The 71,156-nt window shown below is 51.7% G+C and overlaps 1 protein-coding gene across 1 annotated transcript; it reads left to right on the top strand.

The window, feature by feature from the left end:
• Positions 1 to 27,052: 27,052 nt before the first annotated feature.
• SIRPA (signal regulatory protein alpha) lies at positions 27,053 to 70,305 on the top strand. The gene is given in 10 exon segments (XM_070801218.1): positions 27,053 to 27,180; positions 28,219 to 28,306; positions 46,429 to 46,602; positions 46,605 to 46,784; positions 52,685 to 53,005; positions 53,567 to 53,896; positions 55,680 to 55,793; positions 58,869 to 58,893; positions 65,276 to 65,327; positions 67,787 to 70,305. Coding segments are annotated over 9 exon segments (1,530 nt in total). The 5' UTR covers positions 27,053 to 27,180; positions 28,219 to 28,227; the 3' UTR covers positions 68,042 to 70,305.
• Positions 70,306 to 71,156: the final 851 nt, after the last annotated feature.

The following is a 71,156-nucleotide window of genomic DNA, read 5'->3' as shown; positions in this document are numbered from 1 at the left end:
AAGAGTTTGGTTAGCAAGGGATACCTGTATCCACAGGAAACCTAATTTGTTTCAGGGACAATGCTGGACATAGAGGAGAGACAGCTGAGGAGGGACTGAGCCCACTTCCAAGGGGAGACAGACATTTAAGCAGATGATTATAAAAAGCTAAGACAAGTCTTGGTTAAAAGAGGTGAATAGTGTACAAAGGAGCACAAAAGAAGGGAGAGTTATCGATAGCTAGGATGGTCTAGAAGGCTTCAGAGAGGAGGTGACAGCTGAGATATGTCTTGCTGGATGAGCAGAAGTTTTCTGAGTGACAAAAATAGGAAAGGGCATGCCAGGCAGATGGAACCACCAGTGCAAAGGCAAAGACATGAGAGACAGATGCACTGAGTCCAAGCACAAGGTGAGCGTGGTGCCTGGAAGGGATGCTGGAGGGACTGATGGAGCAGGAACACAGAGAGGCTGGGATGCTGTGCTGGGACTTTGCTTAGAAGCAAGGGGAAATCAGCGAAGTAGTGGGATGGACAAAACATATCTTTAGAAGGTGTCTTTGGGGACAAGTATGGACTTCCCAGGTGGCGCTAGCGGTAAAGAACCTGCCTGCCAATGCTGGAGACTCAGGTTCAATTCCTGGGTCAGGAAGATACCCTAGAGAAGGGCACGGCAACCCACTCCAGTATTCTTGCCTGGAGAATCCCACGGACAGAGGAGCCTGGCAGATTATAGTTCATGGGGTCACAAAGAGTCGGGCAGGACAAGCGATTTAGCACACACGCACGCATGGAAAATGGATTGGAGAGGATAGAGACAGACCTTGGGGAATGCGAGTGGCCAGAATGGGTGGTGCTACAGGGAAGAAGAGGAGGGTAGATGTCTTAGTTTGAGTTCCAGGAGAAGCAGACCCTGAGCCAAGGATTTGAGTTGACGTGGGAGGAGATCCCAGGAAGCGCTGATGGGGGCTGGGGCAGTGAGACAGGGGAGGGAAGGAAGCCAATGAGTGGTTATTGCTAAGTGAGTTTCCACCTGGCCAGCTGGGGCTGAGCTCTGCTGGGGAGTTCAGGGAGCCAGTGCCCAGGGTGCCTCCGAGTCATGCCCCCTGAGGGCGAAGGAGCTGGAGTATTTAAATGCCCATTACTACATTAATTGGTTGAGGGCTGCTCCCAGGAGACATTAATTCTCTGGCGCTTCTGACCTGCCATGCAGGTTAGAGAGGAGAGCAGGCTCCGGGGCCAGAGAAAGTGCCAGCAGACTCCAGTGCTAGCAGCTCGACAAAGGCCAGTGTGCCGTAAAACAGGAAGAAAGGCCCAGGGGCCAAGGGTGCAGCCTCCCCAGCTTCTGCCCCAGTGAGTGTGCATGGTGAACAAGTCCAGTGTCTGGAAGGGTGGGCAGGCGCAAGGGCACATACAGCCAGGTACGGGGATAAGGCAATATGCCCAAGGAAGGATGGACCCAGGGCCATGGTGGATGGGGCTGACTCGGGCTGGTCATGTGGAAACTGACCAGTGCTGGGAAGCAGGTCTGATGCAACCCTCAGGACCCTTAAAGCGTGGGCCAAACATTTCCAAACAGAGAGTCCTGTCTCAGCCAAGCAGAGATGTCCCCTCAGTCCCTGATTAAATGTGGAATGTGGCAAGAAAACGTATCGAGTGAGAGTTTGGCATTTTGCGTGTTCAAGGATGTGTTTCTGCAGAGACATATCAGGGATGTGTGACCTCAGGGGAGGGACATCTCCTCTCCTGGCCTCATTTTCCTTGTCTGTAATAAGATGTGGTTCCCAGAAGCACCTGCTGCATAGGCTTGTCATGAGGATGCAATTAGGTGATGTGCTGTGATGCCTAGAAGTCCCCTAATAAATATTACCTGTTATTATTGTTTTTTTTCAACAGTATTTTTTGAGCATGGTACACATGCGAGGCCCTGGGGGCACGGCGTTTATCCAAGAGACACAGTTCCTACCCCACTCTCATGCTGCCTACGGCCTCATGGACGTGCTGAAATGCTTTATATAGAATGTTAAAGAAAGCAGGATAGGAAATTATGCATAAAGCATGAGTCTAATTTTGTTTAAACACACACACTCACAAAGGCCCGAGGGATATACACTAGTAACGACAGTTAACACTAGATGGTGGAATTGAAAGTGGCTTGCATTTTTACAATTCTTTTCTGTTTTTTGTCTTTTAAAATTTCACAGTGGGTTGTATTATCTGAATAGTCATTTTCTGAAAAGAAACGAAAACAAATATGCTTCTTTCTCTGACTCCCTGTCCCTCACAAATTTCATCTGCTTCTAAGGGAAGTAGGAGCTCCCCCCATTAGGGGGCACTTGGTGGTACTTCCCAGGGTCCCAGGGCCTGGCCTTCCCTCCACTTCGGTGCACTGATGGGAATGGGCTGGGGGCCACCACAAGAGCCACAAGCCTGCATCAGTGAGTGGAGAGCGGGAGTTGAACTCCCCATCCTCCTGCCCTCAGGGTCTGAGGACAGCGGTCTGTGCTTGTCTGTCTACCTGTGACAGGTGAGGCAAGCTGTCCAGTGCTGAGGGTGGGCGCTGACACCTTCATCTGCCTGCAGGCCCAGTTCACATTTGCTTATCTCTCGCCTAATGTGTCTCCTTCTATTGATCCCGAACTTAAGCGAGGGAAAAATAAAGGTCATGTCGACACCACAAAATCACCTGGCTCCTAGAAATTGCCTTCTAATAAGGATATTAATTAGTTACTGATTTTTCTCAAATTTCCTGTCCACTTTTTGCATCTAGGACACTGTGATAGGCTCAGTGCTCTTGGAAAGTTCTAGTAAGGTCCTATTTAGTGGACTTGTCGGTATTATCTGTCTGGGTCCCTTTTGAGAAAATGAGACCTCCCCTGTACCATGTGGGCTTCCATCAAGATCAACCAAACAAGGGTGGTCACAGGTCCCTGGCAGGACCTAAATGGTTTTCTGGGCTTGATATACAGACATCCATGTGAATATACAACGTGTGAGGAAAGGAACCCTCTCTTCTGCCAGGCTACTGACATTGGGGCACATGGGCCTGGGCCCCCCTGTGACTGGCCATCCTCCCCACCACACTCTGAGAGCCTGCTTGTAGGGTAAGGCCAAGCCGAAAAGATGAGTGTGTTGAGTCTCTCTGTCCAGCCATTCCTGAAAACACCTTTCTCAACCAGAGCCAAAACGTTCTTTTTTGTGTGTGTGTGAGTTCAAATTGGGCTTTTATTAATATCAATTGACTCCAAAAGAATCTTGATCATGGGGTGGACATCTATTGATGAGAAGCTTGTGACCACCCCCAAATCCTCACTCCCTTCCTAACCATCCTCATTGTTTAGGAAAATGGTCTCTCTAACATTAAAAACTATAGAGGAATGTCTAGATGCTGACACCACACCTCCTTCACTTCTAGAGCTCTACCACAATCCCCAAACAGAGTGGGTGAGTTGGTCATAAGTCCCCTACAGGCCTGCCCTCCTGCATGGCCTTCCACACTCTGCCCTTTGCTCTCCTCTGCTGGGATGACTCAGAAAAGAATCCTAGACCCTAGAGGAGGAAAGAGGCACCAGAGGGAAGGGCCTGGACCCCTGAGTAACTGTGAAGGCTTGACCCATGTTGGACTGACATGAGCGAGAATAAGCACTATGGTGTTAAGTCACTAAGATCTGGCAGCTGCTATTACAGCAGCTGCCCTGTCCTGATCAATACGGCATGGTGGCACTTGGAGATCGTATCTGAGAGCTATGATGCTTCCAGAGACTCAAAGCTTTTCAACTACAAATATATATTCAGCTCCTATTTCTGTGCTTGTGTAGCCCCTGTGTTTCTCTTTATTCGACCCACAATTGCCTCCTTCCTCATCTGTCCTCTCCACCTGAACCATAAGCTCCCCAAGAGCCAGGTCCTCCTCTGCCCTCTTCCTCTATTCTGGGTCCCAAGGACCTAGTTTAGTGCCAGGCTTGATAGATATTGATTGATTGGCTTTGCAAAATGACCAGCTGCCCAAAATTGACATGAGGCTCAAGTGAGATTCTGATGGTAATGCTATACAACACTCAGTAGGTCCTCAGCAAACAGCCCCAGAGCAGAAAAGAGCTAAATAAAGACACATGTGTTCTGGCGAAGGCTTCAGAGGGAATGCTGGGACTCATCCCACCCCACACACTCCAGAGTCAGTGCTCTCTGGTCCCTGGCTGGCCCCAGACTCTGTACACACAGCAGGGCTGGAGAGGGGACCCACTGCTTCTCTAAGGGAGCCCCAGTCCCAGAGGGTTTGCACTTTGATAGGGTGAGGTGACACTTCAGAAAATCATATTCCAAAGGCTTTTGCTGTGCGAGCAGACTTCTCACCCTTGCCTTGGTATAGAGGTGGGTGTGGGATGCCTGATACAATTCTGGGGTAAAGCTTGAAATCTCATCTCAGGAAAGGTTAACTCCTTGTACTCAGTCCTACTTACCAGAGACAGGCTCTGGGGATCTAGAAGAAGACTCCTGGAATAACATCCAAACTGCACGACAGGGCGGGGATGAAGACGGCGTCCAAGCAGCAAAATGTAGCATTAATGGCTCATTAGCGAACTCTGGACCAGAACTCCTGGGTTCCAATCCCACCTCTGGCTACTTATTAGCTGTGAGATTTTGGACTATTTAGATTATATGAGTCTCAGTTTTCTCATCTAAGAAGTGAGATGACAGTAATAGTAAACACACTAGAAGGTTGTTGGGAAAATTAAATGAGCTGATACATGGCAGGTGCGTGACACCTTATAACCACTGGGGCTTCCTCTGGTGGTGGTGGTGGTGGGCGGTGTGAATTTCATGTCTTTATTCTTATGACAGTGCAAACCAATTAAAAACTCTGATTTTATTAACCCTGTGATTGCCCTGTGCTTCACTGTGAATCTCTGCGATTACACATTTGGATCTTTATGGCTATACCTACTATGTCCCAAAAGCCAGGCAGTAAATCCTCCTTTCCTGGGGGGGCAGCTGGACACCCACCGCGTTCCTCTACTTGCTCTGTGACCTGCTTTCTCTAAGCCTCAATTTCCTCATCAGCAAAATAGGGAAAATGACTTTGGAGGGGTGATGAGGATAATGTGAGATCATTGTTGCCATTCGTATTGATTCGACACTTGTTCTTGTTGAGCACTCACTATGTGCCGGGCGTTGTTCCAGGCTCCAGGGATAGAGCAGTAAACAAAACAGACAAGAGCCCAGTCCTGATGAAATTGACATCGTCACAGGGGCCACCAGACGCTAAACAAAGGCACAAAATTACGTAGCATATCAGATGGTGATAATTGTTGTGAAAAAGTAATAATTAAGCCAAGAAGGGGAACAGAGTGAGGTGAAGGGGCAGTGCCATTTTAAATAGGATGTCCAGGGATGGGCTTGCGGAAAGGAATTTGGCAAGGCAAGGAGGCCACGTCCGTGTCTCAGGCATGAGGTTTGCAGGAGGCAAGGTCAGAGGAGTGGCAGGGGTCAATGGGACAGGGCCTTGCAGCCACCCCAGGGACTATGGCTTTTCTCCACCTGCCCTGGGAGCCACTAGAGCGTCCTGAGCAGAGGTGGGTGTGACCTCACTGTCATCTGCTAACAGAGCTGAACCCATGTGACCAGATGAGATTGCAGCTACCATCTCCCCTCTGCAGAAGAACCCCAAGCCCTGTCCGCCAGACCAGATGCTCTGCCCACTCTGCCCTCCAGCCCTCTTGAGCCATGAACAAGCCCGTGCTCACTCCCCATGCCCTTGGCCTGGGACTCTGGCCAAACTCCCCTCTCCTATTTCTCCATCTTGACTTTTGTTTGTCTTCTGGAGTAGGCCATACCCACCTCCTCTGGGAACCCAGCCCAGAGCCCTAACCTGCCTTCATCCCTCCCTTCCCAGAGAAACAACAAGAAGGATCAGGGACAGGTCTGGGCATTGAAACACAAGGTTCAAATCCTCCCTACTTAAAATTCGTATGCCCCAGTGCTGTTCATCTAGAAAACGGAGGTAATAATAACAGATTCACCCTCATCTTAGAGGAATCCCAAAGGTTCAGTCACATAACATGAAGCACAGGGAAGCCATAGAGCTAGTGAACATCAGAGTTAGCTGGCCCGTGCTGCCATAAGAGTTAAGACATGGAACTTCCACTGCCCACCACCCCCCAAGGTTCATTTCCTAACCTTCCCACTTGCCTGCCACTCAACTCAGGACTGTCCACACTTAAGAACAGGTGCTAGACCAAGGCAGGCTGCCCCTCACCAGTCAAATTATGCTCACCACCCGTGGAGGCGGGTAATGGGCCCATGTGTGACACGTCCTTGGGGGTGGGCCTGGCATGTTTGGTGAGTGTCAGCTGCGCATCACACCTCATGGGAAGGCCCTCCTTCCTCCTCAGTTGACTTCAACCTGTGAGAGAAATGCAGATAATGACCTCGTGTATCACCAATGCCTGGTATACAGCAAGAACTCAATAAATGCTCCTTGGAGGAAACAAGGGCACAGCTAGAGGTGAGTGTTTGGCCTGGGGCAAAACTCTGAGCTTCCACTTCCTCCTCTGTAAAATGGGAGGACTCGCTCCTCCCAGTGGAGTGAGTGGGGCACCGCCAGGGCTCATGTGCCTCAGCTGTGCACTTCACCAAGGTACCCAGAGGATCTCTGGCAGGGGCCCAGTGGATCTGGTGATCTGCCAGAGCCAGCATCCAGGCAGAGAAGATGGTGTGAGCTCTTGGGAGTCACAGGTGGGGCTCCAGATAAGACCCGGTGAGGCTCACTGGAGTTGGGGGGCTGCAGCAACAGGTGGGGGTGTGAGCGAGTCCTTGTTCCTGCTCTATCAAGGATTCTGGGTTTGGTAGGTTTTCTCTGGGATCAGAGAAGAGCAAGACTCACTGGGATCCTCTCTCCCTCCATTGAACCAGTTTAGGGCAAAAGCCCCAAGAAATACCCTGTTAGTGAGGACTTTCTGTATGGACCCCAGGCTCCTAGATAATTCCTAGCAGCTAACTTACTGACTGCAGGGGACAGTTACTGAGCACATATTGGCAGAAGGTCTGCTCTGGGCACATCTCACATGAGGCCTCGCATAGCCCTTTGAGCTCAGTCTTACTAGCATCTCCAGGGCCACACAGGTAGTCATTGCTGGAGCCAATTTTGGGCCCATGGCTGACCCCTACTCTGTCCACCTGGAGGGGAACTGAAAGCACGCAGGCCACCAGCCTGTGGCTCCCTGCTTCGCAGTGGCCTTGGGACTGGGAACTCCGCTGCCCCTAGGAGCAGAAACCTGACCCTCCATCTGGTTCCTCCCCCGCCACAGAAGCTTTCTGCTGGGAGCAACCCAGTCTAACGGTTAGAGCCATGACCTCTTCCAAAGCCAGGCACCAGGGTGCAAAGCCTGGCTCTGCCCTCTGTTCTCAGGCCTCAGTTTACTCGTCTACAATGGGAAGACCTGTCTCATTGGACTGTTGTGAGGGTCGAGCAAGGGCTGTGTTTAGAGTAATAGACAGTCCATGGTTAGATCTCGGTCCCACTGGATCACCTTCTTCGCTTAGTCTGCGGACTCCCTGACACATGTCTCCTCTTGCCTTATTCCTCTCTTGCTCTCTGCCTTCTCTTCATATGAGGCATATCTGTCTTGCTTTGAAAAGCTTCTCTTTGTCACTCTCCTCTCTTTCTCACTCCCTTCTGGGTCCTAAATCCTGGCTCTCTATGGGCTGCTGCATAAATTTAAGCAGAGGGCAGAGCAGCCGTCCTGACAGGGGACACCTCAAACTTTGCTCTCTAGAAAATTCTCCTGGGGCATTCACTAAATGCAGGTTCCTGCCCCATTTCAGAGATTCTGACTCCATAAGTCCAGGGTGAGCCAGGGAACCCTCATATTAAACAGCACCTTCTTCTGCCACCTTCCGCATGAGATAGGGTGGCTCCTGGGCTACACTGTGAGCAGCACAGCAGCTGCCCTGCTTCTACAGTTTCATCTGTAAAATGGTATCAACAGAACCCACCTCCCAAGGCTGTAAAGATGAAGTGATTTGTCTGGAAGAGAAGGCATGCACCTTCATTTTTTTCTGTCATAGCTTTTGTAGGATTTCTTTTGTCTCGTCTTTCCCATCCTCTGTTTCTGGTGTTTACATATACCTTTCTCTCTCCTCTCTCCCCACCCTCTGCCTGAAAGTGAACCCGACTCCAGAGCCAAAGTGGAAAAATTAAAAAAGAGTGACCGTTCTGTAGGAGCTGGGGGCCCCAAGCCCATCCAAAGGATCTGTCAGTTCCTCCTTGCCTGGCACTCTGGCTGTCCCCAAAACAGAGCATCTCCCGCCCCTGCAGCCCCCACAGAGGCGGCAGCAGAGCCCAGGGAAGATGGGGGGAGCCATTGTGCAGGAATGGCCCTGCTGCTATGGAAACCAGTGCTTAGGAACCGCTCAGAGCAGATCCATTCGGGGAGCAGCCTGGCCTTGGGGGAGGGGAGAGGCCAAACTGCACCTTGGACTCTGCCCTCCCCATTACCCGCCCTATGATGCTGGGCAAGTCACTTAACCTCTCTGAGCCCTTTCTCCCGCACCAGCCTGGGGAGCAGCAGCCCCCATTAACGATGGGTGATAACGGCCGCAATGACTGAACGCCGCTGCGGCTTTCAAGCCTAAAGACACGTCAAATTGCCGTTTGCTTTCATTACTGCGAGCTCGAAATATTCTAGTGCCAGCTTGCTGTGCGACCTTGTGCCACCCGAGGGCTACCCAAACGATTTCCATGATAGAATTTTGTCTCACAGAGGCGCAGGTCCACTCTGAGTCACCCTCGAACACACACGCACGCAAACCAGCCACCGAGCTAAGCTGCCCAAACGTCCTGTGACCCCAGTTGAGAGGAAGGGAAGAAGTGACTCCATCTGCAGCCACAGTGCTTGCCGCTGCTGCCACAGTGCCCGGTCCCTATCTAAGGGTGTGTGGCCCCTTCTCCCTCCTCCCCAGCACCCTGGGCTCCTCAGGCCTCCAGCCCTAAGTCTGAGAGCATCAGCCTGAGGCCCCAAGCACCGGCCTGAGAGGTTGCCCTGTCCCCCTGCTCCACGGCATCACACCCTGAACTTGGTTCACAGAGAGGTGGGAACTGCCTGCCCTTCCCCCACTGAGAGGCACGAGGCCAGGGCTTCCCCTATCTATGCCTTAACTTCCTCATACACAACCCAGTGCAGGGCCAGCCCAGTCCCACGGATGTCTGGCCATCCCCTGAACAAGCCTCCTTGCCTTAGCACACATTCCTCCAGAACTCTCTGGGATCCTCTGATGCCACCCTTCCTCACTGACCTACCTAGTCTTCCAGAGGACACTGTGACTTGCCCAAGATCACACAAGAAGCATGTGACTCAAGAGCCTGTGTCAAATCCCAGACCTCGGGGGGACACTGAGTCCAGCTGCTCCAAAGAGCATCCATGCATTCACTCAGCCAGCCAGGCGTCTGTTTGTTTGTTTTCCCAGCAAACATTTATTACGCCCCAGGCAGGCTGCTCAGTGCTGGGGACCCAGCCACAAACAAGGCCAGTAGAGAAAGCGTGCAGCTCAGAGAAGCAGACAGATGCTAAACAAGTAATTACAAGTGTGGTGGATGCCACAAAGGAAAAGCAGGCAGAGCTCTGAGAGGGGACCAGGAGGGGCCATGGACGTCTCCCATTTGTACAAGGTTTTACCCCAGGTGTGGTCCTCCAGCCCCTTGCATCCACACCTCTGGGTAGCCTGTTTCAGTCCCCCAGGCCTGCAGACCAGCATCCCCAGGGAGAGATGCTACCTCCTGAACATGCACCCAGGGAAGGCTGCTCTGAGGTGTGAGGACCACAGCTTAAGGGGCCTGGATGGAGTGGGGGTGGGGGGGGTGGGTACATGTTTTCTAATCACCCAGCATGTCCTGAGCTCATCTGTCTCTTGCTAGGCCTCTGAGATAGAGAGAATAGCCTCAGTTTACAGAAAAGTTGAGACCCAGAAAAACCCAGTGACTAGTGAGTGCAGAGCAAGGATAACAACCCAGGCCTGTCAGACCCTAGATCTCCAGAAGGCTCCTAAGAGATGGTCCTGCTCCTGGACGCCTAGCACACAGCCCTGCTGAATGTGAAAGAGAAAACAACCACCCCCCAGTGAGGCCCAGATAACTGATTACAAGGCGCTACCTGTACTTCACAATCAAGTATTTGTGTAACACGGTGATAAAAGGCTCCGGCACCAGGACAAGTGAGTATTTGATCAGCTGCCTCTGTTTACCAGCTTTGTGGCCCTAGGCACGTTGCCTAACTTCCCTGAGCTCAATTACCCCATCTGTAAGATGGAGATGATGATGGCGGGGCTGCCTGCAGGATGGTTGTAAGGAGCCTCAGCTCTCTGGCTCCATCACCTTCCCTCTCTCTCTCCATCCCTCCACTCCAGCTGCTCTGACCTCCAGGCTCTTGCCAGACATGCCAGGCCCTCTCCTTGCTTAGAAGCTTTGCACATGGTATTCCCTTCACCTGAACACTCTTCCTCTAGATACCCACATCTTGCTCACTCCATGGCACCCGCTGGGTCTCTGCTTAAGTGTCATCTTTTCAGAGACACCCGCTCATCCTTCCAGTAAAAACAGCCCCTGCACCATCACCTGTGTCCCCCCATGCCACTTTATTTTTCTCCCTTAGGCTGTCTCCAGCTTTACATCTCCCTGCACAAGAAAATAGGCTGCACAGGGGCGGAGACACTGTCTTGTTCACTGCTGTTTCCCCAACCAAGACACTTGACCAGTGCCATCCAAGTTACACAGCCTCAGGCATCCCCATGGCCTGCGCAAACCCTGAGAGCCCAGCGCTCCACCTTTAGCCTGGCAGACAGTAAGGCCCAGGCAGAGCATGTCCGCTGCTCTGCAAACCTGCTCAGGCCTCCTCAACCACAGCTAAGGCTCTGGGGACAGGAGCAGTGCATCCCCCGGGGCCCCCTCCCTGAGTGCCCTGGAACCAGCAGGCAGTGGAAAACCAGGCCCAGGCTTGGCAGGGGATTGGCCAGGGCTCAGTGCCGAGGGGCAAGGACCTGCCAACCTCACTCCCCAAACAGCAACTGATTGTCCCAGCAGCTCCCAAGTCCCCTGAAGACCTCCCAGTGGCCACTCTCTCACAGGGACACTTGCTCTGAAAGGGGCCGGCCTCCTGGCTGCTTCCGGCCACAGAAGGGGCATGGTGGTCCCAGCCTCGCGGGAGATCCTGGGACTTCCGGGCCTGCTGGGAACTCACAGCCTGGTGCCTGGCAGAGAGCAGGCGAGGACAGATTCCGGGGCCCGCTGGCCTCTTGGCATTTGTATGCAGGTGCTGGTCCTGTACATGAGCCAGAATCCATCACCAGAAAATAAAACACTCAGGGAGAGCAGGCCTCAGAAGACAAACAGCAGCCGGGCGAAGTTAACACCCGCCCTGGCTTGCTGAGCCCTCACTGTGTCTCTCTCAGGGGGCCTCTGGATGGAGAGAAGCCTCCAACCCTCTCAACAGGGAGGTGGGATCCAGCATCTTCCAGAGAAGGTACTGGGGCACAGAGAGCAGAGGCCACTGGCCCAGAAGAAGGAAGTCAGGATTAGAACCCAGGCCTCCTGTCTCAGAGGAGGGCTTTGACTTCTCTGCCACTTCCCAAACTTCCCTGCTGGTGCAGTGGAGTGGGGTGAAGAGAGGCTGGTTACGGGAGTGTTTCCATGGCAAAGCTCTCCTTTATGCCCCTGTGGAGCAGTGGGTTTGTGTTTGGCCTCAGACCACCTATATCAGAACAGAATGCAGGGAACTTGCTAAAAAGCTTATTCCCAGGCCTACCCCAAACCTGCTGGGCTGACTAATCTGTCTTTCTTACACAATTAATTCTGATGCTCATCTGAGTTTGGGAACTAGTGACTTAGAAATAATTCTGACCTAGACAGAACTAGCCTCTTATTTCTTAGATGAATAGACCTTTAAAAATGTAGTTTATGTGGAATGTAGATAATAAGAGTTACTATTTATTGAGCATTTACTATGTGCCAGGTAATTTTCTAAGTGCTTTATGTTCATTTCACTCTCAAAACAACCCCACTGAGGAGGTAATATGATTATTTTACCCATTTTACAGATGAAAAAGGTGAGGCCCAGGGAATGTAAGTTCTGTTATACAATGTTGCACTGCTAGAAAGTGGCAGAGATAGGATCTGAACCCAGATCCACGCAGGAGGGGGCTCCAGAGCCTGTCCTCTTACTGCTAAGCTAAAGTCAGGCTTTTATCTTCAACTGCCACCCCACCCCCAACCCCAGCCTTGTCCTGAAATCCAGGTCTGTTGGAAAAGGAAGAAGCAGGCACAAGTTGCCAAAGTCAAGGGGATGTTCACTAATGGAGGGGGATACATGGGCTGGGGAAGCACACGAACAGACTCCAACCCAAGACGGGGAGCTTGTTGGAAAAGCCTCCTTAGAGGAGGATCTGACCGATGAGCAGGAGTTTGCCAGGCAGAAAGGTGCTCTTACACAAAGACAGGGAGGCATATTCAGAGAAGTACCACGACAGACACATGGTCCTGGGGCAGCACTTGATGACTTAGGCCTTCAAGTCCTGATTACGGAGTTGGACTGCACCCCAAGGACACCTGAAGTGTTCCTGAAGGGTGGAGGATGAGCACCACATTCAGAAAGCCTGGCCTATGGCATGGAGAGGCTGGACTGAAGTCGAAGAGTCTGCAGGCAGGAAGACCCTTGGCTCAGGGAGCAGGTGGGGCTGAGCTGGAGCAGCCACAGTGAGAATGGGGCAGATGGACTGACTGGAGAAACACCTCTGAGACAGACCAAGTAGGGGATGGCTATGGAGAGGAAAGGAGGTCAAACAAAGGGTATGTGAATGTTCTGGAAACTGGGAGTTCAAAGACACAGGAGAAAAGCAGGAAGGGGAGATGGTGAGGTCCTTTACAGGCACTTTGAGTCTGAGGGGCACCAGGAGGGGCATTCAGGAAGAAGGTGGGGATACTTGAGTGGGAGTTGTCAGAGTGGGCAGAGCTTCAAGGCTGATAATGGGTGAGGTCACCTACTGCGAGATGAAGTGAAGTAGGGGGAGACTTCACCCACATGGGGTGTCCCACCCAGACTAGACCTCTCCCTGCATAGTCTCACACCCTTTTTATCCCTACATTTTTGACTGGAGAAGGGTAGGGGAGATGGATAGGAGGGGGAGACATCACTTGTCCTGCTGTCTGTCCTCTGAGACTCACACCGTCATTTGGAGGAGATCTGTTGTCTTCTCTCTGGTGAAGTTCCAGGTGTCTTGTACATGCTTGAGGCACTAAACGTGAAATAGAACAGCTGATTCTGGTGGTGTGGGGTCATGAGATGGAAGTTTCCAAGGGAGCAAACTCTGGGGCCTCTCCTACCCCCACTGCACCCCCACATTCATATGTCTACCCTCCTGGGCTCCCCAGCAAGGGCAGAGTCTCACTTAGCATCAGTGAGCAAGTTGCCTCCTCATCTTCATCTATACACAGATGAAGCACCAAATAGAGAAACAGGGTCTAAAGAGATCACACAGATAAAGCCCTTCCCAATGGGAGATGGAGTCAAACTGTGGAGTGCATGTCCAGACAGACTTTAACTGGACACCTGTTTGAGGGCAACACAGACTTCTGTCTCCCACGTCTGCACAACGCAGGTCGGAATTGCACACAATCATCTGAAAGTTGAAAATGCAAAAGACCAGCATGCAGTGGGCTCATCGTATGGTAGCTAGAAGAAGGGTTGGTGCCTGTCTTTCTGGACCCAAGCACTGGAGGGACTTCTGCTGGGGGGATTCCCCCAACCTGGTTTCAGCTGGAGACTGGAGCGGGAGGCCCGTGGACTAGGTAGCAAAGAGAGATGAGCTGCGGGGAGCTGGCACTGGCAACAAAAGGTATTTGCATCAGATAATGGGTAAAGTGTCTTGTTATTCCATTAACTTGTGTAGCAACGACTGCGGCAGAGAGAAGGGAGTGTTGGAAACCCACAGGGTGGGCAGGAGCTGAGATCGCTAATCAGCAATCAGACCGGGGGCTTCCAGGGGGGCTGAGCAGCCTCAACAGAAGCTGCAGCAGGTGGCCTTTGGACAGAAGGGTACGGGCAGAGCTGGGCTTCATCCTAGACCCTCAAGACTGCTTCAAGGCTGGAGACCCAGCTGGAGGCAAAGTCGAGAAGCACATCCTTGGTACCACTGCACCAGCCGTCAGGGGCACGTCTCAGGGAAAGGGAAGAGCAAGCACAGAGCCCCAGGCTGGACTGGACCAACATGTTCAATGACAGGAGCAGGCCAGTGTGGCTGTAGCATGGTGGGCAGTGAGTGGTCCCACCTCATGATGGAGAGGATGGAGGGACAAGGTACATTGAGCAGGGTCAGTTGTAGGACTTGGGTTTGATTTTAAGCACCATGGCAGGCCCTGGAGGTTCAAAAGCAGGGAAGAGACATAATCCTATTTAGATTATTCAAAGGCCTCCTGGAGGCTAGTTGGAGATGGATTGCAGGGACCAAAGCTTCAGAACAGAATAGCTGAGAGGAGGATGGTACAGTGTCTGGGTGTGAGCAGATGGTGGGCAGTAAGAGTCGTCCTAGGGGAGGTGGAGAGAGGCAAATGGACCAGAACTGGGTTTTAAAGGTCAACAGGACTTGTAAATGGACAAGGGGGTGAGGCAAAGAGGGGACAGGGATGACAGGGATGAAATGAGATTATGGATGTGGGTAAAGGGTTTATTTAGCATGGCACCTTGTACACAGTAAGTGCTCAGTAGATACTGCCCATCATAAAAGCCAAACGTTCTGCACCAAGCCTAGCCTGCCACCCAAACCCGCTCTGCCAACTCTGCAGGTAGAGTCTCTGCTTGGTTTCCTGGGCTGGGTCAGATAACCTCTAAAAAAAGGAAGACTCCCCTCGCTGGCAGGGGTCAGGCACTAATGCTAAGTAGTAAGTGCAGTGCGTGTGTGAACACCAGGCAGGGGCTTCCCCGGGTCACTGGGCTTGACAGAGGCAGAGAAAGCCCTGGAAACCAAGTCTCCTGACCCTGGAAATCCCCTCTGGAATCTGGAAAGTCAATGACGCCTAGGCATGAATTCCCAGCAGCACCTTCCCCCAGCATCCGCTGAGACACTGGCTCTGAAGTCTGTTTCCTGACTCTTCTCTGGACCGCAGTGGTTCTAGCAGCCCAGCCTCAGGGACTTTGCACTTGCTGCTCCCTCCTCCTGAACCTTCCCATGACTACTCCTTTCTCTTGCCCCAGCAACCTTGCAGAGGTCTGCCTGTGGAGGGAGCTGGCCTCACAGCCTGCAGGATTTTCCAGGACTAGGCAGCTGCTTGGGCAAACCCAAAAGTCAGGTCATTATCATTGCCTCATCCTCTTCCACAGCCCACTTGGAAGGACTCCCCAGCCCTATGCCAGGAGAGGCCAGCACAGCTGCCAACACCCACTCCGTGGCGCCACCAGCCCCCACGTGGACTGGCCCTGGACTGTGGGGGCGGAGCTATACAGGATAGACCCACCTTTCCTGCTGGGACACAGCCAGGCAGAATCCCCCTTTCTTCCTTCTTGCCCAGCTAGAATATGAGTCAGAGAAGGTCCCATTGACATTTTTCCTCTCTCCTCCTCCCCAGCCCACGAGGACATGAGCAGGCACAGCCCTACATGGCAGGGAAGGGAGGTGGAGCCAGCTGGAGTCAGTGCTCAACCTGCCTTGCCTGGTAAGGTCATTCAGGAGCTTCAACCCAGTGGGCAGTCCCTTCTCCTGTCTCTGAGGCTACTGCCTTATGTTGGCTCCAAACTCAGGATACGGGCTTTACACTTAACCCCAGAGCAGTCCCTGCCTCACTCAGGGCCAAGTTCAGACAAGAGGCAATCAGGGGCTTAAGTAGCTGCCAGAGAAGGCCAGCCGCCTAGTTATTAAATATTTAGTGGCAAGCGCCTAGGAACGTATAATTGCAAATAAGACTTTGAAGCAGATGTTGCCAACGGCTTGGACCGGCGCTCACAGTTTGGACCAACAGGGGATTGCAAGTCACCAAGCTTGGCTGCTGGCAACTGCCCTGTGTTTTCTGGGCACCTGCTGGGTGTCAGGCTCTGAATTGGATGTTGCAGGTAAAGGTTAACCAGACATGATGTCAGCTTCAAGGGGTCTAGTAAGGAGACAATGTAAGCAAAGACCCACAGCCTCAGGTGGTAAGGGTTGAAGAACAGAGAATTATTTTTCCAAATGGTATAGGATACTTTCAAGCATTTGTTGAATACCTACTGTGTGCCAAACATTGTTGTAGATTCTGGGAAATCAAGTATTAAATAAGTCAAACTTTTTCCTTCATGGCACTTACAATTGAGTGGGAGCTTACATTCCACGGATAAATGAATATGCGCCATGAAGAAGAGGCAGAGGGGAACAAGCCTATGCAAAGATTTGGAGGCATGAAGATGTAACATAGATTCAAGGCGAGTAGGGAGTTCAGCGCAGCTGGTTGCATGTGGGAGGGAGAGATGAGATGGTTAGTAGTTGGGGCCTGAAAAGCCGCCATGCCAAAGAATTTGAGTCCTGGAGTTCAAAGTAAGTGAAGTGAGCTCCCTCAGGACCATCCATGGCTCCCAGGATCACTGGGATAGGGCATAATCTGACCTTTGAAGCTGTCGTCTTGAGAAGAGTGGAGTGGAAGGAGACACCTCAGTGGACATCCTGGGGTGGAAAGTAGCTGCCTTGTTGGTGACCACTCCAGTTTCCACTGCCCAGCCTTCAGAGGAGCCCTGCCACTTGGCTCTCCTCACACCTGCAGCCTGTTATACCAGTTCCTGAAGGGCTGAAAACATAGCCTGAGAACATAGGCGCCTTTGTCTCAGTCCCTGCAGAAGGTGAAGGGGTAATATGAGCCCAGACCATTCAGGAGACAACTCCTTGCCAAAGGAAGATTCCAGTTCAACATCCCCAAGAATGTCCCAGTTGACTGAGCCTCTCTCTCCACTGCCCTGCCCTGATCAGGGTGAAGTGGAGGTCTAGGTGGACGAAATGAACCTTCAAAGTCATTCCCTGGCCATGATTCTATACAAAGAAAGGCGAGAGAAGAATGACCTTTGAAGATGCTAATCCAAGAGGATTAGAGTTCTTGAATACACTTCTGAGAGTCTAGAGTTGCATAAGGCTGAGGTTCTAGAATTCTGCAGATGGAAAATTCTAGGATTCTAGGATCCTGTGATTCTAAGCTGCTAGCTTGATTAGGGAAAGGAAAAATCAGCCATCATAGCCTCTTAATAAAAATTATGCATCTGGAGAGAACCTCAAACTAACACTGAAGCCAAGGAGGCTTGTTTTCTCCCTTTCTGCCTTTAAATTGTCTTCTCACTCCTCCTCGGTGTCTGCTCATCTGCATACCCCCACCACAGTCCCTCCTCCAAGCCTGGCAGCCACACATTTGCCATCTGCATATAACCCAGTGATTAGCGCAGCCGAGCAGGAGAGGAGGGGTGTGAAACCCTTGCTGCCTGCCAGTCAGGCGGCCTGAAGTCGACCAGGCTGCAGGGAGTCACTCAGCTCCCTGAAAACGGCTGAGCCGGGGAGGAGAGACACACTCGCGCAGACACACACCAAAGAGCAAAACACACCAAGAAAGGCCCCAGATACACAGACACACAGAGACAGAGACATGCGCACCACACGTGGACATCTGCAGACAGCACACACACGTGCAGCACACACACACAAACAAACCAAAGGAAGGCACACAACCCTACAAGTGACACATTCCTGAATACACAGACATGCAAAGCTTCAGCGAAAAACATGTACGGCACACAGGGATATTTGCAGTACAACACACATGCACACACACACACACATCCACAAGGACATGGCCACAGTAGCAAAACACAGGGGCACTCACACGAACACCTGTGTACAGACAAGCACATGAAAACAAGTGCAAACAGATAGAAGCATACTATATAGGTGGATACACGACCAGGAGGACACAGTACCGAGTTGTTAGTGAACTCTCCAAATGAGGAATGACAGGAAAGTCACCCTTCCCATCCCCTTCTCATCCCTCCCCTCTCCCTCTCATTCATGGGACATTATTGAAGGCATCCTATGCACACAGCCTGGCTTAGGGCCCTTGGGAGACTGCAGAGCTATGATGCGTGAAGTGGGAGGGAGCAGTTCAGTTAGACTGTGGGAGCTCAGAGTGGCTGAAACACAAGTAGGCACTGAGTTTAAGAAACTGTTCCCAGAACTGCAATGGGATTGCCCAGAAAGGTAGTGAGCTCCCCACTGCTGGAGGCAATCTAATGTAACAGAGAGATTTGCACATCAAATGAGAGAGGGAATGATGGGGGAACTGAAGGCCTTTGAAATTCCTTCCAGATCTAATATTCTCTCCCAATTTCACCAGGCTTAAAAATCAGTCATGTTTTAAAATGTTTTAATCATATTCCCATCAGTAAAAACATTTTAAATATGCACCCTAATGTACATTTGTTTATTTTATAAATGTGCTATATACTTTTAGACTAATATGTACTTCATAGAACAGACACGAAAATAGAAAAACTTGAACTAATAAGATGAAAATACTTCTGATTATGCACCTTAAAGGACAGGCAGAAATGGAGGGGGTGATGTAACATTTATTGAGTACCTCCTGTGTGCCAGACTTGTTATACGTATTATTTCTTTACATCTTCAAAATAGCCCTCTAAAACGGGGCAGTATTTTTTCCTTTTTACAGATGAGAAACTGAACACGAGAGGCAAAGTCCCTTTCCTGAAGGCACGTGACCTGCAGCTGGCAAGGCTTGAATGTGGACCCCAGAAGGCTGGTTCCGGAGTCCACTCCTCCCACATCATGCAGGCAAGGGGTGGGGCTTGCACAGAAGGGAAAGACCCACTGGTTCTTGTGGACAACGGGCCCACAGGTTCAAAGGGCACCGTAATGATTTCAGCTTAAAACTGAACAACAGGTAGGATTCTCAGGCCACGGGCACAGCTGGGCACCTGCTACTCAAAGTGTGGTCTGTGGACAAACAACTACAGCTTCACCCAGGAGCTTGTGAGAAATATAGGATCTCAAGTCCTGTTGGGACCTACTGAGTCAGAATCTACATTTAACTGGGTTAAAATCTGGGAAGCCTTGGTGACGTTAAACTCCCCTGGTCTGTGATTCCGTCCACTGGAATGAGGAGAAACAAGTTTACCCTTGGTCGCTCTAGGGGCTTCCTTCTCTCAAGAGTTTGCTCAGTTCCAGAGTATTAGAGAGGTGGCTTCCAGGAATCTGTCTACACTGCTTTCCCTCTAGTTCCAAGTAAAAACCCAGGGCTTTGCCTTGCCTGTGAGACTGTGAGCCCTACTTCCTGTCCAAGCTTGCCTCCCCACCACTTCCTCTGCTATAGTGTCCTGGCTGCCCATGTCCTTGACCTTGCCACCCCAGGGCCTTTGCACTGGCTGCTCCTTTCATTGTGTGGCTCTCCCTCTCATATCCACCAGGAAACTCCATTATCTGAGCAAGACCTTCACTGCCATCCTGCACAGAGAGCAGCACCCCCTCCCACCATCAGTCTGTGTCCCTCACCCTGCTTCCTTTTTCTCGGCAGCTATCACTGTTCACATGACATGCAGTGTATCTCAAAATTCACACATTCATTTTTCCACCTCTTGCACTAGAATGTGAATGCCTCCAGCACCCAACACACCCCAGCCCATAGTAGGTGCTCCATAAATATCTATTGAATGAATGCAGGCCATGCCTTGTCCCACCCCAATGGCCCCACTGGCTCAGCTGTGCTGTGGGGCTGCAGGATCTGTGAGGAGACCGGAGGCCTTGGTCAGCCTTCCTGGGGCCACCAGGAAGCCTGCCCTGAGGTCTTGCCCTGCCCCCGCCATCCTGCTGGGGGTAGGGCAGCATCCTCTCCTGTCTGGGACCTGCCAGCGGCCACGTCCAGTACATCTGTCTCCCTCCAGCCTCTCCCACTCTTCTCTGGCAATTTCTTCAGTTTCAGACTTTACAAAAACCAAGGCCTTACTCTGGGTACCCTTCTGCAAAATCCCTACAACTCCTGTTTACTAAACCCAAATATTTGCTTTAAACTGGGGAGCAGAAACACTAGGAGAACAACACAGACCAATATCGTCCAGTTTGGCCAGCCAGGCATCTAGGGGGAGACTCTGGGCCACCCCATTTCTCTCTTTGCCCCTCAGTCCCCTTATGCATTCCATGGGGACTGTTACTACTTTCCTCCTGGTCAGGGAAGAGAGTGGACTGGGGATAAAGATGAGGAGTAAAGGATTTGGTATCATAAGATCGGGGTTCACCATCTTACATCCACTGGCCCAGCAGTCTCTGCCTCTCCTGAAGCCTCAGTTTGTTCATCTGTACAAATGGGTAGACGTAAGTGGAACAAATTCCAGCCAGGTGAGGCTGACATCCAAGCCCAGTCTTTGCACAGCATGACTGTGAGGCTCCCATGAGGTAAGAGGCTGAGGAGCTCTGGAAATGAGCTCTGGGGGTCCTCCAGCCCACCACCCTCCTTGCTCCAGTAGCATGGCACCAGCATGGCCACCTGCCACCTGAAGCCACAGTGCCAACTCCTCAGAAGCTGGGAGCAGAGAGTGGTATGGGTTGCTTTGGCTTCCCCTGAGAGCCAGGCCAGTTCCTGCCTGGGGACAAATACTTCCTCCTGGGAACAGGAATGAGGCCAACTGGAGTCCTGGCCTCCCAGCCAAGGAAGGAAACCCAGGTTCAAGGAAGACATCTGTTTCTTGGGGACACCCAGGCCAAGCAGGGGCAGGGGCAGAGGAACCTGTGCCGCCCGGTGGAGCCGGCAGCACCTTGTGGACAGAGCTGCTCCCTGCCTGGCTCCCTTCACTCTGTGGGCAGCCACTCTGTGCAGCACAGCTCCAGGTGCTAGAGAGCAAACACAGAGTCCGGGTGGAGCTCGAGTCAGGTAGGCAAATCTCCAGCAACCGAAGAGGGTGTCATATTTACATGCTACCAGGAAAAATAAGAAACAATAGGAGACTTTTAAAAAGAGTGGTCAGGACAGGCTTCTCTCAGGAGGGGACACCTGAGCAGAGGCAGAATGAGGCTGGTGGCTGGCTGGGAAGAGTAGGTTCTAGGCACAGGGAGCAGCAAGTGCAAAAGCCCTGAGGTGGGCACCTGCTGGGTGGATTCCTCGAATTTAGAGAAGATGAATATGGCTGGACTAGAGTGAGCTGGGGGTGAGGTGGTAAGTGAGATCAGAGAGGGGGCAGTGGGTGAGATCATGAGGGGCCTTTAGGGTTTATTCCTCTTTCCCTCTCTCATTCCCTTTTACCCATTAATCCTGACCTCAACCTGTTTCCAGAAGAGGAAATGGAGGCTGAGATCCACCCAAGATCACACAGCTAGTGAGGGGCAGAGCCTGAGTTGAAAGCATGCCTCTCAGCCACTGATCAGTATTGTCCCATCACAACTGGAAAGTCAGACTTATCTGCTGATTCTTTATTTCATTCACCAGATACTTTCATTCCCACGACACATCAGCAGGCCTGGTGCTCAGCACCAGGGCCTAGAAGTCAGCAAGCCCCTTGGTGTGATGGAGACCCTGAGAGGGCACTCTGGGGCCTCCAAACTCACAGAAAAGTAGAAGGCAGAATGTGCTTAGGTGAGGAACAGGGGTTGGGGGATGATAACTCCTGGATTCAAAGCCTAACTCTGCAACTCACAGGCTGTGTGTTCTTGCACAAACCCCTTAAACTCTCTGAGCCTCAGTTTTCCCATCTGTGAAATGGGGATAAGAATTGTGTCCACATAAGAGAATTGAGTGAGAAGCATGAGAGAATCCACTGAAATCCTTCAGGCCTGGGGCTTAGTAAGCAGTCCTAATATTTTAGCTATGATTCGTGTTATCATTGGGCTGAGTCAGCACTCGAACTCAGGTCCCCCAGTGCATGCTGAGTCAATCAACTCTGTCCTGATGCCATCCTTGCACCCCTCCACCCTGCAGGGGACCCTGCCGCCCAGAGGGTTGGGGGAGGTTAGGTTCTGCACAGCTGAGCTCAGCTCCAAGCAGAGCCAGATCTCCAGAGCCTGAGAACAGTGTTTAGGGCCTGACAGTGCGGTCCCACCCCTGACGAGCTCAGGCGAGCTGCCTGCCTGCCTGCCAAGTCACTTAGTCGCTGACTTCCCCTGGAAAGCACTAATTACAGCACGGCTCTTTCAGGCCCTGGCTCTGTGATCTGTCACAGCCCCTCAGCTTTGGGGGCACTACCTGCAGCCTCTGAACCAGTACTGCCCCCTCTGTTTTCCCCTAGGTGGGGAGGACAGAAAGCAGAAGGACAGACAGACTGAAAACCAGCCAATAGGAAAGCTGAGACTGGGCTCATGAAACAGTCCGACCAGTCTATTCAGTGGTCCTACCAGTCTATCCACTGGACTGCAACATCAGCATCACCTGGGACCTTGTCAGAAATGCAAGTTCTCAGATCTTACCTGATACCTACTGAATCAGAAACTGGGATCCGTGGTTTAATAACCATTCCAGGTGAGGATGATACCTGCTCTGTGGTGGGAAGGTGGGGGCTGTGGAGAAGTGATTATAGAGTGCATTGAAGCACAGGCTCAGAGAAACACTTCTTCAAATCCAGACTCTGCCGGTGGATGTTTTAGATGTCTTATCGTGGGATTGTGGGCAGGTCGCTTTTGTAATTGAATAGATATTTATTGATAACCTACTGTTCACTATTAAGGCCCTGGAGCCTCAGTGCTGGGAGAAAACTATGGCAATAGCCAATATCTTTCCGCAGATTAACTCATTTTCCTTACTAGAGACTTTTTAGGTCTGATTCCATCAGTTCCTGAATCTGGTTAAGTGAGGCACAGATGGACAGAGAACCTTGCCCCATGACTGGTCAGAGGCAGCGCTGGGGGTTTCACCATAGTATGTGCCCAAGGCCGGGCACTGGGCCCAGGGATAGGCTGACCTGTGGCTCATTAAGGAAATGGACAACATGCAGGGCAGAGGCACAGTGCTGGCAGGTTGCGATGCCTGTGATGAACACGAAAGAAAGTAGAGAAGGAGGCAGAACACACTGGGGTAGCGGAAGGGACTTTTAAAAGGATGGTCTGGCAAAGTGACCTGTGAGCAGAGACCCCTCTAAGGCAGCTTAGAGGAATTCTTAGTACGTAGGTGTGGTTTGAATATGTCACAAAAACATGCCAGTAAAGCACAACAGGAGGCTTCCCAGGTGGCTCAGTCATTAAAGAATCTGCCTGTAATGCAGGAGACCCTGGGTTTGATCCCTGGGTCTGGAAGATCCCCTGGAGAAGGAAATGGCAACCCACTCCAGTATTCTTGCCTGGGAAATCCCAAGGACAGAGGAGCCTGGCGGGCTACGATCCATGGGATCACAAAAAGAGTCGGCCATGACTTAGCGACTAAATAACAACAACAAAGCATAGAAGATGCTGAATAAATGGAAACTGCTATTATTTGGAGAAGTGAGTTCAAATCCTAACTGGCTTGGTGGCTCACTAGCTGTCTGTCCCATGTCCGGAGTAAGTAACCCCATCCCTTTGAACTGCAGTTTCCACAGCTATAAAATAGCCGTGTGACCTCTGGAGATGACCCCCCTGTGGGTCAGAGAACAGGGGGCGCAGTGAGGACGCTCCTTCCTTCAGCCCCCACCAGCTTCCCTCCAGCCCTTCAGCAGCTCCTTGCTGGGGCAGTTGGTTCCCTGGTCCAAGCTGCCCAGGAGTCCTTGCTGTTTTTATTTTTATTGTTCTGGCTCTACAGCTGAGGCCTCTAACTCCAAATGGCTCCTCTTGCCCAGAAAAATAGGTCGTTGGCAGCTCCGGCCTCCTGACAGGCCCCACACAAAGGCGGCTGGCGGGCCTGCCTGCTGACGCCAGCCCAGGGTGATGGGAAACGAGGAGCAGAGCCCGCAGGGCTGGCGCCCAGCAAAGCTGGGTCCCTGCAGGCTCCTGCATGCTCTGGCAGAGTGACCCTGGTCCAGTCGCTTTCTGTCCCTGGCCTTGCTTCCTCACCTCTGAGGACACGGTGGAATTTCTAAGGCTTTGACAAGACAATCCCTGTAAACGGGCCTGGCACACACAGAGGAGCCGTCACCCTACCGGCCGCGACAAATTTCACAAATGCTCCCACCACAGCAGCTTCACGTTTGTGCCACCACCAACCCCTTGACCAGGGTGGACCTTGTTATTCCTGTTTCACTGATGAACAGACTGCTGCTGCTGCAGACTGAGGCTAAAAAAAAAAATTTTTCCCCCAAGTTACATGAGTCAAATAGGCAGAGTCTTGGCTTCAAGACCCTGACCCTCCTCTCCTCGTACTCTTTCACATCTTCTTTACACCAACGCTGGACAACAGGAGAGGCACATGGTCTGACCTCTGGCTGCTGAGTGGAGAACACACAGGGTGGGAGATGGCAGAGGACTGGACCTGAGCGGTGGAAGGAAGGGGCTGAGTGCTTGGGCTCTGGATGTGGAGGCATGGGCCAGTGGGGGATGTGCTGACGTGTTATACTAGGGACTTACAGAGTCAAGGACCAAAGGCTGATGGAGCTGTCTCTGGCTCCATCTCACACCTTTCAGGTCTTTGCCCAAATATCACCTGTTTGAGGCCTCCCCTGATGCCCTCCCCTCTCATCATCAGTCCTGCTTCATTTACCCCTGTAGCCTGTCCCCCCTCTGACAGACTAGCTATTTTACAGACTGACTTGCTTGTCCCCACAAGACTGTTAGCTCCTTGGGGTGAGGTTCTTGTCTATTTTTCTCAATTGCTGCATCCCTAGTGCCCAGCCTAGTGCCTAGCACATAGCAGACACTTAATAAACATGGATGGGTGTGTGAATGAATGGGAAAGGGGCAAAGCCATTTTGACTTTAATCTGGGGCAGCCCAGGATGCCTCCCATGGAAGGGGTTGATTCACCTCAATTATCTGACCTCAGGCAAATTGTCCCTGTACTTCAGTATGTATCCAGATGCCCACTGGTCTCAGTGATCTCCCAGCCCTGGCAGTTGGCCAAGGGTGATTTTTATGTAGATGCTGATTCAGGAGAACAAGGCCCAGACCCCCTCCTGATGAAGAAGGGAGGCTGTTGGGAAGCCCTGCTGGGTGCCCTGGCCGAAGGTGCTACATAAATAGCAGCTGGTTCCATTATTATCCTTCCCTAATCCGCAGGTTCCTAATCCCAGGCAGGTCTGTGTGTATGTGTGCAATGAACAGCAGAGCCTTCTGGAAGCCCAGGCCAGGAGGCTGCCTCATCTCTGACCTTCAGCAGCAGCCCCTGCCCCAACTCCCACCCAGATAGATTCGGGTGATGGATTTACCCAGGAGCCCCACTGGTCACCTTCATGGTTTCAGTCAGATGTGGCCTTGAACAGTTGGAGACTCCCTACCCTCACCTCAGATACTAGGAGGACCCCAGAACATCTCCGTGATTCCACACTCTCCTCCCTCCAGCCCACTCTCCACTTGTAGCCACAGTGGCCTTTTAAACACATAAATCAGACCATGGCGCTCCCCTGCTTAACAGTGCCAATTATTTCTTCCCTGCAGAATAAATGCAGGTGCTTTACCAAGGCCTGCGAGGTCACCCATTTGGACCAGTCTCCCCCATCCTTTGCTCACTCCCCTCCAGCCAAGCTAGCCCCTGGGCCTTTATATGTGCTGGTCCCTCTTCCTGGAACAACAAATCCCCCACCCCTCACCTTGCTGCCCTTTTTTTGTGATTCAGCTGCCAGTCTCAGGAGGACTTAACCATTATCCAAATCAGCGCACCCTTCTCAGTGTGTAAGCTCGACCTTCTGTTGTTCATTAATTATTTCTGCTTGTCTACTTATCTGTCTCCCCACTAGAATGTAAATGCTTCATAGACAGGGATATGGCGTGGGTCCCTGCTGCATTTCCTGCCCAAAGAAAATCCCCTTACACTTCACATACTGCCCAGAACCCTGTAGGTTCCTGAGGACTGCTGTCAAATGCATGACTTATTTATCAAATGCCATGTGGCAGTTTTTAAATGTTGTACAAATACCAACTCATCTAATCCTCACTCCAGCCTTTTTAGGTTGATACTCCTGTTGGCTCAGGAAACGGAGCCACAGAAATCAGGTATTTTCTCAAGTCTACACAGCTCAAAAGAGGTGGCTGGCAGGATTTGAACCGAGGCAGCACTCTGCCTGCCTCCTTGTCTTAGCACCACGTCAAGACCAGGCATTTAACAGGGAGGCTGGGGTAGGGTCGGGGAGGGATGAGGGTGTCACTGTACAAAGATCTTTAACCTGGGAATCAGAAATTCAAACTTTGTTTCTATCCCAGGTCTTGCTGTGTGACATTGGGCAAGTCCATACCCTCTCTGGGCTTCAATTTTTCCTCAGTTTATAGGACTGGCCCTTCTCCCACCTTGCTTCATATCATACTAAAGGCTTTTTGAAACCAAACTGGTTATTGTTTATTTACAATTAGAGGGTCTTTGACTCCATTCCCTCCCCCAGTCTGGAGCCTTCTTTGGCCTGGTGATCAGAGCATTCTCACCCCCATCCCTGACCTGAGTGCTATTGGGGATACAGCTTTCCCTCAAAGAAGGGGACAGAAAGAGGAATTGAGAGAGGGAAAACGGCTGCTTTTTTCTCACCAGCAGGCTCTGTCCTGCCTCCAGGCCTCTGGCTCCTGCTCTCCTCCTATCCCTTCATCTTCCTCACCCCCTGCCATCTTCCTGGCCTTCAAGTTCCCCTGGCCCCGCACCTCTTCCTGGCCCCTCCCCATCCCTGAAGCAGCCATCCTTGACAGAGAGGCACCTCCTTGACAGACAGGCACCTGGCGGGGAGAGCCCACCTCCCTAGAGAGGCTCGGACTCTTCCCCCCGGTTTCCTGGCCACAGCCCCCCTTCAGCTCCCTCTCCTCCCCGCGCCGCTTTTCCAGGCGGTACTGAAGTCCTTCCTACACACACGCTATTTTTGTACCATCACTCTCTCCTTCCTGCCCCCTTCCCCCTACCTTCACTTACTTCCTGCTTTTTCCTTCACCTCGGCCCAGATCTGAAAGGATAGGGGCCCTTCTGGCCCTCACCCACCCCGAGAGGGGCTTTGGCTCTGGGGCCCGGGGACAGGGCCGCAGAGGAGGGGCGAAAGGCAGACTTCCCCCTCCTCCACTCCCCGCGCTCCGGAGCCGCCTCCAGCCTCCCGGGGCGGGAAGCTGGGACTGGCAGCGGCCAGAGTCCGGAGGTGAGGGGAGGCCGGCCGCAACTTCCCCAGTCCACCTTAAGAGGACGATGTAGCCGGCCTGCGGCTCTGACCTTAGAAAAACAAGTTTGCGCAAAGTGGAGCGAGGGGCCCGGCCTCGGGGCAGCCCCGGCGACGCTTCCACTGTCTCGCAGCTCTCGTCCGCCGGGCGGCGCAGGTCCGAGCCCGGCCGGCTGAGGGAGGGGGCGAGGGGGAGGCGGTTCGGGGCCGGGGCCACCGCGCGGGCGTCTGAACTGGCACATTGTCGGAGCCCGGGCTCGTCCAGTCCCGAGCCGAGCGAGGCGCCGGCGGCCGGGGCCACAGCCCGGGCCCGGGCGGGGATGAAGGGGTGCCCGGGCCTTGCGCACCGCCCTCTCTCGCTCCCTCCCTCCCCGGGGCGCTCAGCTGGCGGGCGCTCGGCGGAGGTGCCCGCGGGGCCCGAGCCCCGCAGCCTCCAGCGAGGCCGGCGGGAGGAGGGGAAGGGAAGGAGGGCGGGGGACCCTGCCCAGACTGCGGGCCGGAGGAAGCGAGCCGCGGCGCCGCGAGGAGCCCGGGTGGGGCAGGTGGGCAGCGGCGGGGGCGGCCGGGCCCGCTGCCCCTCGCCCTGCCCTCGCGGTCCTCCCTCTCCCGCTCTGTCTCGATCTGCGCGCCGCCTCGCTCACTCCGCGCGCGCTCTCTCTTTCTCCTCAGCTCTCGCCTCTCTGTGTCTCTGGCTCTCTGCCTGGCTCCCTTGGGTCTGTTTCCCTCTCCTGCCGGCTCTCTCGGGCTGTCCCTGGCTTCGTTTCTCGCGCGCTTGGGGTCTCTCCCCTTCTCCGTCTCTTGATCTCTCCGGGGTGGCGGGGCTCGGGGGAGGGGTGTTCCTCCGAAAACCGCGGCGCTCACGGCGCCTCCTAAGCCGCTCCAGGCGCCCGTTCCAGGGAGGGGGGAAGCCCGGCCGGGAGGAGAGGTGGGGGGAAAGGGGGGAGCCTTAGTCATTTCCCCGCTCCAGCCCGCGCCCGCCCGAGCGCGCACTCACGGCCGCTCTCCCTCCTCGCTCCGCAGCCGCGGCCCATGGAGCCAGCCCGCCCGGCCCCCGGCCGCCTCAGGCCGCTGCTCTGCCTGCTGCTCGCCGCGTCCAGCGCCTGGACAGGTAAGCACCCGCACCGCCCACCGCTGCCGTCCCCAAATTGCCGGCCCAGGCCTCTCAGCCGGCCACTCGGAGCCACTCGGCTAATGTCTAGCAGTAATAGGGGGAGAGGTGCCTGTAACCAGGGTTACAGATGAGGAAACTGAGGCCCAGAGAGGGACAGCGACTTGCCCAAGGTCACACAGCCAAGGATGGAACCCAGTCTCTCTGGACTCTGACTGTGCGCCACTATGCCGGCCATCAGAACAGACCCAGAAGAGCTGGCTCACTGGTCCCTGCCCAATCTGATGGGGGAGGCAGGCTGTCAGTGGCTTTCAGAGCAAGGCGCCCTGGCTCCTCTGGAATCTCTCTCCCAGGTCTTATGTTTTCCATATGTTTGACTTCAGGGTCTGAGAGAAGGGGATAGGGGCAGAGATCCTTCCTGTACTGGCCAGGATGGAACAGAAACAGGCTATGACAATTGGGGAAGAGTGAGCTCTCCCTCTGGTGCGCAGAGTAAAACAGTGTTAGTATGGGGGAAAGAGAAAGGGAGGCCAGGGTAACTCTGGGGTGAGCGGCTGCGATCTGCAGATGCCGATGTGGAAACACAGCGGATTATCCCTGTGGTTGCCAAAGCCTCTGGGTGGATGGTCGTGCTCCTGGCTGCTCTGTGGCCCCCCTCCTTCCTCCCACCTTCCCCAGGTTTCCAGGCAGCTCGCTGCTGCTCAGGTGCTCAGTGGGGCTGTTACCTGTGGCTCTGAGCATGTCTTTTTGTTGGCCTACATCAAACACCTGGCTGTCTCCAGCAGGCGGGCTCTGAAGGCCACCGTGTGTTCGCCAAAGGGTGAGGTCACCATTCAGGAGCCCTGCTTCTTAAAGGGGTTTTGCAGCACCCTGAGTCTCCTGGGAGGGTGTGGAGGGCAGAGAAACTGTGTTAAAGGAGTTGTTGGGGGGAGAATGGGATTTTGTTTCTGGCTGCTTGAAGCCGTGTTGTCAGCAGAGGGGGTCTCTGCACCTCCCTCTCTTGAGGGAGGGAGGTAAAGATGAGCTCAGCACCCACCTCCCCCCTCCTTCTGCATTTGCCTAGAGACTGGTAACCATCTGATAGCGGTGAGAAAGGGAGAACTAGCAAAGAGTGGGTGGAGGGAGAGGTGGGGGTGGACAGCAGCTTCTTTCTGCCCCACTGTTTCCACTGAGCCCCCAGAACCCACGCAGGCACCCCCACACATCCCCACCCCCACCCCCAGTATTTCAATTACAGTTGGGCCCTTGCTGGGCAAGAGGAAGCCCTAATAGATTTCATGTCTCTCTGATGAGCCAGTGGTGTCTCCGATCTACTCCTTCCCGCCTGAGCTGACCATTTACACCCAGTGAAAGTCTGAGGCCCTGCCCTGCCCTCCTTCCTGGCCTGGGATGCACGAGATTCTCTCACAAGTTCCCTGAAGCAGGGAACTGGGCCCAAGTTAATTTCTAATGTCTGTTTGAGACCCTTCTCTAACCAGGACCCTGTGGTTCCATCCCTGGGAAATTCAGGGTGATGCTGATTAACAAGTGGGCAGCTGCCTTTCCCAAGGCTGCCTTGGGAGCACCAACACCCTTCTCGTGAGGAAATTCTCCCACTTTTGCTATAAAAACAATCTATAAAATGGTAAAGATTAGGCTGTAAAACTTCCGTTCCAATCCATTCAGCATCAATAGCCTGAAAAAGTGGGAGCAGCAGAGAGGCCAAGATTAACTTTGAAATAAATAAATCTTAGGAGGGAAGAATACATTTCTTGGTTGAGGGTGGTGGGGAAGGGGTGTCACTCCCAGAGCTCAAGCTTCTCAGCATCCTTCACTCGGTTCTAAGGAGTCCTGGTCACCCTTGGCCCTGGCATGGAATTCATCTGGTTTGGCTGAAGAATGGGGCTTCAGACCCTTCCCTCGGGTCTCCAGGCATGGATTTTATGACAAAGCAGAAGAGAGGCAGGGCAGAAGAGCAGGAAGGTAGAAGGAGGCAGTTGTCCAATTTTCTAAGAAAATGGATTTGTTTGAGTGAGGAACTCAAATGTCAGGCTTGGGAAGGCATCTTTGGATTGAATGACTGCTAGTGTCTCCGGCAGAACTGTCGGCCTAGGAGGTGTCACATGACTGCTATGGTTTCACATGATCACTGTTTGGAGGGGGCTGCTCATGTGAATTATCTTGGATAGGGGAGACAGGGAAGAAGTTTCTAAAGACTGCCTTCAGCACAAATGTTGCCAAAGAGAAGTTCTGAAAAGAGGCCAGTGAAGTCACCAACTTGTGTTCTTGGAGCCAGTGTTTCCTCAAACAACTTCACCAAGGGAGATTCTGAGGTGGCACGAAGGGCAAGGGGCCTGGACTGGGGGCACCTGAGAAGCTGGACTCTGCAGTGGCAGCAGCAGTGCCTGACACCAAGGCTGCAGGCTCCTCACTTGGCCCCTCCGGGTCTGAGGACCTCTGGGACCCCTGCTGGACAGACTTTAGAAAAACTCCCATTCGCTCCTTGCTCTGATTTGGAGAAGGCCAGGCCAAAGTGGGTGTTGGGCTTTGGGGGACAGCTGAGCGCTCTGGTGAACCTCTCACCCTTCGGAAGAGGGTAGCATGCTGGTGATTCCTCTGTACTTTCCTAAGTGGTGAAGTTCAACTCACTTCCTCTTTCACAAGAAGAAAAAACGGGCGGGGTGCCTTGGCCCCAAAGAGTTTGTGGAAGGTCCTTTAAGGTCTTGGTGTTCTCTGGGTACTTTCTTGCCATTAATTACTCCTTTCCCAACCCCGTGGAAACTCATGGTGTGATTCATTCCTTTACTTGCCATCATTTAGCATGTATGAAGTCCTAATGAGATCCTCGTGTTGAGAGAAGGGAGGAGAACCAGCATTCCTTGAATGTTGCCTGTATTCCTGGCTGAATCCTAAGTAGTGCCTTATCTGCCAAGTGATCTGCTATCTTATCAGTCAGCAAAGCAAAGCAAAGCGTGAGTTGGCTATTATCCCCATTTTGCAGATGAGAAAAATAGAGTCCAGACTAGGGAAGTAACTTGCCCAAGGGGTAAGTGGTAGGCAGCTTGGATTTTGAATCTTGACCTTATGGCTGGGTAGCCTTAGAGGGGAGACGTTTGATGACTCAATCAAGGGTACTTTCCAATGGTGTGAGAGGGTCCCCCTATCCAGCTCAGATAGAGGTTTGTGAAAGGGTTCCTTCTGGGGCAGAAGTTTTTAACTGAGCCACAGTTGTTTCTCTGAAAGTGCCCTGAGGATGGGAACACTGGCAGCCCCTTGGCCCTCCTAAATGACAGCTCATGGAGCAGTGTGGCTCCTGTCAGAGCCCCCGATCTGGGCTGCTGAGCTCTGGAGCCCCTAGAGCTGGAATCTTCCTCCCTGCATCTTCCTGGTGCCCTTTGCGACAGATGGAGAGGGGGTGTGTGAGAGGAAGGCAGTCTAAAACTGTTGTATGAATCCCACACGCATTCGCTCACTGCTTCCAATGGCTCCGTGCGACAGATTATTTTCTTATTTGTAGTCCTGAACTGATGGAAGGTGCCCCCCCCAACCCCGCCTCTTTTTAATGCATTCAGATTTCTGGTCTGTCAACACAATTCTGATCATGTCACTCTCCTGCTCAAAACTGTTGAGTGGGTCCAAGTTTTCTTTAAAAAAAATAAAGCAAAACCTACAACAGGGTCTGGGCTCCCTCCCTGACAGGCCCTATTTCTAAGCCACATGTTTTCCAAAGAGCTGACCTGTTGAGATGCTGCTAGATGGCCAGACTTCCGCCCTGCAGCCAGAGATTTCCTGGCAGCTCAAGTGTATCAGCACCTGAGAGGCCCTGAGATGGCCTCCACTTGTAGAAGCCCCAGCTGGACCCTTTTCACTCCAGGGTTCCCCAGACATACGAATAAGAGGCACTGGGTTTGTTTAATGGCCATTAACACAGGGCCTAACCCAGTTTGGTAAATGTGTGTCTGTGTGAGTTGCTTAGTCGTGTTCGACTCTTTGTGACCCTGTGGATAATAGCTCACCAGGCTCCTCTCTGTCCATGGTATTCTCCAGGCAAGAATACTGGAGTGGGTTGCCATTCCCTTCTCTAGGGGATCTTCTCAACTGAGGGATCAAACCCAGGACTTCCGCATTGCAGGCGTACTTTACCAAAGTTTGTTTAATGCCTTTGTACAAATCCACAGCCTCAGCTGAACTTTCTCATCTCTATGCCTTTGCTTATGCCGTTCCTGCCACCCGAGATGCCGTTTCCTATATGTCCCTATCATTACATGTCCAAACCTACTCAGCCTTGCCTTTGTGCTGCCTGTTGTTCCATGGATGGCTTCCTCCTCTGAACCCTCACCCCAGGATTTATCGGAGGCTACTTATTACTTTTCCTTTTTTTTTTTTTTTATTACATATTAGTGCATGTTTAACTCTGGTGGGCATAGTGGTTCTGCACTGTAGCCTCTCCATGCACAGGCACAGCCTAACCTACTTGGACAATTTATTGAGCCCAGTGGTTCAGTTTCCTCATCTGTAAAGTGGAGATGACATCAACAACTGTATTGCAGGGACTAAGTTAGCCCTCGTTTCATGCTTGAAGCTGTGCCTGGCATGCAGTACGTACTTAGTACCAGCTTACCACACGTTACATTCAGTCGTCATCGTTTCGTTCTGTTTGGGTTTCCTCATCTATGGGAGCGGGACTGATGTTGGTAAAGCACCCTGCAAAAGTCCTTGCGCACAGAGCAGAGGCGCTCACAAAACAAGAGCTGTCGCAAGTGAACACGAGCATCACGTTTTTTCCTGTGGCTTTTCTGCAGTCAGGGAAGACAAGTTGAGCAGAGACTGGCTGGTGTGACTGAATAGTTCCTGGGACTCAGCACCCGCCGTGGGCACAGACTGCCTCTAGGTGTCTCTGTCTCGATCCACAGGGCTGGAATTGTGGATTCCCAGACCTGGAAAGCCGGAGGAGGCCTGTGAGAGCTGCCTTCAGTCAGCACCTCTTTGTGCAACCAAGAAAACTGCAGCCCTGAGAGAGGCCAGGGCTGGCTGGACTCACCCAGCAGATCCCTGGCAAGGCTTGCGTGGCACACCAAGCCCCCCTGTCATTCAGGCCAAGGCTCTTTAAAACCAAGCTGGGTTGGACGTTTCCATCACTAAAGCTAGACATCTGAAAGGATGCCACGTTCCATGGAAAATACCAAAGTGATAATAATGGGAACCATCATTCCCGCCCTTTACTGGGCTCAGCACTTGACGCGTAAGGTCCCAGTGGTACGTACAGTTACCCTGGGTGATGTGCATGGTTGTCATCAAATCCATCTGACCAGTGAGGAAACTAGGTTCAGAGAGGCAGAGCCACTTGCTCGAGGCCACACAGTAAGTGTTAAGAGTCAAGATGACCACAGCACCTATGATACTCACTCGCTCGGCGTCCCTCCACCCTGCCCGGCAGAGCGACTGGGACACAGGGTTGCTGCTCTCCTGCCCTCTTGGCGCTCCTTGCATATTTTTGTCAGTCAGTCCATCCCTCTGGGAGGCAGAGACAGCAGCTGTTCCCAAGATGTGTTTCCATCCCATACCGAAGAAGGAAACATCTATTTTCACAGCTGAAACTGCTTTCCTGTTAACTTGGGTGTTCCTGGGACAGGTCTTTTGATGGCGCCCTCCACAAGGTGGATTTTCCCTGCCAGGCCCTAAGTCCAGGGAGATGCAAAACAGCTGAGGTGGAAGTTGGCGGTTATACAGAATTGGTTCTTTGTGTCTGGAAGATTTCCTGGCATATCCGATTGGGGGCACAGAGTGTGAGATGGCTGCAGGTTAAGCCAGGAGCTGGAGGAGATCAGGTGTGTGGCCCAGGGGGAGATCAGGAGCCAGGAGTGAGAGGCTAGCCTGCCGGCAGGAGGGCCGGAGCATGTGGGTGACGATGCCAGCCTGCGGCGTCCTTCAGAAGTGGCAGCCCAGACCAGAAGCAAGTCACGTACGGTGTGCTCGGGCACTAGCTGAGCTGGGGCTCTCTGCTGCCTCTTCCTTATCTTTTTATTTTAGAAAATTTCAGACATTTGTGAGATGAGGAATGGTGTGAGGAACCTCAGCTTCGACACTCATCTGCCAGTCATGTTTCACCTGCCCCGCGTTTTTCTGGGAAAAGCGGGAGGACGGAGGATGGGTAAAGACTGCTAGACATGAGGCATCATTTCATCCATCGATACTTGAACGTGTGCCATTGTCTAATCCTTATAATAAGCCAACATGTATGAAGTCCTCATCCTCCTTTTACAGATAAGGAAACTGAGGATCCCCAAAGCTAAGTTGGGCTCCTCCAAAGGTCACGTGGCCAGTGAGAGTTAAAAAGCTAAATCCAAGCCTCGGTTTACTCTTAATCACTTTTCTGTCCTTATTATGGTCATTTTAATTGTAAATATCCATTCAACAAATATTTTTGAGCGTCTATGCGCCAGGGGTGGCTCTAGGTGCTAGGAATACAATAGCAGACAGACAAAAACACCTGCTCTGATGGAGCTGACATTCCAGTGAGAAAGGAAAAACAGACCCAAGTAAACGGTATGTCAGGTGGAGACAAGTGCCATGAAGAGAGCTAAAGCAGGTCAAGAGAATAGAAGGTTGAGTGGGGATGGGGTGGTGGTGCTCTCCAAGGAGCAGAGGCCTGGGTAAAACCGAGGGAGCAGCCAAGGGAATATCAGGTTCAGCAGGCCACACGAAGGAGTAGCACGTGCAAAGGTCGTGAGGCTGGGATGGGTTAGCTGTGTTCCAAGAATAGCCAGTGAGGCTGGACTTAAGGGAGATAGGCAGTGTGGGAGTTAGGAGAGGTCAGGGCCAGACCAAGTAGGATCTAATTCACCGAGCACTTGACATTGAACATGTGAGGTCATGTGATAGGATGATCACTCTATACCTCATCTCATTTCATTCTCACCACTGCTCTGTGAGATGGGAACTATTATTATTTGGGCAGATGAAGAAACAGATATTCAAAGAGGTGACGTGACTTGCCTAAGGTCACACAGCTCCTAAGTACAGAGCTAGGTTTGAACTCAGGCCCCTAAACGCTGCAGCATCCCCATCACTGCTATCTTGTTTCCCTTCTCACCCCCTTCAGTCTCTACCCATAGCACCTGGAGTGAAGCAAATCCTCTTGGTCTTTCTCTGAACTTTTCAGTGATTCCCTGAATAAAATCGAACTCCCTACTATGATCCCTGAGCCATGGCATTTTCTGGGAAACATCCATCTCTCCAGCCCCAATTAGGACCACACTCATCTTCCTCCGAGGGCTTCGGCCGCAGCAGTCTTCTTTCTGGACCTCACATGCGCTGGCTGCTTTCCTACCTCGGGGCCTTTGCACTTGCTCTTCTCACCTACCAGAGCACCTTCCCTGGCCTTTGCTTCCTTCAGCTGCCATCTCACCTCCTCAGAGATGCCTTTCCCAACTGCCCCATTCTAAAACTGGTTCTGCTTGTTATTCTCTTTCGTGGTGCTAGATGTATTTTTCACTCCTAGCCATTTTTATATTTGCTTCATTATTTCACCCCTGTCTCTCCCACTAGAATATAAGCTATCTGAGAGTAGGGACCGTGTCTTATTCACTGCTAGGCCTCTGGGACCTTATACTGGGCCTGCTAAAAGTAGGCAGATTAATATATATTGTTTGAGTGAAGAAAGATCCTCAATTTGTAAAAGGGAGCTCAGAACCTTGAGGTCACACAGGCAGTAATCCTGGTCAGAAAACAGACCTGTGCCCTAACCATTACACAGTTCTGCTTCTGTAAGGGGACCACGACTACAAATCCCTGCCCGTCGTGTGAAATAGCGCAGTTGTAAGAATCCACGTGCAATGCAGAAGACCCCGGTTTGATTCCTAGGTCAGGAAGATCCCTTGGAGAAGGGAAAGGCTACCCACTCCAGTATTCTGGCCTAGAGAGTTCCATGGACTGTATAGTTCATGGGGTCACAAAGAGTCAGACATGACTGAGCATCTTTCACTTCACTTCAAGATAATCTGGAAGCACAAAGTATCAGTGCCATCTAGGATGGAGGTAAGGGGCCAGAAACCCTAGAATTGGTACCTAAATTCTCGCTGTACTGAACAGCTTGCCCCATTGTAAGCTCCATGGTGAACAAGCAGATAAACCATGAAACACGATGCAGTTCATGCTATACTCTCTTGGCCGGGATTCGGCCTGAAGGGCCTGACTCAGTGCCAGCCTCCCCTGAGGGTCTTTGATCACACCAGCCCATCTGATGCAGTGGGTAAGGATGTGAGTGGAGTCAGACTGCTCTGCAGCCTTGTGGCGTGACCAAGTGGCTGTACCTCCCCGAGCCTCAGTCTTCCCCTCTGTGAAGTGGGGTAGGACAGCCTGTGTTGCTGGGTCTCTGTGGAGGGTGGTGAGGCCTGTCATGCTCCCGGTAATACCCATGCTCAATATCTGTTAGCCGTCGTTACTATTACTGTTATCATCGTGCAGTCATCATTTTCTGGTTGGGGCTCTGGCTGCTCTTTCACTTACCAACCCGGACTTGGAACCCACCATGCTGTCCCTCTGAGCCTCAGTTTCCTCTTCTGTGAAGCAGAGGCTCAGCTTGGCTGCTCTCCTGCTGGTCACTTCCAGCTCAGATGCTCCAGCTGGGATGCCTCTCTCACCCTCCATCATGATGGTACCCCAGACCCTCTGTCTAGCAGGGGAGGCAGTGAAGAGGCATCCGCTTTGGAACACGTTCCTGAGTGAATCCAGGTGAATGTGCTGCTTCTTGGCTGTGTGCTCTGAAGGAGGTGTCTTTCCCTGCTCTGAGCCTCAGTTTCCTCATCTGTAAAATGGAAATGCTACCAGTCTTTCCTCTTGCACAGAGACCTTTGAGGGTTAAGGGAATGAAGAGCTGTGGAAAGTGCTTTTGTGAACTGCGAAAAGCACTATAAAAGGCATCAGCGAATAGTGTCAACTTGGGGAAAAATCTTGTCCGGAGACTGCTGTCGGCCGCAGAATGTGCTGAAACCTTGGCAAATGTCATTTAATAAATGCGTGTCGCTTTAAGGGAGCCTTTGTCTCAACTGGGAAAATGTGTGTGTGTCCTTGGCAGCCTGAGAATCCAGAAGCCTGACCTGGAGGGGACCCGGTCACAGAGGGAAGAGATTGCATGTGTCTGACATTTGTGTTTGAGTTCTGCTTCTGCCCCTTCCTGCCTCGTCGGGTCTTAGCTTCCTCACCTGGAGGAAGGGGCTGGTGACAACAACAGTTGCATCACTAGGTCGTGACAGTTAAATAAATGAGGGCTTCCTGTTATGTGGCCTTACCAGTGTGTTGTACCCATGAGAACGTGGCCGGGAAGCACCAGGGCTTGTCCTAGAGGAACAGCTGGGCCTGGAGGTTTGGGGTTGAAAGGACACACGAGGGTTCTCAGCCTCTCCAGGCTTCACTCCTGGGCCTCAGTTTCTCCTTCTGCAAAATGCGAAAGTAGGGGAAAGGTCCTTAGGCTGTCAAGAAAGTGCATGGTGGGTGTTACTGCCCCTGCCTGCTCTCCCAGCCTCGCCTGGCCCCACCAGCCCTGGAGAGTGCAGAGGGTGCTTACAGCACACATCGAGTGGTAGTTCTTTCCCTGCTGCTTTGAAAACAGGGCTGTGCCGAGAGCATTTCTTCATTACATCCGGGTCCCGTCTAAACCCAGCAAACACTCACCAGGGCCTCTGGCCCTCCTGGCCTCCTGCCAACAGTGTACACAGCCTGTGCACAGGTTCTGCTCCAAGTGATCTTGTGTAGACATTGAGGCAGAGCTGATTCTGCCTCAGAGAGAATCTTTAGCTTCTTAGGCTTACGGCTGCGATCGTCTGTCTTCCTCTTCATCCTTAAATATCCACTGCCGTGGTAACGCCCCGCACTGAGCACTTCCTCTGTGCCAGGCACAGCACTGAGCTCTTCACACACGTTAGCCTGTTTCATCCTAGAATAGCCCTGGTGTTATTGTTATTATTATCAGCAGCATCATCCTCATTCTATAGATGAGAAACCAGAGTTCCAAGGGGGTCAAGACACTTTCTGGGGTCTCATGCATGGCAGAATTAGAATCTAAACTAGAACATACATTTAGCAAATGCCAGTCACTGGTATAAACATGGAGGACACTGCAGGGAACAAAAGTGAGTCCCCCTCAAAGGATTGATAAGTCTAGGTGGGGGTTTAGATGCTGATGAAATTGACAAATGCTTGTACTATGTAGGGTGTTGGGTGATCTGTATTGTAGAAAAATAAAGCAGAGGAAGGGACATTGAGGGGGGTGGTGCTTTATACACAGTGCCAAGGAAGCTTCTCAGGCCTGAAGAAGGTGAGGAATCCAGCATGCAGATATCTAGAGGATGAGAGTGCCAGGCAGAGATAGTGACAAGTGCAAAGGCCCTGAGGTGAGTTGAGAATCCAGCACAGTTGCCAGCAAGGCTCCAGGAAGGATCCTGGGTCTCACTGTGAGAACAATGAAGGCTGCAGCAGGGTTTTGCACAAAGGAATGATCATGTTACCTTAGGTTTTATGGGCTCCTCTGGCTGCAGGGAGCGTACGTCACAGAGAGGTGAGGTGGAGCAGGGAGGCTGGTTTGGAAGCTGAGATAAGGATCTAGGTGAAGGATAGTGGCACAATAGAGGTGGTAAGAAGAGGTCAGATTCTGGCCAGATCTTGGAAAGTGAGCCAGCTGCTCTGCTAATAGCTGGCTGTGGGTCAGGAGAAAGATGGGAGTTGGGGAAACGTACAGATCTCAGGCCAGCTCTTCCAACCACTGAACGTCTGGCCTTGAGGAGAGAGACAGTGGCACCCCCTCGTTTACAGGTGAGAAAGTGGAAGCTTTGAGAAAAGTGACTCTGCTAAGTTACCCCGCTAGGGCTGATATATGCATCTTCTGGCCCCAGCGCCCAAGCTTCAGACTGTCTTGGAACCTTAAGAGTTTACCTGCTACGTGGAGGGGGATACCAGGGTCTGCCCTTTACCTGCATATGGACAGTGTCCAATTCTCTGAGTCGCCTGGAGTGGCGATGGAGGAGAGAGTACCCTGATCCCAGTGGGCCCCCTCCCGTATTATTCACAAGGCCATGTGTATCCTCATTTGTGCTTGTCCCAAGGCAGGTGCTAGTTTCCACAGCAGCATCTGGAGCATCTCCACCCAACAGGTACCAGTAGGCTGCTCCCAGTGATGGCCTGCTCTTTAGATGGCAACTGAAGCCCTCCTTTAGGGTGCCAGGTAGCTCAGTCCTGGGCTAACCCTTCCCCAGCGTGCTCACAGCTATTGAGTATGTCCCAAGGACTCTGCCCTGGTCCCTTATTTGTGCCAAGCCCTTTTCTCTCCTCTACACCCATGCTCACATGGTTCTTCCTTCTTGAATGCCTTTCCTTCTCCCTAGCCTTTGTCAGCTTTCAAGACCCAGCTTAGGGACCACCACCTCCAGGAAGTCTTCTCAGATCTCTTCCAACACCCTGTCCCCAAGCCTCTTCTTACTGATCACCCTGCACATGATTATTGCCTGTGTTCAAGATTCTGCCCCACAAGAGTGAGAACCCATCTGACTTGGCTCTGTGTCCTATGGCATCCAGGACACGACCAGGATGTAGAGTGAGGCTTGAAAGGGTGTAAGTGAATCAGCCTGACTCCAGAGGAAAGTCAGCGCCTAGCTGCAGCTGGGACTCCTGGATCAGAGCCCCAGGCTCCCCCTTGGGAACTGCAGAGTCTACACAGTCATCACCCGTGCATCCCCTCCTGAATGCATCCTGGGAGCCGCCTGCCCCCCCAGGGTCATGAGCCCCAGCAGGGCAATTCCAGGCTGGCCTCCTCACCACTGTGCCCTGTGGCTACTGCCTAGTAAGTAGGTGCTCAGTAAAGGTTTGAGCCTCCCGTCAAGGCAGGACCCTGTGCCAGGGGCCAGACAGGGCCTTGCCCACCAGGAGCCAGACTTGAGGGGGCATCTCCCCCGCCCTCCTTCCTCTTTCACTAGCCCATGTGTGCCAGGCACGTTCACAGCTGGGCACTCACATACACAGTGTACATGACAGTGGTCCCCACACACCGTGGCCCCTTCTCCCCAGCACTTACGTCAGCACACACACCCTCACATTCACACTCATGTACACCATTCCCATTGCATACATGCCCTCCCTGCACACATACACACACACTCATGCACACACCCCACTTCTCTCCTCCCCTGCATGCACCCACATTTGTATGTACCCACATGCTCACACCCCCTCCCAGACATCTAACTGTTCACACCTTGGGCATAGACACACACCAACAGGTTCACACCCACATTCAGATACTCTTCTGTGCACAGTTCACACCCCTGCCTGGCCCTGGTCCCTGGTCCCCTTCTGACACACTCCTGAGCTGCACCAGAGCATGTTCCTGCACAGGTGAGCATCTTGTACACAAGCTTATGTGTGTCTGCACCCCTGCACCCACCCATGCACACATGTGTGAATACTTGTGCTTGGCACACCCATGCATGCATGTGCACATTTTTCTTTCTCTCCTGTGTGCGAACTCCCATCCACCCTCCTCACTACACACTCATACACAGACATCAACTCGCAACCCAGAAGATGCCTAAGGCAGTGCCTAATGAGGTGCTGCTGTGTTGAGGGGGTGGTAAACCAGCACTCTCCACCCCCAAGGATGGCCAGTAACAATCAAAGCCAGGAAGGGGGATGCTAAACCAGGTGGGGCCAGGGTGGATGTTTTCTTGGGATACTGAGCCGCAGGTGCTGCCAGAGCTCCGCCATAGCCTCCCAGGCCCCAGGCTCCTTGGGTTTGTGGAAATCTGAGGTGTGGCCTCCAGCCTGTCCCTAAAGCCCCTGCTCTGGTGACCCACTGTCCAGGCCCGGGCTCCCATGCGAGGGGCAGTGACGCCCACCAGGAAAGGCCGGCTCTTGGGAAATGTGTTTCAGCTTTGTCTCTGCGTCCTGAGGAGGCAGGAGGAATCACACCCAGAGATCACAGTGGCCCTGTTTCCCTCCCAGCAAGTTTCAGTTCTAAGTTGATTTGTTTTTTTCTGTTAGAAAAGCATCCAAGCTTATTTCTTCACTTCTTCTTAAATTGTTTTTATCTTTTTCTTAATCTCAAAAACTACACATGAATGTTGTTTAAAAAAAAAAAATCAAAGATATTTTTCCAAGTTCAGTGGTCAGTTCTCAGTCCCCATCTTACTTCGTCTCTTACACCTTCCTTGGTCTACTCGTGGAAGACCAGGGGGGTTGGAGCAGGTTATGGGGAGGGGACAGGAGATACGGTCAAAGATGCCAGCAGGAGTCTCTTGTCTAAAGGGTTGGGGCTCTTTCCAAATGTAAGCTTTGGAGTTATTTCTTTAAAGTCTATCTTATCCGCTTGTGTGCGAGCTCCATGAGGCCAGGACAGCTGCTGCACAGCCCTGAGCTGAGGGCCCGGAGCACAGCAGATTCTCATCATTCATCACTATCCGCCCCTGTCCTGTGAGCTGCCTGCTCGGTGTCCCCGTGGACACGCAGTTCCTCTCACAACAAATACACGGGGAAGTTCCACCCACTGTGATGACTTCCTCCAATAGATAACGTACATGTTTTATTCATTACTTAGTATTTTCCCAAAAGCAACAAGTTTGTTCACTGCAAAAAAAACAAAAAAAAGAGAGGAAGACTTCAATGTATTATTTACTATGAAATAGAAAACATGCTCATCCTGGTGCCCACTCACCACTCGTCCCATTTCCCAGTTATAACTCACCTCAGTGTCATGATGGTTAGCACTCTAGGCCTTTTCCCAAGATGCTTTGATCAGTGAGTCTGCAGATATTTATTGAGCATCTACCCTATGCCAGGCCCTATATTGGGAGCTAGGGAGAAAGCACCGAACAAAATAGACAATTCTTAGGAAGGTTCATTCAAATAACAAATATTCATACCCATGTAACATACATATTACATGTATAGGTTTTTCTTATTACAGGTGGGATACTGTAAATATTCTTTTTTTAATTTTTTAATATAAATTAACTTATTTTAATTGGAATTGGAGTACAGTATTATACTTTACAATATTGTATTATATTGTAAAAACTTTACAATATTGTATTGGTTTTGCCATACATTGACATGTAAATATTCTTTAATAGCTATCCAGTTTAAAAAATTTGAAAATACCCCAAATAGAAGGAATAAAAAAGAAAAAGCCCATTAGATTCACGATCCAAAGAGAGTTGCATTTTATAGCCTTGTGTGGTACCTTGCAGTTGTTTGTTTACATATAGTTTTAGTTTATTTTACAAAGTCATGATGATACTGAAAGCAGTTTTCCTGCTTCCCTATTGTACAAGTAATGCAAACAGAAAACATAAAAGCAGAATCCCTTGGAAGTCTGCTACTCACAATTAGTCATGTTAGTCTTTAAATCAGATATACATTTTTTTCAAAATTAGAAGTTTAAGATCACATGAAAAACGTCACTTAGTAACTGACTGTGATCTTGTCATCTATTTCTGTGTCCATAATTATAATCCTTATATGTAGGTGTGGTCATCATAAGTTCATCATCTTGGGATCAACAGTCTCCTTTTCTTGGAAATTACAATATTTGCAATTTTTTATTTTTTATAAGAACACCTGAATGAATGATGCAAAATATTTGCAAATATCCTTAGTAATATGAGTATGATTTTACATTGTTTTTATTCACTCATTTTTTACCAATGTCAAAATGCAGTTATCTTTGATGGTATTCTATGAGATTATTATTTTGTTTTTATACTTTTGCTTTCTCTAAATGCTTTGCAATGGACAGGTTTTATTTGCTAACCACAATATCATTTAAAATTATGCCTTGCAAAAATGTCCAGATTACCAGTTTCACAGTTACTGTTTTGTGATGGCTGCTTGTAATTCCATCTAGAGAACAGGCCACAGTTCTCTTAACCATCCTTGTCACTGAGCACTTGAGTTTTTTCCCAACTTTCACAAGATCGTTCCATGGGGACCCCACTCCGTGTCTGGGGTAGCGTCCTTGTAGAGCAGCCCAGCAAAGGCTGGGGAACAGCCGCCACGCCTGGGCGCCTCCCGCCACACTGTTTTCCTGAAAGGATGGCCCACCTTCCAGTCCCACTAGCATCGTGGGAGGATGCCTGCCCAGCCGCCCTCCTCTCCCTGAGACGGTGCAGGCTGCTGAACCATTGCCAGGAGGGCAGGAGAGAGTGGGATATGGGTTTGTCAGTGATGCCAGCGTGATGACCCCGGGCCCAGAACCGCGGGAGTGGTTTATAAGAAGCCCAGTTCCCAGAACAGAACCTGCAGAGAAAAAGAAAAGCAAGCAAATGAGGGAAAGACTCTGCTGGGAAAAAACACACAGAGATTAAAATAATATTTGGCACTTACGTCGCACTTTTAAAATTCTTCAAACGCTTTATAAACACTGGCTAATTAATTAAACCTCCTAAATCTGGCTGCAGTTGGTGGAGAGAGCTTGAGAAGAGCTAAAAAAAAAAGTGGGGGGGACAGCCCTCCACAATGCCAGATTTTGTTGTCGCCTCCCTGGGTGTGACTGCAGGCCTCCGGGTGCAGCACAAGAATAACCCTGCCCCAGCCGTGCTCCTGGCTCCACACCCCATGTCCTGCTCATGGTCCCTCGCCAGCTGCTGACTCACAGCCCCGTGCAGTGGTATTGATGAGGGTAATAATAACCACCACTGATTACATGCGTCTATGGTCCAGGCCCAGTCCCAGGCTCCAGGCTCGGTGTCTTCCAGACCTGCCTCTTGCAGCCCCTTAAACAGATGAGGAAAGAGGCTCAGAGACAGGATTTGCCCAGGAGCAAGTGAAATCCCTCCTTCCTTCATTTTTATATTCATTCAGTGTGTGTTTATCAAGGGCCCAGCGTGTGCCAGCCAGTGTCCTAGGCAGGGGGTCAGAAACACTTCCTTGTGGATCCTGTTTGCTGCTTGGGGAGAAATGTCAATCCACAGAAAGTCAAGTATAATGTACCTTTGATAATGATGGGAACAGAAACTAAAGTTTAATCAGCACGTGTGCTGCAGGCACTTATATCCAACCATTTCCTCATGACTGTCCCGGGGGTGGGTGTCAGGAGTGGGTGATGGAGTCCCACAAGGGCAGGCGCTGAGCTGGCTGGGTGGGGACTGCACTCTCACCCAGGCCTGCTGGCCCCAGCACCTGTGCATACTCCAAGCTGCGTTTCTAGTGTTGTCTCTGGTGTGGATGTGGACCCATTGGGCACGTTCCTAGATGGATGCTACTGGCGGCTGCTAATGAGGCCTGGAATGTCTCAGGGTGCGTGCCTGTCTCCATGGGCCTCCTCCCTGTGTCTCCCACACACCTGGCCACCTGCTTCATCCCAAGCCCCTGCCCTCTATGGATTCTGGTTTCTTCCCTGCACCGTGAGGGTTGGGCTGCCCTCAGGCTGCCACTCTGCATCTCTGATCACCAGCCATGAGAACTGGGCAATCCCTGGCATGGAAGTCAGAGCTGGGACCATGGACAGAAGGATGAGAAGCCTGTCCTGTGGTCCAGGCTTGCCTGCAGTGAAGGCAGACAGGAGTCTGTGGCTGGACAGATTCACAAGGTCACTGTTCCTGCTCTACCAGAGGTGAGGGCCTGCTTAGGGCATCAGCTACAACCCTGTCTGATGTACAAAGCAAGGTGGCCTAGGTCAGGACAGCACAGGGTCACGTCAGGTCAGTGGGGCAACAGGCAGAGGCCATTTGGCCCATCTGCACGTCTGCCAGTTTGACATCACTACGTGTCTCTGTCTTTTCTCTCTTTTTTCTCCCTGCGTATCTGTCTCTCACTCCGTCTCTGCTTCTCCCTCCGCCGATGTCTGTGTGTGTGTGTGTTTCTCCAGGGTCTTCATGATCTGCCCTTTCTCCCCACCCCCACCTTGTTTAGAATCAGGGCCCCAGCTGCACCTCACTCTGAGCAGCCAGAGCACCTCCGACAGCATCTTTACCCGGCCTGTCCATCTTCCTTCTGTGTCCCCCTTGCCCCAACCTCCTCTACTGGGAATCCCTGATCATGTACCCAGGCCTCTTCAATGTGGGGCTCGGGCCCCCCTCCCCACTGACCTCCTGGACTCCTTCCACCTGTCCATCCCAGGAGCCCTTGAGGCCTGACCTGGATCCAGCCCCTGTGTGTCCCAGCATCCAGCCTGGACCTGGCCTGCGGGGGCGTCAGTGAGGGCCAGTGGAAGCTAAGTCCATTTAGTCACTGTGCCCAGCTTGGTGCTCAGGGGCTTCTGTGTGTCATCTCACTCTCCTTCCAGAACACACAGAAGGCTGTGGGTGTTCTACCCTTCCTGTGGATAACATAACTGAGACTGAAGCAATGGATAAGCTCGGGTCATGGGTGAATAAAAAGTGAGCCAGGTCTCAAACCAGTTCAGTTGGCTCCAGACACTAGACCCTTCTTTTTGACCCTGTTCTGGCCTAGGCATATTGTTTGTTCCTACCAGAGATCCATGGAGACAGGGCCATAGTAATTGACAGACGAGACCAAGGCCCAGAGGGCAGTAACTCACTCCACGCAGTGCCTGGCAGCATCCAGCACACTTGCAGGCCTCCCTGTAGGATCTTTGTGGTTGCCTGAGTGATGGCCAGGGTCACTCAGCAGGACTGAGCCAGGACTCACACCCAGGTCCTTGTACCCAAGTACTTCACTAGACCATGGCCTACCTGGGACCCAACTGCTGAGTATAGTCTCTCTGTCCAGGGCCTGCTTGCTGAGCCAGACCTGAAACAGGATAGAGCCCCTCACACACACTGTGCTGCCACCCACTTCTGAACCTTTGCCCAGGCTGTTCCTTCTCTCAGGAGCACTTGTGCCCCTTTCTTGATTCCTGGTAAATTCAGACTTGAATTCAGAGCCCAGTTCAGACATGACTTCCATAGATGGCTCAGGTACTCAAACTTACTATCTGCCACATTTCTAGCCTCTCTGTGCTTCAGTTTCCTCCTTTGTAATAGGGTCTCAAGTTACAGGTTCGTCGTGAGGGTCACATGTGATATATGTGCAGTGGACTGAGTTCAAGGCCAGCTCATGGTATGCTCAGTCACTGAAAGCTGCCGTTGATAAACACTTGAGAAAACGTACAGGATCACATGAGGATGAATAAATAACTGCTTTGTGTCTTCCTCCAGGAGCGGCAGGTGAGGGGGAGCTGCAGGTGATTCAGCCTGAGGGGTCAGTGTCTGTTGCAGCAGGAGAGACGGCCACTCTGCACTGCACCGTGACCTCCCTGAGCCCTGTGGGGCCCTTTAAGTGGTTCAGGGGAACTGGGCCAGGTCGGGAGTTCATCTACAGTCAAAAAGAAGCCCCTTCCCCAGAGTAACAAATGTTGCAGATGCCACAAAGAGAAACAACATGGACTTTTCCATCCGCATCAGTAACATCACCCCAGCAGACGCTGGTGTCTACTACTGTGTGAAGTTCCGGAAAGAAGAACGTAGTGACGTGGAGTTTAAGTCTGGACCAGGCACTCATCTCACTGTGAGCGGTGAGTATGGCCTGGGTCTCCTTTGTCCGCTGGTCTGTGATAACATGTCAACAGAAATGCCTTTCATTCTGTGAGCAAAAAAGAAGAAAAAAAAAAGGCAGTCAGATGCAGCACTGTGTGCTTTCGCATGACCTGGACATGTTCTGATTTCACTCCCTTCAACAGGTCAGAGAAGTTGAGGTCTGTGGGGGTCATGCTACTTACTCCTCGTCCAGCTCATCCCATCCAGCTCTTTGGTTCCAGGGATGAGGGAATTGAAAGTCTGAGTGACTTTCCCTGTCACAGGTCAGATCCTACCACCTGCCTGCAGAGAGTACTCCCTTCAATGTGGCTGAGTATTCCATTTGCTCAGCACTTACTGAGCACCTCCTGTGTGCCAGGCCCTGCCCTGGATGCTGTGGAGGCAGCAGTGAACAAAGCAGGCGAGGGCTCCTCTCCCGTGAAGCTTATGTCTGCTTCCTCCCAGAGAGGAGAAGTCCATCCAGCGCAGGGAGGGGAGATGTGTTTATATCTTCTTCAGAAACTACACACTGAGAAGAAATTTTTGGGCAGACATTCAGTGTTTACTCTGATGGTCCTGCTTGGAGGAGATGCCCAGAGGTTGGGTGTTTCCTGGGGATCTGTTGAGAAAACCCTTCACTGAAGGCTTCCAGCAGAGCTGGGTCATCTCAGAAAATGTCCCCATGTGGGTGACTTAGGGGCAGCCCCATTGAGGTAGCAAAGGTGCTCATTTAGGGTTTTCTGCCAGAGGCCCAGGATCCTCTTTCTAACTCCTGAATCCGGGACTGTCAGCACAGGAAGGACCTTTAGACACCATCCTCCAAACCCCTCATGTACACATAGGGGCCTGAGGCCAAGAGGTGACAGGGACCCAGACCACAGTCACATGGTCAGTGAGGGGATCCTTCCAGAACCCAGTCCGATTCCAGGCCAGTCCCCTTCCTGCAGCAACATTGAAACTGGTTTCATGGAAGAGCCTGGTACAAGGAGGGAGCAAAATAAAAGCCCCTTAATTTGAACCATTGAACAGGGCACCTTTTCATAGGTTTCCCAAAGGTTCATAATGCCCCTTACATGCAGGCCCTGAGACCCAAGATGACTGGGAACCTCTTCCTACTTTTGTGTTAACCGTAAATCCTTCATTCCAAATCATCCCCTGGAGCTGCCCAGTATTTCAATAGCTGCAAGGCACTTGGCATATGGAGACAGCATCTACCGGTCTTTGTTAACAAATAAACAAGTTGTTCCCAAACTTAGGCCATTAAAACAGAACTACAGTGGATGACCTTATCTATACATCACTCTACTCCGGTGGGAGACACCCACTGTAAGTGGCATTGCTAGTTCAGACAGTATGTGGATTTAAATTTGGGTAGCAATTGCCCCAAATTTCTCTCTTAGATGTGGTAACAATCGAATCTCCCTACAACCCCTGGACATAGAAAAGGAAGGTGGCTTTTTCCTGATTTTGCAGATACTACTTAATTTCCCAGATGATGGGCTCCTTGCCCACCAATCACAGCCAGTAAGTGGCCTCCCCACCACTCGGATCTGCCGCCTCCCAGGAGGCTGCTCCATCTCTTCCCCAGGCCGCCTGCCCAGATGATTCCCTGGGTGAGAACAGAGGGAGGGGCGGGGAGCAGCCTGTCAGATGCGGAATCTTCCTCATGGCTTTTACTCCTTATAACCAGTGTCTGAGGGAGGGGTTCACCTGTTGTCCTTTTATAAATGAGGACACCGAGGCTCAAGGAGGGGACATGGCTGGTGAGCAAGTAGGAGAGCCAAGATTGAACCCAAAGCAGTCTGACTCACAACCCTGTTCTCTGCATACCTCACCGTGCTTGTTAAAGTGGGGAGAAAATTCCAGCCTTGTCCTCTTAAAATCCTGTATTGTTCTATTCTTCAGTATGAAGTATAAAAAAAGAGTCCTGTGTGAGAGGCAGGACTACCTTTATAACCAATTCAGACAAATACTACAATATGTCATGATTTTCCTAAAAAACACACTTAAAAGCATCAGGAGTCGTTTCTGCCCATTGGTGTGATGTTGCCCCTTCACCAGGGCCCTGAGGAGCAGGTCTAGGAAGGGTGGTGTGGACAGAGCCCAGAGGGGCCGCTGCGACCCCAGCAGCACCAGGTATGCCCACTCCTGGCTCTGTGGACCGAGGATGAGGAGGGGGAGGTGTCCCCTAGAGGGTCGTGGGGCCCCGTGTGAGCGAGAGTTCCTGTTCTAGACTCAGGCGTCGGGAGCCCATGTCTTCCCTTGTGGTTCCAGGGTCCCCAGGGCCGGGCCCTCAGAGGCTGCTCCTCCCTGTAGTCACTTGAATTCAAGAATCTGAGGGAAAAGGTGGGGTGGTGGTCAGTGTGGGGGCTCCTGAAGGTGGGCACTTGTTCTGCTGATGGACCTGAGAGCTTGGACTTGACAGGAAACACCAGGACACAGTCAGGGGGGTGAGAGGAGACAGACCCTTCATTTCCCTCAGCCTGTTTCCTCATCTGCATGATGGTGGTCATCGTGTCTTTCAGGAGAGTTGGAAGGATTTGAGGAGCTCTGTCTAAATCACCAGCACAGAATAGGGACTCCTAACTAAAGGTGTTATTTCCAGGCTGAGACCCAATTCCCTGTGCTGGGCTCCCGTTTCCTCACCTATAGGAAGAAGATAATCACACAGCCTTTGCAGGGTGTTCCAGGAGTATAGTGGCCTGGTGACAGGACAGCCCCTCAGGAAGCGATGGTGCTGGCCTCTCAGGCTCTGTGGTCTTGGGCACATCTCAGTTCCCCCTGCTCCTCAGTTTACGCATCTGTGGAATGGTGGGAATCACACCATTGCAAGGCTCTGTGATGACTGGAGAGGGTCTAGGAAGCCCTGGATAGGGTGGGTTAGGGTGTTCCTGAGCTCAGTGCACAGTGGTCGAGCCCCCTGCCTGCGCCCCCACCCCGGTTCTGCCCCGTTCTGGCTCTGCGACCTCTGATGAGTCCCTCCCCACCTTGGGGCTCAGTGTCCTTGTCCCCTGGTGACAGCCCCAGCCTCACAGAGTAGCTGCAGGGACTGAATGAGGACACACGTCAAGAGCTTAGAGCAGAGCCAAGCATGTGGGACAGGTTCCACCAATGTGAGCTCTGATGTCCCAGAGCCAAAGGACCTTGAAAGAGTCACTTTCCCTCCAGGACTAAGTGTAATGGGTTGGGGTGGAACTAGGTGACTTTTACCCTCAACTGCTCATTGGAATCACCTGGGAGATGGTGACAAGCTCCAAGGACCCTGGGTCCACCCTAGAAATTCTAATTTAAGTGTGCAGATGTGGTCTGGGCAGCTGAGTGTCTTAACTCCTGCAGAGAATGCTGGTGCCTAGCCAGGGTAGAGAAGCCCTGAGCTATGTGTTCTCTGAGGTCACAGAGGGAGAGCTGTAGTTTTTCCCTGAAAAAGGTAGGTTCCACTTGGTGCCTGGGTTGTAAGAACAGATCTTTGGGGTGTTCAGAATAGTCTGTGATGGTGACAGCTCTTAGGAGGCCCAAGAAAGTCAGCCTAAGTGGGTTGGCAGGGATACCCCTCACTTCCAACAGAACTCACTTAGGCTGAGAGGGGCTTCCTGCCCGCTCAGACCACCTGTTCATACCTGGGCTTCATTGCTAGGGAAATCTTCCCATCTTTAAACATGAGTGTGTCTAAACAGGTGCTGGAATCCCCAACAGCACTCCATGCTCAGCCCAGAGCCCTCCTGCCTCAATAACCACAGTGACACTGACGAAATCTGCCCTCTGTCCTTTCAAAATGCTTCCAGCTCTGAAAAGAGCTGATCTGTACGAAAACACCTGTGATGCCTTGTGTGTTTTGAAAGCCAGTTTCCCCAACTTTTTTCCTGAGGGGGTAGTTTTGAAAAGAGGGAAAGGATCCTAACTTGGTGGTTTTCTACTCCTTTATTCATGCAAGTCTTTCATGGCAACTGCAGGGAACAAGGTTTGAGACTTTTGTTGTTTTTTCCACAACACTTTTGTTTTGCCTTCTTACTGCCTAGAGAATAAATACCTCGGAATGACCTAGGTATGACCTGGTCAGACCTAGGAATGACCAGATATGATAACAATCTTGGGTATGATTGTTTAAGCACCTACTATATGCCAGCCTCTCTGTTTTATATTCACCCTCACTCATCTTACCAGGTGGTGCTTTATCCGCTTTGTCTAGAGTCACTGAGGCTTAAGAGTAAAGATCAGAGACGCTAAAATCAATCAGCCCCATGTGCAGTGAGATGAACTCTGATACTACTCTCTGGGTGTTCTTGGCCTCATACCGTAATGCATCTTCCTGGGCCTCATCCTGTAAATGGGGCCACACTCAGCCCTCCCTCTCAGAGTTGGTGGAGGGATTAAAGAGCTGAGGTTCCTAGAGGGATCAGCCCAGTGTCAGGCTCCCAAGAAACTCTTGATAAGTGGTAACTAATCACAGCATCTGCTCCCTTTACATTCAGGATGCTGATGATTTTATGACTTGACTTACTCAAGTAACAGCTCTTTACCATGTCCTCAAAATGTTTGATGAGTTTTAAGAAGCAAGTTAAATATTTACAAGCGTAGATATTTCTATAGTTGCTATCTGCCAACGTTTACAGGAGGTGTTAGGTAGTTATGGACAATTTGGAGACGCCCCACAGGACCTTTCTAAAGGGAGAAACTGCCCTCACTTTTGACCTGCTGATTTGTGTATATTTTCAGGACACAAAAAGTGCTCCTGCTGCTTCATAAGCCTGTTTCTGTGTGTCTTCTGATTTAATAACAATTAAGAAATTAACCACCGTTGGTTTCTCAGCACTCGGCGATCTTTGTTTCAACCCAAAACTGATCTAGGAGAAGAACCCAGATTCAGAAAAGTATCTGTTTGCTCCCTTTCTTTCAAATTTAAGGATTGGTACACATTAGTCTTACTGGAATATTTGTGGAAAGAGTGAAAACTATGGAGTAAATTCATAGATACCTGAAGGGGCAGCTCTGGATATAAGTATGCTGCTGCTGCTGCTGCTGCTGCTACGTCGCTTCAGTCGTGTCCGACTCTGTGCGACCCCATAGACGGCAGCCCACCAGGCTCCCCTGTCCCTGGGATTCTCCAGGCAAGAACACTGGAGTGGGTTGCCATTTCCTTCTCAATGCATGAAAGTGAAAAGTGAAAGTGAAGTCACTCAGTCGTGTCCGACTCTTAGCGACCCCACGGACTGCGGCCCACCAGGCTCCTCTGTCCATGGGATTTTCCAGGCAAGAGTGCTGGAGTGGGGTGCCATTTCCTTCTCTGGATATAAGTATAGTCTGGGTTAAAGAGAAATCTGTGTTTATTTAGTTTGGTGAAGCATATTGTGTTTTACTCATGGCAAAAATGCTTCCACTGACTATTTAACTCTCCCACTGGAGCCCCAGGAGGAATAATGCCTGCTGTCCCACTTCATAGATGAGGAGCTAGGAAGTACCTCGGTCACACCTCTCGTTGGATGGCCAGCCTGGCTAAGCTTCCATGTGGTCCCACTGTGCCCTTGATTCCCTTGCATTCACTTCTATAAATGCTTTCTCTGAACTTAAGTTTTCCAGGAGAGCCCAGCTAGGAATAGCAAATAGGAAGAATGTCTGAGACCAGTTAGCACTTTTTGTTCCTGTGCCCAGACTGGTGGGAAATCACCTTGCAGAGGAAAGAAGGTGGACTTTGCACTCAGACCTGGAATTCCATACTCCTGACTCAGTCACCCCAGGGAACCCGTGTGTCTCCTTTAAGATGAGGATGATGGCAGTGCCCTCCCAGAACTATTTGAAGAATTAAAATAATAATATATGTGATAGTTCCTAACTATGTTACATATTTTTCATTAGTGATGATAATCACAATGGTTTTCAGTGTTTATAAATGTTCCTTTCGTAGCCAAGCCCTCTCCTCCCGTGGTATCCGGCCCTACAGTGAGGGCTACACCTGAGCAGACAGTGAACTTCACCTGCACATCCCACGGCTTCTCCCCCAGAAACATCTCCCTGAAATGGTTCAAAGATGGCAATGAGCTCTCAGCCTCCCAGACCAGCGTGGACCCAGAGCACGACAACGTTTCCTACAGCATCAACAGCACAACCAAAGTGCTGCTGGCCACGGGAGACGTTCACTCCCAGGTCATCTGCGAGGTGGCCCACGTCACCCTGCAGGGGGGCCCTCCTCTCCGTGGGACTGCCAACTTGTCCGAGACCATCCGAGGTAGATGCCCCTCACGTCATCCCAAGCGCATACCTGCCCCCAAGGCCCCAACCTGCTCCTTCCCCCTGATTTTTGTTCCAGGCCTTGAATTGCCTGGAATCTGCTTCCTGACAATCCTGCCCAGTCACCAGGCTCCTAGCTGGTCACTTATTACTGTTTTCATGGCAGCTGCCAGGTGGATGCCTGTCATGTGCCAAGCACTGTGCTAATAGTTTACCAATAGCTTCTTCAACTGCTGAGCACCTACTGTAAGTCAGGCCCCTGTGTGTTTAGTGACTTCATTTATTTTGCTGCAGTTATCATATTTCAACTGCATACCAGGGCTGTGCTTATAGATTGCACACATGGTTAACCTAACAGGAGCCCAGCCTTTGAGCACCTGCTGTGCGCCCTGCACTGTGCGTAGTGACTTCATTCATATGCAGAGACAGCCTCAGTGCTTGAGCCCCTATTGCATGCCTGGCTCTGGGTGACTCCCGGGCTGTGCTGCGCGGTTATCCCTCTCCTCCCCTATGACATGTCTGTTCCATAAGGTCAGAACTTCTTCCTGTGCTGTTTCAGTTCCACCCACCCTGGAGATTACCGGCTCCCCGTCAGCTGGGAACCAGGTGAACGTCACCTGCCAGGTGAACAAGTTCTACCCCCGGCACCTACAGCTGACCTGGCTGGAGAACGGAAACATGTCCCGAACGGAAGCAACCTCAGTCCTCGCAGAGAACAAGGACGGGACCTTTAACCAGACGAGCTGGCTCCTGGTGAACTCCTCTGCCCACAGGGAGGCTGTGGTGCTCACCTGCCAGGTGGAGCACGACGGGCAGCCGGCGGTCTCCAAAAACCATACCCTGGAGGTCTCTGCTCCCCAGAAGGACCAGGACACAGGTCAAACCCCTGGTGAGGTCACCACTGCAACTGACCCAGCTGTTGATCTTTTTTTTTTTTTTAATATTAAAGGTAGTAATTCATACTTTTTATAGAACAATGTAGAAGTCAATAGATTAAAATAGAATTTTAAAGTGAATTCCCACCTCCAAGAGTAACCACTGGTAAGAGTGTGGCGTATTCTTTATAGATCTTTCGACATAAATATCCTTGAAAGAAAGAAAGCAGAGAAGGAGAGGGATTGTCCTGCTCATGGTGTACTCTCTCGCTTTCTTCTACTAACAGTTTCTGTGTTCACCATTCCCTGCCCGCCCACCTCCTCCCCTTGCTCTTTGTGACCTGAGCCTACTCTCGCTGGCTGCCCCACTGGAATGGGGTCGGGGGCTTCAGGCTGTCTGTGGCTTATCTCAAGTGTGATCAGTGCTGCACTAACTGCCCTTGTACATATTCTGTTACATGCGCAGCTATTTCTATGGGATGATCCCCAGGGAATGTTGCTAGGCCCAAGTGCATGCCCATTTAAGATGATGGTGATGCTGCCACCCTCCTGGGAGAATGAAAGGTGTCAGGGTGTCATTCTCTCAGCCCCTGTCCAACTGGTTGTCGGCGTATCTCCCTTTCTTCAGAATGACAGTGCCTGGTTGGCATTTTGGTGCCACTGTGGAATGTTCCAACACCTGTACCCTTGTATATAGCAAACCCTTTGAATGGATTAGAATAGAGGCCGTTTCCTTCCTTCGTGCATCCTGAAAGGGACAGCTCTAAGGAAGCCTTGGGGTCTGTCAAGTTGCCCTTTGATGCCACCATGAGCCCTCCCCTCGGAGACAGGATGTGTGGATCCACTCGGGCTGTCTGTGTCACTGGGGAGCTTGAACAAGTCGGTGCCTGTCTCTGGGCTGCTCCACCTGCCCCTGGAAGTGTTGAAGGAGGTGACCCTGGTGACCTCTCAGCTTTGAGTCTCAGCTGCTGGGACCATGGCTGTCTCAGCATTGTGGCTTCAGGGCTGGGTGGGTAGTTGACACCCAAGAAATACTTTTAGAAAGGATGAAAGAGTGAGTGGTTGGTTGATTAGTGAGGTATTCCTCAGAGCTATTCAATGAAGTAGAGATGACTATTGACCTCAATAACGTAAGAGGAAGCCAGTGTGTGAGGGGGTTTAAATGACCTGCTCAAGGTCGCTCAGTGAGGGCATTGATTTGAACCTGCATTTCTGTGGCTCGGAGCCCTGCTCCTGACTGCACACTGTCCTGCGGGATCCCCTTCCTGTGTCTGGTGCCAGCCTCTGCACTGTCTCCATGTCAAGGGTCCTAGGCTCAGCCCTCCTGGACCTAGGCCCCAGGCATGGACCAGGGCACTGCCTCGGGGCTCTGCATGTCCAATGGCAGGTCACTCTCCTCACAACCCTCCCCCCCCGTCGTGTGTGATGCCCCAGCTGCCATTAGGAGATCCAGGCTGACCTGTGTCCCTGGGTGGCCGCTCCATGGCTCACTCAGGTGAGGAGGAACGTATGTCTGTTCCTCAGGAGGGCAATTCCACCCACACCCTGCAGCCGGGGTTCCTCCAAGGCTGACAGCAATGTTTCCCTCCTGGCACCTCGGCACAGTTTTTGCGCTGCCTGTGGGTAACCCACAAGGGGAAGTATGTGCAGATCCATGAACATGCCCACAGGGCCGAAACATCTGAGCCAGATGTTCTCAGTTAATGATGCCTGCCTCGTGGTGAAAAGGGGCAGTGGCTTTTCCTTTTCTTTGTTTTAAATTTTCCTACATGAAGCCTCTATTGTGTGTGGTCCTAGGCCCGAATGACAACAACTGGACCAGCATCTTCATCGTGGTGGGCGTGGTGTGTGCCTTGCTGGTGGCCCTGCTGATCGCAGCCCTCTACCTCCTCCGAATCAGACAGAACAAAGGTGGGTGGGTTCCCTGGTTCCTCCCCGAGAGTTTACCCCTGGGCTGTACTTCCCAGACAGGGAGAGGCCTCTGCTTTGGGCTACACGTAGTTTAAGTCATAAGGACGTCCGGTTACTCCCAGTAACAAGAAGTCCAGGGGTACCATTGCCTAGGCTGTGCAGCCCCTTCACCAGGCTGAAGTATGGGTGGGCCAGGGGTACCATTGCCTTGGCTGTGCAGCCCCTTCACCAGGCTGAAGTATGGGTGGGCCAGGGGTACCATTGCCTTGGCTGTGCAGCCCCTTCACCAGGCTGAAATATGGGTGGGCCCCCTACCCTGCCGCATCACTGCTCCAGGCCTCACAGTCTCACAGAACCACTGCTGATGTGGGAATTGGGGAGATGCCAGGGTGGCAAAAGGGTCTCAAGGAGGAAACGGTACTTCCCAGGAGCCCCTGGCAGACTTCTACTTTCCCCTTACCTGTCCAGATTATGTGCCCAGCCCCCCGGCAGGAGGCAGGAAGGCAGTGGGGAGAATACCACCACCTACCTCCCAGGCTGTGGGGAGAATTAAATGAGTAACTGTGGGAACAGCGTTAGCAAGATGCCTGGCACAGCAGCAGGCTCTCGATGTCAGCCCCTGTAATCAGTGTTGTAGGTGAGACCAGAAACATGAACCACCTCCCTGGGAGGCTCCCCTCATAGTGGCAAGGTGTGCGGCCTTTGACTACAGCAGGAGGGTATCAGTTCCAGTCCAGGACATTGTGCCGTTTGCACTCATGCGTGCACGTGTGTGCATGTGTGTGTCTGTGTAGTTGTTTCTGTTGACTTGGAGTCAGATGAACCAGGGTTCCAGATCCTTGTTTTATGCTCTAAAGTTTGGCCTCCATGAGCCTCGGTTTCCTCACCTGTAAAATGGACGTGGCAGTGCCTGCCTCGGAGGATAGTTATGAAACAAATAAGCTCATGTGCAGCAACAGCACGGACACATTGTCAGACCTAAAAAAAATGCACGTCCTCTTTCCCACTCTTAAAGACTATTTTAAGCCAGTGTTTCTGAAACCTTTTTGGCTACAAGTGATAGAAATACATTTCATGTCTCAACCCAGTGCACACACACCCCATCTATAAAATTGGAACTCTGATATTTTCCTTTTTGTCATATTTTGTACTATATTCTCTTAAAAATGCTGTTTGTGACCCAGCACCACGTGCTGCAGCCAGCAGAGTGCCAAATGCCGTCCTGAGCTGCATTTCTGCACCCAGACCTCCAGACAGAGCTTGACGGGCTTTCTGTGCCTCAGCCACACACCCCTCCTGCACCCCCTCTCCTCTGGCCCCCAAGTTTCCCTCCCCGCTGGACTGCCTGGAGGACTCAGCCCTGAGAGACTGCCTGAGCCTCAAACTCCCATTTGGGAGGGCTGGCATCTCTAGAATCTAGAAGAGGTTCTTCCAGGAGATCTGCAGGATGGTTTCCCTAACATTCCTAGAGCCCCTACACAGGCAGGACTCCTCTTTGGATGGGGAAACAGGGTCTCTTGCCCACCTTGGGAGACGAGCCAGCCCTTGGATGGCGCATTCATAGTGCCTGTTCATAAAGCCCCAGCCTCCTTTGGAGCTTTATCCCTGGGCACCACGTCAGGCTCTAGCACACAGGAGCTCATTTCCATGGGCTTGGGTATCAGCCATCCAGTGTTCTGGAGAAGAAATGGGGGCTGGAGAGCTGCAGACGCTGGTGAAGGCCACCCAGCCCTGAATGGTGGGTCCGCTTGTGTGCAGAGTCCAGGTCTCAAATGTAGACTTTAGTGACAGTGATGGCTGGCCCTCAGTCAGCTCTTTTGATGTGCCAGGCACTGAAGTCACCACAGACCTAACTCCACTTTATAGACGAGGAAACTGAGGCACGGGAGAGTTATAGAACTTGGTCAGGTCTCACAGCTGGTGAGTGCTGGTGCCAGTATTCACATGGCAGTGGGTCTCCAGGGACTATGTTTGAGACCACACTGCACTTTGCCTCTATCCTAATGAGACACCCCCTCTCCCTTGTCAGTCCCCGGAGGTGTCTGCCACCCTCTACCTCATACTCGCAGTGAAATATCCTAATTTCAGCTCTAGCACTTTCCCGTTGCGTGACCTTAGGGAGTCATCTGGTGTCCTTAGTGTGGAATGGAGATGAGCAGTGTCCCATCATTGGACTCCCTGAGGTGACTCGTGTCCCAGCACTTGGCAGCCCATCAGCCTCCATTCAAATGTTAGATGCTGAGCTGCTACATCTAATGGGTACCACTCACCTAAAAACCCAATACCTGCCCAGGCACCAAGCGTTCATCTGGCAGTGAGAACTCTTGCAGTGTGGCAGCCTCCAGCCTGCTAATATGTGATGCAGAGCACACTTGCCTGTGCATGTTGCTTTTTAATTACAATTTTACAGCGAAATCAGAGTCAAATGGTGGCAAACCCCAGTGGCTTCTCTGTGGGATGCCCCACATCACAGGCTCAAAACCTCTGAGCCAGACAGACCCTTTCTTTCCTCCCATGATCCTTTTTGCAAAGGTGGTGAGATGAAAATGAATGTCCAGCCCACCCGTGTGACTTAGAGCACTGAGATCTAACCTGGGAGAGGGAGAATGACCCACCCAGGGTCACGCAGCATGTGAGTGGGTGGCAGAAGTGGAATTTGCACTTGCTCCCCCAATTAGCAGTTCTGCCAGAACCTGTTCTGCAGCAGTGAAGGGCCCTGATGGGCACCCAGTCTTGCTGTAGGGTTTCAAGTAATGTGTGTGATGGATGGAAGTGAGGCTCAGCCAGAGGGAGGGCAGCTGGCCCTCTCAGGCTGAAGGTTGCTTTGGGATCTGACCTTTGGCAATTCCCAGAAGTGGGAAAGCTGGCAGGCCCAGCTCTTTCTGCTGAAAGATAATGGACCACCCACCCCACTGGGGTGGGCATGGGGTTTCCTGTGGTTTGGAGGATATGATTGCAACAATTCCTCCCAACATCCCTGGGGGCAAGCCTCTGCACCCTCCAGAAAGTAATTATAAAAGAAAAGTGTGTTTCTAAGTTGAATAACTGGCTTCTTTTTTTTCTTTTCTCTTTCAGCCAAGGGCTCCACTTCTTCTACAAGGTAAGTAGGTCACTGGGCTGGAGTGCTTTTGCAGTTATTTGGTTGTTTGCCCCCCAAAACTGCCGAGCAGAATCTGCACCCACTGACCCTCACTCCTGTGCCAGTCAGCCTTCCTGTGTCTTTCCTTTGTAAGCTCCTCCCACCAGATCTGTCTTTAATTACTGCCTCAAATGAGGTGATTTCAGCACATAGAGGCACTGATTTCCTGACTGATGCCCACAAACAGTGAGACCCTTACCAAATCCTGTTTGGACTGTGGCAGGAACTCCTGCACATGCCATCCCCAAATCTAATTGTATACTGTGCTCTTTCCTTTGTTCATTAAGTATTTATGGAGGGCTTTGACACAGGTAGCCTGGGCAGTGCCAGGGTAGGTGGGTATGACAGGTGGGTATGCACCTGTGCCTCCTGAAAACTGTGCCTTGGTCAGAGGCTAAACTGATGACATTACATCATGGAAGGTACATTAGTTGGTTGATTTAACATTTGCCATGATTTTTGCTGAGTCCCTACTATATGCCAGTTCTGTTCTGAATGAACAAGACTCAGTCTGGACCTTCATGAAGCTCAGACGCCAGTGAGAGGAGCAGGTAGTAAGTGTGGAGGTGAAACAGTCTGTAATGTCATGTCAGGTGGTGACAAATTAAACACGGCAAGGGGATGGAGATGGGGGCAAGGGCAGGGCCTCTTCTGAAGAGGGAATATGAGCAAGGACCTGAAGCTGGGGAGCCGTGAGGGGGCACAGGCTGGGCAGGAGAGCAGGCAAGGCCAAGGCTCAAGGTGGGCTGGGAGGACGGGGGAGGCCAGCAGTTGGGGCAGAAGGAGTGAGGGAACAGGAAGGGATGAGGTCAGAAGGTGCAGCCCATGTGTCTTAGCTGCAGCCCACACAGCAGGTGGGTGACTAATCCAGACTGCAGCTTTGGGGAAGCACTCCCCCCACCAGCATTCACCCAGCAGAGTAGAGGCCGCACCCCATCACCTACCACGTTGAATGTGCCTGTGTGGAAACGTGAACGTACTCTAAGTACGATAAATACAAACTATAAACCGCTTCATGTTCGTTTAGGACAGGTTTTGCCATCAAATGGGTTTTGCAGATCTTTTGATTCTTTTAGCACTTTGTGGATTTCAGAACTGCAAAACAGAACTGAGGATGCGGAGTGGAAGCCATTGTCTAGGGGCTGTGGCTGTTAGGACTCCGGATTTGACTCCCAGTTGGATGAAGGGGCGTAAGAGGGAGCTGATCTGACTTTGTTTTCAAGGTGCCACTCTGACCTCATGTGAGGACCAAGCTGTAGGAGGGAGGGTGGGTGGAGGCAGAGGGGCCAGTGAGGAGGCTGCTGCAGTGGTCCAGGCAGATGGCTGTGGCCTGGATGGGTTTAGAAATGGTCAGATTCTGGAGATATTTTGGAATTAGAGCCAAGGGGACTTGCTGACAGATTGTAGGGTCAGGGACAACCCCACAGTTGGGGGAAGGGAGTGCTGTATGCTGAGTTGGGGGGTCACTGGTGGCAGGTAGGGTGGGGGGCAATTCCAGGCCTGTGGTTGCACACAGCAGGAGCACCTAACCCATCTGAGGAGTCCTGGGAAGCATCGGGCCTTCCTGCCGTACCAGGAGTCTGTGGTACCCTTGGGAGAAAGCCTTGCTTTCTGCTCTGACCTCTACAGGTGGCTTCCTGCTCTGAGCCCTGGCCAGCCTCCCAGCCTCCGGGTCCCCGAACAAACAGAGCCACCATTCCAGCAAAACCGGGCTCCTCACGCCCGCAGAGAAATGTGTTTCCTGTTGCCATGCCTTCACCCGCCATTCTTCCCACACCAAGTACACTCTTTCCCAAGAGCAAGGCTTGGCTTTCGTCCTTTGCCTGGAACCCCTCAGTGATTCCCTGTGGGCCTCCTAACAGTCCAGATGCTCTCCTGAGGCCCCCAAGCCCCTTGCAGTGCAGCCCTGCTGAGCTGGACAGTTTCACTCACTACCACTCCCAGGGCTTGAATTCCATGGCTCAGCCTCGGCCCCCACCTCCTCCCTCACGCTGCATTCTCGTTCTCCTCACCCTGTGCTCCCCACCCCTGCTCCTGAATCACCCAGGATCTGCACAACTGCAGGGCCTGGCAGTCACAGCAGGTTCTGAACAGCGCCCCTGGGTGGTCTGACATGGAAGCTAGCGTGGGTGAGCCTCCTTTTACTTGGTTACCTCCTGCTCTTCCTTCTGGGCTCAGCGAGGGCATTACCTCCTCCAGGGACAGAGTCTCCTCCTGGGAGCTGGGTACACTGGGCTATCCAGGCTGTCTCTGCACTTGTCCCTGTAGTGTGACCTACCCCTCTTCAAGGCAGGGTGGGTTACCTCCCTCACGTTCATTGCTGATTACTGCTGAACTTGGCACTGTGCCTGGAATGGAATAGGTGCTCAGTAATGGTTTGTTGAATGAATAAATGCTACCCCAAACTACTCCAGTAATCCCTGATCTCTAACCTCATGAATCCTAAAAAACTATCCCTGTCAGTGGCTTCACAGCCTCAACTATGGAAGGAGCTGTCTTTTTTGCTTCATTCTTACTGCTGTCACTATTTTTACTTGTCTTGTCTCCCCAATTATCAATACATTTCTGGAAGAAAAGGGCTGTGTCAATAATAATAATGACAACAGCAGCAGCTAACGTTTATTGAGCACTCACTGTGTTCTAGGCACAGATCTATGATTTCACCTATATTAGCTCATTGGTGATTTGATTATCACAAAAATCCTGTGATTTACTATTATCCCAATTTAATTCAACAGAGGTTTTCAAACTTGAGTGTGTAGCAGAATCCCTAGGAGGGCTTATTAAAACGCAGATTACTGGCCCGTTCCCTTGAGTTTCGATGCAGAATTTATATTTCTAACAAGTTCTCAGGTGGTGCTGACACTGCTGTTTCTAAGCCAGACTTTGAGAACCCCTGCTTTAGATGCTTATTATTGTCCCTATATGTGGTTAAGGAAACTGAGGCTCAGAGAAGTGTTGTGACCTTCCCAAGGACCCACAGCTAGCAAAGTGCAGACTATGAGTCAACCCAGGTTTCTCTGACGCTGAAGCTGAGGCTCTTCATCACTGATCCAGTGCTTCTTGCTGCCTGTTTCTTCTTCCCCAGAGAAGCCAACCGTTTTCTGCCTTTTTTTTTTTTTTTTTCAGTTTTTGAGCATGATCCTACCCAGGGAGCCGTGAGATCACTTGCTCCCTTTGATCTCTCTAAACCAAAGCGCTAGCTAGTGAGCGGTACTGGTGCTTTTCCATGCAGCTGCCAGCTTCAGCTCGGCTGGCTGGGATCAGACACTTTGCAGAGAATGTTGGCGTGGGTAATAAGCCAGCTTCCCGGGAGGGGGAGGGGCAGTGGCAAGAGTTGGGGGTGCCTCTGCTTTGAACTCAAAGGGCCCATCAGGTTGCAGGGCCAGTGGGAGGACTGGCTATTTCTAACTCCCTGGGTTAGGAACGTACAGGAGAACATTGTAATCCTCCCCAGCTCAGATGAGAGGAAAATGTGGCTCTGCTCCCTTAATTGGGCACTGGGGTTCATTTCATTGGCCATTTGTTCACTTGTCAGACATTCACTGCGTTTATTCTTAGAATAGTTAAGGCTTCCCTGATTCTTTCATTTATTCATCTGGATTGAGCACCAGGCCTTAAGCTGGGGGGATTGCAAAAAGGAATAAAAAGACACTAGCCCCGGTCGGTTGCACTTTTGATCTGATTGGAGAGATGTTCGTTCATTCATTCAACAAACATCTCTAGCGTGCTGATGATGCACCAGCTCATTACTAGGTGTCGAGGCTCCGGTGGTAAACATCATGGACCTAGTCTCTGCTCTCATGGACCTAGTCTCTGCTCTCATGGAGCTCGTGGTCCACAGGGAGGCAAGTTACCATACTAGCTGGGAGGTTAATACGTGGTGTGCTACAGGTGCGGACTAATGCACAGGCTCAAAGCAGAGGCGGGAGCGAGTGTGCCGTGGGTGGTCAGGGAAGGCCATCTAAGGAGGGGACATTTAGTTGACAGCTGAGGGGCAAGAAGGCTCTAGCCTTGGGAACATCAGGGGCAAGGGTGGACCAGGCAGAGGGAACAGCCAGTGCCAAAACCCCAAGGCAGGAGCAGCTGGACGTGTTCATGGACCAAGGAGGAGGCAGAACGGGGGAGAGGCAGGGGGAGGGCAAGCAGTGTGGAGTGAGCGAGGCCAGAGACAGGGCTACAGCACATCACGTGGGCCGGGCAGTCAGGACACAGAGATGGATTTCAGTGTGTGGTGGGAAGGAGTTGAGGGTTTTGAGCAGAAAAGTGACATGACATCACGTATGCATTTTACATGTGGAGAGTGGAGTGTGGGGGGTGGGGGGGCAGACCTAGAGCAGAGACGCCAGGGAGGAAGCTCTTCAGAAATTTGAAACCTGGATGGTGGCGATGATGGTGTCTGGTATGTATTTTGGAGGCAAATCGACAAGCCTTGTGGTGGATTAGACACGGGTTGTAAAGGAGGAGGAAGGGGAATTGGGGGGCGGTTCCCATTTCTTTAGCTGAGCACAAGGATGAGTAATAGCAATGCCATTCACTGAGACGGGAGAGACCCAAGGAGAGAGAGACATGACAAAATGGATAACTGCTTCCCGTCTATAATTATCGCTCTGAGAGAGGAGCCCAGTGTTCTGAGAATGGATTTTGGGATAGTGAAGGTTTCCCTGAGAAATGACCATTTGAAACAACTCTGGGGGAAGAGAAGGAGTGGATCAGAGGAAGAGGCAAGGTGGACTGAGTGTGCAAAGGCATTGGGGCAGACTGATCGGCATTCCTTCCAAGTCTCTTGAGCACCTATACCCACGTGGTGAGGAAGCATGGCAGACACACAGACATACAAACCCGATGGGAAAATATGCAAGGAGTTTGAAACTGTCACGGAGGGACAGCCCAGCCAGCTTAGCACTGTCAGAAGCCATCCCAAATACGTGACAATGTAGTTGTCTTGAAGGATGAACAAAGGTTAACCAAGAGGAAGAGCTGTTCAGGAGGTCCTTCAAGGCTGTTGACATGTAAAGTGCATCACATTGAGTAGCCCTTGAGAAATATTGGGTGGGTGGATAAGTGGGTGAATGAGGATGACGGAGTGAATGAGTCTGGGTTGGTGTGTCGGGGGCAGGCGGGGTGGTCAGCCAGGACCAGACTCCATGGGACTTACAAGCAGGTCGAGGTGTTGGACTTGAACCAGAGTCAGCGGGGACCCAGACAGGTGGGAAGCAGGAGGGGCATGGATGGAGCCGAGTGAGCAGTCTTCTCCAGACAGCGTCCCTGCTCCCAGAGGGCTGTTGCTGTGGCCACGTGGGGCCCGTCATGCCCCAGAACTGCTTTCTGAGCCAAGCACTCATGCCAAATCCATTAATAACCCCGCTGCCAAGCCCCATTGCTCATTTCTGACATGAGCCAGGCTAATGTCCCCAGAGTGGCTGGCTTGAGAATTTACACAACTGCCGAATCAGTGACTCTGGTTTACTCACCACCTTGACTGTGACCCTGCAGTGAGCCAAGCCACAGCCTCCAATTACAGAATCAAGTGCATGAACGGCTTCTTTGATTAATCAGAACACATGGCCCTCCTCTTTTCTTTTCTTAATGATAAGACTTAGGTGTGTAGAATATAGAACATTAGGAAACTAAAAAGAAGAAAAAATACCACCCCAAGACCACTGCTGTTAGCATTTTACTAGATTTCCTTACAGTGTTATCCACACATTTTTCATAATTGGGGTCATTCCACAGAGAATTTTATGCTTATCATTTTAATGTAATCATTTGTAATAAAAAAAAGAAAGCCTCCTCATAAACCTCTTAAGTCTTTATCTACAAAATCTATCCTGATTTCCTTAACCAGTCCCAATTGGTGGAGCTGTGAGATGTAAACCTCCCTCTCCCATCTCGTTCTGTGGTAAATGCCTTAGTGCATAAAGCTTTTTCTATATTTTGAATACCAATACCCCCAAATGTGCAGTTATGAGTCAAAAGATGAGGACACCTTCCAAGCTCTTGACTTTGACAAGCTGTTTCCAGAGAGCATTATGCTGGTCAGCCCCTCCACCAGCAGTTCGTGAACCTGCCAGTCTCACCGCAGCTTCCCCAGCACCGAGTACTACAGTTTTTAAAGATCCTTGATAATAAAGTAGGTTAAACAAACAAACAAAAAAAGTAGTGCATTGTTGAAAAGTCCTTTGGTCCAAACATGTGATCAGCAGTTGTGTTTCTGTTGGGAACGGCTCATCCATGTCCTCCACCCGTATAGGAAGTGGAACCTAAATGTTATTCTTATCCGTGTGCATGAGCACTAGAGATAGTGAGGGTATTTTTATCTGTGCGTCTCTTTCCTTTTTAGGCTGCACGAGCCCGAGAAGAACACCAGAGAAACAACTCAGGTACAGTCCTTGGTGAGATGCCCTTCCTGGGAGATCGGTGGTGTGATTTCCTTGCATCAACAGGAGTTGCAGATCCTGTTCTAAATTAAGACTTCTTCACCAGGGTGGGTGGGTGCCGGGGGTGGAGGATCCTTACATTCATTCCTGAGTCCTCCCCTCCCCTTCCCCTCCCCCTCCCCGCATCCTTCCACCCATCTCACACACACCACCACCACCACACACACACCCCCACCCCCCACCCCGGCCCCAGCCTGGAGAGTCTCTCCCAGCCTCTCTCAGTGCCAATCACTGTGCAGCTTGGAAGGGCACCATCCACCATGTGTTCTGTGTAAATGGTGCTGCTGGAGTTGGCTTTAGTGCTCTTCACGCCATCCGGCCTCCGTGCCTGTGCCTGGCCAGCCCCTCTACCCAGAGCACCCTTGCAGCCCTGTGTCTCTCACGTGCGGGAACACAGCACTGCACTGCCTTTGCTGATGGGAAGGCCCCATGTCATTGATCACCTCGTGCAACGGCACATGCCCCTGGAGCTGGCAGTTCCACCCCAGCATTATTGAGGAGGCTTTGCAGTCACCATGGTTGGTGGCCTGTTTCTGAGAACTCTGGCCCTGTCTGCACTGGCTGATGCTATCAGACCTTGGGAGGCAGAGGGTTCCTCAGCGTCTTGTAAGGAGACAGGCCCAGCCCTGAACCTGGAATGAGAAAAGCCAGCTGTCCTTGACATTTCCCTGGCAGTTGTCATCGCTGTAGCTGTAATTTGTTGAAGAGAGCCAGGCTGGCAAAATGCACAGTGTTTGTAGGCCAGAACTCTCCCGACTCGATGCCAACCTCCCCTCCCCCACCAGCTCAGGCAATGATTAGAAATACAAGACAATTTCCAATCATGGGTCAGGAAGGCTTTTTCCCCAGTCATTTTGCTTTCTGGCACTTTAAAAGTCAAAGTTCTTTCTGGAATTTTCCAGGGAAAGAATGATGGTGGAAAGAGCTGGTCACTGAATCCTGTACAGAATTTACAGTCAGTCGGGACTTACTGAGGACCTACTATGTGCCAAGCCCTGGGCAGTGAGCAGGGCTCTTGTGAGCTCGCAGCCCTGTAGCTAGGACTCCCAGCCCTTAATGCTGGCATGGGTTTCCCAGAGAGAAGTGAGCAAGCATGCAGGGTTGAGGACAGGGGCCATGTGGTCGGACCACAGCTTTAGAGGCCAGCAGACCTCGACTCTTTTCTAGCTGTATGACTTTGACCCCATTATTTCACCTCCCTGGCTATAAGGTTCTTCACCATAAAGTGGGATAAATATGTCTTACCAAGCAGGGTTGTGATAGCACCTAAATCAGGTGATCCACGTGAGAGCCGTCAGGGTCTGAGGTTATTGTTGTGTGTCAGCTGGGATCATGGGTGTTGGTCATTCCCCTCCACTTCCACAGTTAAGTTGCTAGGCACAAAGAAGCGAAGTATCTTTCATGATGGGTAATTTCAAGATGGCAGTTGTGAGTGATAAGACAGGCACATAGGAGCAGCTCAGGTTTGCCAGGTGGTGGATTGCTGACATGTGCCGCACATCCACGCACCCGGCACGAGCCAGGCTCTGTCCTGAGACCAGCTCATCGGATCCTCCCAGTGACCATGGCAACAGATACTATTATTAGACCTACTTTAAAGATGGGGAAGCCAAGGCCCAGAGAGGCTAAGTGAACTGCCCAGTCCCTCCTCCAGAGAGAACAGAACCCGGATTCACACTCCGACTTCTGCCTACAAAACCTTTGCCTCCTGTTAACTGCTGCCCTCATTCTCACAAACTCCCATCCTCTCTTCCCCAGTCCCCAGCCTCAGCTAGAGTGGGGCTGGAAGAGTTGCCATCCATTTATTCATCTACCACTCATTCATTTATTCATTTAACATTGATTGTTTTTTTCTGTGCCAGCCTTGATTTTTGCATCATAACAAATGCCTAGTGAATACTTGTTTAATAAATGAGTAAATAAATGAATGTCCCCAGCCACTGGGGATCAGCATCTATGCATACCCTTGGACAGGCACAGGCGGTCCTAGCTAAGGGGTGGGTGCTGTGATGGAGAAGCACAGAGGGAAGTGCAGAGTCATGGTCCTGGACCCAGCTGAGCGGAAGGTCTTAGGATGAAATTGACAGGGTGCGTTGGGCTTCATCACAAGGAGAAAGGGGGCTGGACTTTCTCAGCAGAGGAAAGCGCATCAGGAAAGGCAAGCAAGAACTGCAGGAGGGGTGACATTGAGGCAGGGCTATGAAGTGACCACACTGACATTTAGGAAGAGCCTTCAGGCTATATGAGGAGGCTGATTGGAAGGGCAAGGCTGGAGACAGGTGACCTCAGCTGGAGAAGAGGGGACATGAATTAAGGCTGAGCTAGTGGAGGCCAAGAGGAGACAGAGCATCCAGACTTGATCCCAGTGGTGACTGGCAGGGGCTCCAGAATGACCTTCTCTCTATCTCATTTAGATCCAAGACAACAATGACATCACATATGCAGACCTGAACCTTCCCAAGGGGAAGAAATCAACCCCCAAGGCCAATGAACCGAACAACCACACGGAGTATGCCAGCATTCAGGCCCGCCCGCCACCTGTATCTGAGGACACCCTCACCTACGCTGACCTGGACATGGTCCACCTCAACCGGACCCCCAAGCAACCGGCCCCCAAGCCTGAGCCATCCTACTCAGAGTATGCCAGTGTCCAGGTCCAGAGGAAGTGAACAGGGCCGTGGTCATCTCTAGGGTCTGTCCCCATGAGCCTTCCTGTCCCACACGGAGCAGCCGTGGTGAGGACAACCAGCCCAGTTCCTGGGGGGCTAGGGTGGCAGAGGCCCTGGGACCCAGGAGTGAGGGTAGCTCTTGTCTCCTCAACCCAGTTGGCTCACCAGCATTTCCAGGGTAGCCACGACCCTCCAACATGGCCACACATGGAGGCTGGTGTTGCCAAACCAGGAGGGGAGCTGGCCTGGAACTGGCCAGAGCCACTGTGGGTGCGAGAACTCTCACGCCTCTGTCCATCAACTGTGGGTCTTGGTCATGGTCTTAGAGACCTCTGATTGCCTCCTTGACGCTCCGTGGCTTGATCTTCCAGAGTGAGGAGGGAGAAAACATACCTCCTCCTCCCCCCAGAACTACCAGCTGGGGCTTTGGGGAAAGCTATCCCCTTTAGATTGAACTGCCTGTCCATGGGGAAGCTGGACCCGCCTCCTGAGACCTGGTGCAGTGGCTGCCAGCAGTTCTGGCCTTCCCCGCCCTGGAGTGACCGGCCACAAGCCCTGGGGAGGAGAGGACCCTCTGAGGAACTCCTCCACCACCAAGGACTGAGGGACAGAAACACCCTTTCTCCTCGCAGCCCTCGAGACCTAGAGGACCCGTCATCTTGACTATGACGCTCCATGTGGCCCCACCTCTCCTTTCCAGACCTGAGTTCGCTTCCTTCAGCAAGCACTAACTCACAACATCTCGCTGTGGACGCCTGTAAATTATTGAGAAATGTGAAATGTGCAATCTTGAAACTGAGGTGTTAGAAAATTTGATCTGTGGTGTTTTGTTCTGTTTTTTTTTTTTTTTTTCTTAAAACAACAGCAGCGTTATCTTGGCTCTTTGTCATGTGTTGATGTGCGTGGTTGGTCTTGCACAGTCTGGGGCTGAACGGTCAGTTGTCCAGGAGAGAATCACTCATGGCAGAAACTGAGTTCCTCCCGGTCCCAGAGCCCTGAGGGTGGGGCAGACGGTTCCAGGTTGGCTGCTCCATGGAGACACTTAGCCTTCCCTCCACGTGGCTGGTTCTTCTGCTTCCTGAGCCCCCAGTGTGGTAAGTCTGAACCTGCCCCTATTTCTCCAGGCTGCCTCCTTCTCCACAAGGTCTGGTTGAGACCTCATGCCTCAGTATGCTTACCTGTAAAGAGAGGGGAGGAAAGACGCTGTCCCTCCCCTCCATCTCTCACAAGCACTTTAGGGCCATGCAGGGTAGGAAGCTGTGCCTGGCTGTACCCCCCGCCCCATCCCCTGTCATTCCAGCTCTCTGAAGACAGAATCTTTCATTTATGTTCCCAAACCCTATTTGGATCAAACTGGAATAAATCAAAGACAGCCAGGAGGCCTGGACATCTGTGAAGCCAGGAATGACCCACCATCTGTCCCTCTGTCTCAAGAGGTTGGGCAGAGGCTCTGACCCCATTACCCTCAGAACCCTGGCCCTTCCAATTCAGTGTGGCAGCCTAGCTGGGCCCAGGGCAAGCAGGTGTCATAAGCCCTGTTTATTCAGTTTTCCCATGTAACTGATCCACTCTCAGAGCTGAGATGCTAATCTTCACTGCCCCCTGGGTCCAGCCATTGGATGCCCAAGGGAGTCCTGGCACAGGCTGTCAGAGCCAGAAGCTGAGCCATCCTGCCCATCAGCAGGTCCTCCAGGTGGAACCCTGGGAGGCCAGCACAGACCTGCCTCTCTGGGGAACAGTGATTTGTATTACATGATGGTATCCAGGAACTGGCTGAGCCAACAGGCCATGTGAGCAGCTTTGGCCCCATGAGCCGAGTTGTGGCATCTGGGAGCTCAGTGTCCCAGCCACCTGGCTCGAGCTATTTCCAAATTCCATAAGGTTGGCTTGTAAACCCTGGTCTCCCTCTCTTTTACCCAGAGAGAGCACACGTGTGTGAGCACACACAAGCACATACAGAATTTTAAAAGAATGTTTTCTTGGTGCCACTTTAATTTTATTTTGAATTTTGGAAGAGGAGTAAGGAATGAGGCCAAGGAAGTCATGTAGTTTAGACTTAGCCTGGCAGCCTGGAGATTCCCATACCTTGTGTATCGAACCCCAGGAAAAGGAAACGGTCCAAACAACAGTACGGAAGGAGCATGGTTTTGGGAGTTTATTTTCAGACTGTGGGGAAGGAAACAGGCCCCATTTTGTATATAGTTGCAACTTAAACTTTTTGGCTTGCAAAATATTTTTGTAATAAAGATTTCTGGGTAACAACAGCCCCTTTGGATGTTGAGTATCCTTGTCTCTGTGAGTTTGTCCTGTCCACATGAGCTTGGGAGAAGATCGCCTGGGCCCCCGGGCTTGGAAGCAGCCTCAGCGTTTGGGCCTCTCTCTGGGCTTTCCAGGTGGCTCAGCGGTAAAGAATCCGCCTGCCAATGCAGGAGACACAGGTTCTACCCCTGGGGTGGGAAGATCCCCTGGAGAAGGAAATGGCAACCCACTCCAGTATTCTTGCCTGGAGAATTCCATGGACAGAGGAGTCTTGCAGGCTACAGTCCATGGGGTCGCAGAGTCAGATATGACTGAGCAAGCACACATGCACACTTGGGTTTTATAGACACAAAGACTTTGTTTCCCTTGGTTCATAGGGAGTCAGTGTAAGAAAGCCCAAAACACCCGCTTGAGCGAAATTCCAACAGAAAACAAGTTTGAATCCCAGATCTTCCACTTTGTAGCTCTGAGAACAAACCACTCACCTCACTGAGACTCAGGGCAGGCATCAGCACAATAGGGACAGTAATACCCTTCCAGGGTTAGTGTGGGCATTAAAGGGTTGGCACATAACAGGCCTTCGCTGAGCATTGGTTCTTTCCTTTCTGCCCTAAACACTGCACAGAGGGGACTGGTTGCCCTCACTACCTGTAGGATTTTGGACAAATGGGTCACCCTCTTGGGGCCCCACTTTCCTCTTCTACCAAATGAGGAGCTAATGCTTGTCCTAGACTATCCCTGCCGGATAATTCATGTCTAGTGCTAGTAGGTGCTCAATAAATGTTGATGTACCCTCCATAAGAATATTAACAATATGGATGACAATTATATAATGATGTCAACATAACATTTATAG

Source organism: Bos indicus, chromosome 13 (assembly GCF_029378745.1).
Source record: "Bos indicus isolate NIAB-ARS_2022 breed Sahiwal x Tharparkar chromosome 13, NIAB-ARS_B.indTharparkar_mat_pri_1.0, whole genome shotgun sequence".
NCBI classification, from domain to species: domain Eukaryota; kingdom Metazoa; phylum Chordata; class Mammalia; order Artiodactyla; family Bovidae; genus Bos; species Bos indicus.
Note: the sequence above shows the minus strand (reverse complement) of the source record. Positions and strands in the feature narration are given on the sequence as shown.